A 72,089-nucleotide genomic window follows, 5' to 3' on the forward strand; every position below is an offset into this window, starting at 1 on the left:
TTCTGCGGATTTGGGGTGGAGAGTTCTGTAAATGTCTATCAGGTTTGCTTGCTCCAGGTCTGAGTTCAAGCCCTGGTTATCCTTGTTGATTTTTTGTCTGGTAGATCTGTCTAGTATTGACAGTGGAGTGTTAAAGTCTCCCAGTATTATTGTGTGGGAGTCTAAGTCCTTTTGTAAGTCCTTAAGAACTTGCCTTATGTATCTGGGTGCTCCTGCATTGGGTCCATATATGTTTAGGATCGTTAGCTCTTCTTGTTGTATCGATCCTTTTACCATTATGTAATGGCCTTCTTTGTCTCTTTTGATCTTTGTTGCTTTAAAGTCTATTTTATCAGAGATGAGAATTGCAACTCCTGCTTTTTTTTGCTTTCCATTTGCTTGGTAAATCTTCCTCCATCCCTTTATTTTGAGCCTTTGTGTATCCTTGCATGTGAGATGGGTTTCCTGGATACAGCACACTGATGGGTTTTGTTTTTTTATCCAATTTGCCAGTCTGTGTCTTTTGATTGGTGCATTTAGTCCATTTACATTTAGGGTTAATATTGTTATGTGTGAATTTGATACTGCCATTTTGATGCTAAGTGGCTGTTTTGCCTGTTAGTTGTTATAGATTCTTCATTATGTTGATGCTCTTTAGCATTCAGTGTGATTTTGGAATGGCTGGTACTGGTTGATCCTTTCTATGTGTAGTGCCTCTTTTAGGAGCTCTTGTAAAGCAGGCCTGGTGGTGACAAAATCTCTGAGTACTTGCTTGTTCGCAAAGGATTTTATTATTCCTTCACTTCTGAAGCTCAGTTTGGCTGGATATGAAATTCTGGGTTGAAAGTTCTTTTCTTTAAGAATGTTGAATATTGGCCCCCACTCTCTTCTGGCTTGTAGTGTTTCTGCCGAGAGATCTGCTGTGAGTCTGATGGGTTTCCCTTTGTGGGTGACCCGACCTTTCTCTCTGGCTGCCCTTAGTATTCTCTCCTTTATTTCAACCCTGTTGAATCTGACGATTATGTGCCTTGGGGTTGCTCTTCTTGCGGAATATCTTTGTGGTGTTCTCTGAATTTCCTGCAATTGAGTGTTGGCCTGTCTTGCTAGGTGGGGGAAATTTTTCTGGATGATGTCCTGAAGAGTATTTTCCAGCTTGGATTCATTCTGTTCGTCCCCTTCTGGTACACCTATCAAACGTAGGTTAGGTCTTTTCACATAGTCCCACATTTCTTGGAGATTTTGTTCATTCCTTTTTGCGTTTTTTTCTCTAATCTTGGTTTCTCGTTTTATTTCATTGAGTTGGTCTTCGACTTCAGATATTCTTTCTTCTGCTTGGTCAATTCGGCTATTGAAACTTGTGCATGCTTCGCGAAGTTCCTGTATTGTGTTTCTCAGCTCCTTTAATTCATTCATATTCCTCTCTAAGTTATCCATTCTTGTTATTATTTCCTCAAATCTTTTTTCAAATCTTTTCTCAAGGTTCTTAGTTTCTTTGCATTGATTTAATACATGATCTTTTAGCTCACCAAAGTTTTTCATTATCCATCTTCTGAAGTCTAATTCCGTCATTTGGTCACAGTCATTCTCCGTCCAGCTTTGTTCCCTTGCTGGTGAGGAGTTTTGGTCCTTTCTAGGAGCCGATGTGTTCTGGTTTCGGGTGTTTTCCTCCTTTTTGTGCTGGTTTCTTCCCATCTTTGTGGATTTGTCCGCTGGTCGTCTGTGTAGTTGCTGACTTTTCGATTGGGTCTCTGAGTGGACACCCTGAATGTTGATGATGAAGTATTTCTGTTGCTTGGTTTTCCTTCTACCAGTCTATCCCCTTCGCTGTACGAGTGCTGAGGTCTGCTCCAGACCCTGCTTGTCTGGGGTGCACCTCTAGCAGCTGTGGCACAGTGAGGGATGCCACCAGTTTCTTTTTCTGCTATCTTTGTCCCACGATGGTGCCTGCCTAATGTCAGTCTTTTGGATATAGAGGGGTCAGGGAGCTGCTTGAGGAGACAGTTTGTACTTTATAGGGGTTTAATTGCTGAGCTGTGAGCTGTGTTGTTCATTCAGGGCTGTTAGGCTGCTATGTTTGATTCTGCTGCAACAGAGCTCATTAAAAAAACCTTTTTTTTCTCAAATGCTCTGTGTTGAGGAGTTTGGGCTTCATTTTTGGATGTCCATTGAGGTCCTGCCCAGCTAGGATGCAGACTAGCCACTGTTTGCCTGCCGAGGCTCCGCCCTGCTGTTGTGAGGCTCACCCTGGCTCAGCTGTTCTGCTGTTCTCCCCCACGCCCTGCGGTGGAGTCTCTCTGTTGTAGCGGGTTGCCTCGGCAACGGCAGGCTGCATCAGCAGCCGGCGTGTATCTCAGTAGGGACGGGTTGCCTCGGCAACGGCTGGCTGCATCAGCAATGGGCGTGTATCTCAGTTGGGGCGGATTGCCTCAGTAATGGTGGCCGCCCCTCCCCCTCAGAGCATTTCAGGCCGTCTGCACGGGGCTTGTTTGAAATCGCGGTTTTGTTCGTCCCACTGGGCCAATCCTAACGCTCTGTTCCTGCAATCCCCTGGGCTGGCCCACTGTCCAAGTCTAGCTCAGTCTCAAGTCCAGCCCTCTCACGTCTCCAGTTGCCGGTTCAACGGGGCACCCGGACAAGTGCGCCCTGTGGGGAGCGCTGGGAAGGGCCGGCCGCAGCCACCCCTGCTGCCGGCTTCGCCAGGCGGAATATCTGCCTGGCGTCCCGCGTCTCCTCTTCACTTGGAAATTTCCCCGTTCCGTGAGCAACAAAGATCAGTCTGGAAATGCAGCTCAGACTCACCTCTCCACCGACACAACGAGAACTCCAATCCTGGGTTGTTCTCACAGCGCCATCTTGAGTCCTCCCCCCTTGTATATTTTTTATGACAGATTCTATTCAGAGCAATATTGTTTTTAATATTGAGGTGCCTAGATAATATTTAGATTTTTTTTATTCATGTAAAATTGGAATTTCTGTATTTTAAATGAGAGACCATACTGAGTTGGTGTATATACTCCAAAAAAGAGTAGAATAAGGCACGGTTTATTATTTCTAACAGTCTATAGTCAGAGCCATTTTCTTTTAACTTTGGGGCGCCTAGATATTATTTAGATTTTCTTCGATTCACGTAATATTATAACTTCGTTATTTTACGTTGGAGAGCATATTGACTTAATGTATATACTCCGAAACAGAGTAGAAAAGGGCATTGTATATTTTTTCTGACAGATTGTATTCAGAGCAATTTTGCTTTTAACATTGGGGTGCCCAGATAATATTTAGTTATTTTTCGATTCACGTAGAATTAGAATTTCCGTATTTTACATGAGAGAGCATACTGAGAAGGTGTATATACACCAAAACTGAGTAGAAGAGGGCATTGTATATTTTTTCCAACAGATTATATTCAAAGCAATTTTGTTTTTAAAATTGGGGTGACTAGATAATATTTGGATTTTTTCGATTCAGTTAAAATTAGAAATTCAGTATTTTCCAAGAGAGAGCATATGGAGTTGGTGTATATACTCCAAAACAGAGTACATTAGGGAATTGTATATTTTTTCTAACAGATTATATTCTGAGCAATTTTGTTTTTAACATTGGACTGCCTAGATAATATTTAGATATTTTCTGTTCGCTTAAATATACATTTTCTGTATTTTACATGAGAGAGCATATGGAGTTGGTTTATATACTCCAAAACAGAGTAGAATAGGGCATTGCATATTTTTTCTGACAGATTATATTCAGAGGAATTTTGATTTTAACATTGGGTTGCCTAGATAATATTTAGATTTGTTTCGATTCGCTTAAATATACAATTTATGTATTTTATATGAGAGAGCATACTGAGTTGGAGTATATACTCCAAAATAGGGTAGAATAAAGCATTGTATATTTTCTCTAACAGAATATATAAAGAGCCATTTTCTTTAAACTTTGGGGCACCTAGATATTATTTAGATTTTTTTCGATACGCGTAAAATTAGAATTTCAGAATTTTACATGAGAGAGCATATTGAGTTGGTGTATATACTAAAAAACAAAGTAGAAAATGCAATTGTGTATTTTTTCTGACAGATTATATTCAGATAAATTTTGCTATTTACATTGGGGTGCCTAGATACTATTTAGATATTTGTTGTTTTCCTTAAATATAGAATTTCTGTATTTTACATGAGAGAGCATATGCAGTTGGTTTATATACTCAAAAACAGAGTAGAATAGGGCATTGTATAGTTTTTCTGAAGGATTATATTCAGAGCAATATTGTTTTTAACATTGGGGTGCCTAGATAATATTTAGATTTTTTTCGATTCACGTAAAATTAGAATTTCGTTATTTTATATGAGAGAGCATACTGAGTTGGTGTATATAATCCAAAACAGAGTATAATTGGGAATTGTATATATTTTCTGACAGATTATATTCAGAGCAATTTTGTTTATAACATTGTCGGTCCTACATAATATTTAGAGATTTTCGATTCGGGTAAAATTAAAGTTTCTGTATTTTACAAGAAAGAGCATATTGAGTTGGTTTATATAATACAAAACCGAGTAGAAAAAGGCATTCTGTATTTTATCTGACAGATTGTATTCAGAGCAATTTTTCTTTTAACATGGGAGTGCCTAGATAATATTTAGATATTTTTCGATTCGCTTAAATATAGAATTTCTGTATTTAACATGAGAGACCATATGCAGTTGGTGTATATACTCCAAACCAGAGTAGAATAGGGTATTGTATATTTTCTCTGACAGATTATATTCAGAGCAATTTTTTTTAACATGGGGTGACTAGATAATATTTAGATTTTTTTCAATTCGCTTAAATATAGAATTTCTGTATTTTACATGAGAGAGCAAATTGAGTTGTTGTATATACTCCAAAACAGAGTAGAATGGGGTATTGTATATTTTTTCTGACAGATTATATTCAGAGCAATTTTGTTTTTAACATTGTGTTGCCTAGATAATATTTAGATTTTTTCGAATCGGGTAAAATTAGAATTTCTCTATTTTACATGAGAGAGCATCCTAAGTTGGTGTATATACTCCAAAACAGAGTAGAATAAGGCATTGTATATTTTTTCTAAGAGACTATATTCAGAGCCATTTTCTTTGAACTTTCAGGTGCTTAGATATTATTTAGATTTTTTTTGATTTGCATAAAATTAGAATGTCGGTATTTTATATGAGAGAGCATATGGAGTTGGTGTATATACTCCAAAACAGAGTAGAATCTGTCATTGTATATTTTTTTCATACAGATTATATTCAGAGCAATTTTACTTTTAACATTGGGGTGCATAAATAATATTTAGATTTTATTCAATTCACGTAAAATTAGAATTTCCGTATTTTACATGACAGAGCATACAGAGTTGGTGTATATACTCCAAAACAGAGTAGAATAGGGCATTGTTTATTTTTTCTGACAAATTATATTCAGAGCAATTTTGTTTTAAACATTGGGGTGCCTACATAATATTTTGATTTTTTCGATTCGGGTAAAATTAGAATTTTTGTATTTTACATGAGAGATCATATTGAATTTGTGTATATACTAAAAACAGGGTAGAAAGGGCATTGTATTTTTCTGACACATTATATTCAGAGGAATTTTGCTTTTAACATTCGGGTGCCTAGATAATATTTAAATTTTTTTCGATTCGCTTAAATATAGAATTTCTGTATTTTACATGACAGAGCATTCTGAGGTGGTGTATATACTCCAAAACAGAGTAGAAAAAGGCATTGTATACTTTTTCTGACAGATTATATTCAGAGAAATTTTGTTTCTTACACTGGGGTGCCTAGATAATGTTTTGATTTTTATCAATTCACGTAAAATTAGAATTTCGGTATTTTACATGAGAGAGCATATTGAGTTGGTGTATATACTACAAAACAGAGTAGAAACAGGCAGTGTATATTTTTTCTGACAGATTATATTAAGAGCAATTTTGCTTTTAACATTGTAGGGCCTAGATAATATTTAGATTTTTTCAATTGGGGTAAAATTATAATTTCTGTATTTTACATGTGAGAGCATACTGAGTTGGTGTGTGTACCCCAAAACAGACTAGAATAAGGCATTCTATATTTTTTCTAACAGATTATATACATAGCCATTTTCTTTTAATGTTGGGGCGCCTAGATATTATTTAGATCATTTTCGATTCACGTAAAATTCAATTCCGGTATTTTACATGAGAGCGAATATGGAGTTGGTGTTTATACTCCAAAACAGAGTAGAATAGGGCATTGTATATTTTTTCAGACAAATTATGTTCGGAGCAATTTTGCTTTTAACATTGGGGCGCCTAGATAATATGTAGATTTTTTCGATTTGGGTAAAATTAGAATTTCGGTATTTTACAAGAGAGAGCATACTGAGTTTGTGTATATACTCCAAAACAGATTAAAATAAGGCATTGTATATTTTTTATGACAAATTATATTCACAGCAATTTTCTTTTTAACATTGGGGTGCCTAGACAATATTTAGATATTTTCAATTCGAGTATAATTAGAATTTCCTTATTTTACATGAGAGAGCATATGGAGTTGGTGTATACATTCCAAGAAAGAGTGGAATAGGGCATTGTATATATTTTCTGACAGATTATATTCAGAGAAATTTTGCTTTGAATATAATCTGTCATAAGAAATACACAATGCCATTTTCTATTGTGTTTTGTAGTATATACACCAACTCAATATGCTCTGATATGTAAAATACAGTAATTCAAATTTTATCTGAATCGAAATAATCTAAATATTATCTAGGCACATCAATGTTAAAAACAAAATTGCTCTGAATATAATCTTTCCGAAAAAATATACAATGCCCTATTCTACTCTGTTTTGGAGTATATACAGCAACTCCATATGCTCTCTCATGTAAAATACCGAAATTGCAATTTTACGTGAATCGAAATAAATCTAAATAATATCTAGGCGCCCCAAAGTTAAAATAAAATGGGTCTAAATATAGTCTGTAAGAAATAATATACGATGCCTTATTCTTCTCTGTTTTGGAGTATATACACCAACTCAATATGGTCTTTCTAGAAAAATACAGAAATTCTATATTTAAGCGAATTGAAAAAATTGTAGATATTATCTAGGCACCCCAATGTGAAAAGCAAAACTGCTCTTAATATAATCTCTCAGATAAAATATACAATGACCTAATCTACTCTGTTTTGGAGAATATGCACCAACTCAACATGCTCTCTCATGTAAAATAGAGAAATTTTATTTTTAAGCGAATCGAAAAAAATCTAAATATTATCTAGGCACCACAAGGTTAAAAGCAAAATTGCTCTGAATATAATCTGTCAGAAAAAATATATAATGCCCTTTCCTACTCTGTTTTGTACTATATACACCAAATCAATATGCTCTCTTATGTAAATTAGAAAAATTCTAATTCTACCCGAATCAAAAATATCTAAATATTGCCTAGGCACCCCAATGTTAAAAACAAAATTGCTCTTAACATAATTTGTCAGAAAAAATATACAATATGCTCGCTCATGTAAAATACCGAAATTCTAATTTTATGCAAATCGAAAAAAATCTAAATAATATCTAGGCGACGAAAAGTTCAAAGAAAATGGCTCTGAATATAGTCTGTTAGAAAAAATATACAATGTTTTATTCTAATCTGTTTTGGAGTATATACACCAACTCAGGATGCTCTCTCATGTAAAATAGACAAATTCTAATTTTACCCAATTCAAAAAAATCTAAATATTATCTAGGCAACACAATGTTAAAAATAAAATTGCTCTGAATATAATCTGTCAGAAAAAATATACAATGCCCCATTCTACTCTGTTTTGGAATATATACACTAACTCAATATGCTCTCTCATGTAAAATACAGAAATTCTATATTTAAGCCAATTGAAAAAAATCTAAATATTATCAAGGCACCCCATGTTAAAAACAAAATTGCTCTGAATATAATGTGTCAGAGAAAATATACAATACCCTATTCTACTCTGTTTTGGGGTCTATACACCAACTGCATATGCTCTCTTATGTAAAATACAGAATTTCTATATTTAAGCGAATCGAAATATATCTAAATATTATCTAGGCACCCCAATGTTAAAGGCAAAATTGCTCTGAATATAATCTGTAAGAGAAAATACACAATGCCATTTACTATTCAGTTTTGTATTATATAAGCCAACTCAATATGCTCTTTCATGTAAAATACAGAAACTCTAATTTTACCCGAATCGAAAAAATTTAATATTATTTAGGCACGCCAATGTTAAAAACAAAATTGCTCTGCATAAAATCTGTGAGAGAAAATATACAAAGCCCTTTTCTACTTCGTTTTGGGGTATATACACCAACTCCATATGCTCTCTCATGTAAAATACCGAAATTCTAATTTAGATTTTTTTCGATTCACCTAAAATTAGAATTTCGGTATTTTACATGAGAGAGCATATGGAGTTGGTAGAATAGGGAATTGTATATTTTTTCAGAGAGACTACATTCAGAGCAATTTGGTTTTTTACATTCGGGTGCCTAGATTATATTTAGATTTTTTTTGATTCACGTAAAATTACAATTTCGGTATTATATATGGGAGAGCATACTGAGTTGGTGTATATACTCCAAAACAGAGTAGAAGAAGGCATTGTATATTTTTTCTAAGAGACTATATTCAGAGACATTCTCTTTTAACTTTTGGGCGCCTAGATATTATTTAGATTTCTTTCGATTTGCGTAATATTAGAATATCGTTATTTTACATGAGAGAACATATTGAGTTGGTGTATATACTTCAAAACAGAGTAGAAAAGGGCTTTGTATATTGTTTCTTACAGATTATATTCACAGCAATTTTTCTTTTAACATTGGAGTGCCTAGATAATATTTAGATTCTTTTCGATTGGCTTTAATAGGGAATTTCTGTATTTTACATGAGAGAGCATGTGGAGTTGGTGTATAAACTCCAAAACAAAGTAGAATAGCGCTTTGTATATTTTTTCTGATAAATTATTTTCAAAGCAATTTTCTTTTTAACATTGGGGTGCCTAGATAATATTTAGATTTTGTTCGATTCACGTAAAATTAGAATTTGGGTATTTTGCATGTCAGAACATACTGAGTTGGTGTATATACTCCAAAACAGTAGAATAAGGCATTGTATATTTTTTATGACAGATTATATTGAGAGCAATTTTGCTTTTAACATTCAGGTACATAGATAATATCTAGAATTTTTTGGATTCAGGTAAGATTAGAATATCGGTATTTTACATGACAGAGCATATTGAGTTGGTGTATATACTCCAAGACAGAGTAGAAAAGGGCATTGTATATTTTTTTTGACAGATTCTAATCAGAGCAATTTTACTTTTAACATTCGGTTTCCTAGATAATATTTAGATTTTTTTGATTCACGTAAAATTAGAGTTTCGGTATTTTACATGAGAGAGCATACTGATTTGGTGTATATACTCCAAAACAGAGTAGAATAAGGCATTGTATATTTTTTCTAACAGACTATATTCAGCGACATTTTCTTTTAACTTCGGGGCGCCTAGATATTATTTAGATTTTTTTCGATTCACGTAAAATTAGAATTTCGGTATTTTACATGAGAGAGCATACTGAGTTGGTGTATATACTCCAAAACAGAGTAGAATAAGTCATTGTATATTTTGTATTTCAGACTACATTCAGAGCCATTGTCTTTTAACTTTGGGGTGACTAGATATTATTTAGATTTTTTTCGATTCGGATAAAATTAGAATTTCGGTGTTTTACATTACAGAGCATATTGAGTTGGGGTATGTACTCCAAAACAGAGGAGAATCGGTCACTGTATATTTTTTTTTGACATATTATATTGAGAGAAATTTTTTTCTTAACATTGGGGTGCCTAGATAATATTTAGATATTTTTCAATTCATGTAAAATTAGAATTACGGTGTTTTAATTTAGAGAGCATAGTGAGTTGGTGTATGTACTCCAAAACAGAGTAGAATAAAGCATTGTATATTTTTTCTAACAGACTATTTTCAGAGTCATTTTCTTTTAACTTTGCGGTGCCTAGATATTATTTAAATTTTTTTCCATTCGCGTAAAATTAGAATTTCTGTATTTTACATGAGAGAGTATATTGAGTTGGTGTATATACTACAAAAAAGAGTAGAATAGGGCATTGTATATTTTTTATGACAGATTATATACAGAGGAATACTGTTTTTAACATTGTGTAGCCTTGATAATATTTAGATTTATTTGATTCGGGTAAAATTACAATTTCTGTATTTTACATGAGAGAGCATACTGAGTTGGTGTATATACTCCAAAACAGAGTAGAATAAGGCATTGTATATTTTTTTAACAGACTATATTCAGAGGCATTTTCGTTTAACTTTAGTGCGCCTAGATATTATTTAGATTTTTTCGAATCGTGTAAAATTAGAATTTCCTTATTTTACATAAGAGAGCATATTGAGTTGGTTTATATACTATAAAAGAGAGTAGAAAAGGGCATTGTATATTTTTTCTCACAGATTATATTCACAGAAATTTTGCTTTTAACATTGCGGAGCCTAGATAATATTTAGATTTTTTCGATTTGGGTAAAATTAGAATTTCTGTATTTCACATGAGAGAGCATATTGAGTTGGTATATATACTCCAAAACCAAGGAGAACAGGGCATTGTATATTATTTCTGACAGAATATATTCAGAGCAATATTGTTTTAATTTTTTGGGGTCCTTGATAATATTGCGATTTTTTTCAATTCACGTAAATTTAGAATTTCTGTATTTTACATGAGAGAGCATAGTGAGTTGGTGTATACACTCCAAAACAGAGTAGAATAAGGCCTTGTATATTTTTGCTAACAGACTATATTCAGAGTCATTTTCTTTTAACTTTGGAGCGCATAGATATTATTTATATTTTTTTCGATTCGCTTAAAATTACAATTTCGGTATTTTATATTAGAGAGCATATTGAGTTTGTGTATATACTCCAAAACAAAGTAGAAAAGGACATTGTATATTTTTTCTGACAGATTATATTCAGAGCAATTTTGCTTTTAACATTAAAGTGCCTAGAAAATATTTAGATTTTTTTCAATTCACGTAAAACCAGAATTTCTTTATTTTATATGAGAGAGCATACTGAATTGCTGTATATACTCCAAAACAGGGCAGAAGAGGGCATTGTATCTTTTTTCTGACAGATTATATTCAGAGCAATTTTGTTTTAACATTGTGTTCCCTAGATAATATTTAGATTTTTTCGAATCGGGTAAAATTTCAATTTCTCTGTTTTACATGAGAGAGCATCCTGAGTTGGTGTATATACTCCAAAACAGAGTAGAATAAGGCATTGTATATTTTCTCTAACAGACTATATTCAGAGCCATTTTCTTTTAAATTTGGATCACCTAGATCTTATTTAGACTTTTTTCGATTCGCGTAAAATTAGAATTTCCGTATTTTACCTGAGAGAACATATTGAGTTGGTTTATATTCTCGAAAACAGAGTAGAAAAGGACATTGTATATTTTTTCTGACAGATTATATTAAGAGCAATTTTGATTTTAACATTCGGGTGCCTAGATTATATTTACATTTTTTTCTAATCACGTAAATTTAGAATTTCGGTACTCTATATGAGAGAGCATACTGAGTTGGTGTATATACTCCAAAACAGAGTAGAATAAGGCATTGTATATTTTTTCTAACAGAGTATATTAATAGCCATTTTCTTTTAAATTTGGGGGGCCCAGATATTATTTGGATTTTTTTCGAATCGCGTAAAATTAGCATTTCGGTATTTTACATGAGCTAGCATATTGAGGTAGTGTATATACTACAAAACAGAGTAGAAAAGGGCATTGTATATTTTTTCTGACAGATAATATTAAGAGCAATTATTCTTTTAACACTGGGGTGCCTAGATATTATTTAGATTTTTTTCAATTCATTTAAATATAGAATTTTTGTATTTTACATGAGAGAGCATATGAAGTTAATGTATATACTCCAAAACAAAGTAGAATAGAACATTGTATATTTTTTATGACAGATTATATTCAGAGCAATTTTGTTTATATCATTGGGGTGCCTAGCTAATATTTAGATATTTTTCGATTCGCGTAAAATTAGAATTTCAGTATTGTACATGAGAGAGCATACTGACTTGGTGTATATACTCCATAACAGAGTAGAATAAGGCATTGTATATTTTTTCTGACAGATTATATTCAGAGCAATTTTGTTTTTAACATTGTGGTGCCTAGATAATATTTAGATTTTTTCAATTCGTGTAAAATTTGAATTTCTGTATTTTATAAGAGAGAGCCTATGGAGTTGGTGTATATACTCCAAAACAGAGTAGAATAGGGAATTGTATATTTTTTCAGAGAGACTACATTCAGAGCAATTTTGTTTTTTACATTCGGGTGCCTAGATTATATTTAGATTTTTTTTGATTCACGTAAAATTACAATTTCGGTATTATATATGGGAGAGCATACTGAGTTGGTGTATATACTCCAAAACAGAGTATAAAAAGGCATTGTATATTTGTCCTTACAGACTATATTCAGAGTCATTATCTTTTAACTTTAGGGCACCTAGATATTATTTAGATTTTTTTGATTCGCGTAAAATTAGAATTTCGGTATTTTAAAAGAGAGAGCATATTGAGTTGGTGTATATACTACAAAAAAGAGTAGAAAAGGGCATTGTATATTTTTTCTGACAGATTATATGCAGAGCAACTTTGCATTTAACATTGTGGTGCCTAGATAATATTTAGATTTATTTCAATACGCTTAAATATAGAATTTCTCTATTTTACATGAGAGAGCATACTGAGTTGGTCTCTATACTCCAAAAAAGGGTAGAATACGGCATTGTATATTTTTTCTGACAGATTATATTCAGAGCAATTTTGCTTTTAACTTTGGGGCGTCTAGATAATATTTAGATTTTTCCAGATTCACGCAAATTTAGAATTTCTCTATTTTACAGGAGAGAGCATACTGAGGTTGTGTATATACTCCAAAACAGAGTAGAATAAGGCATTCTGTATTTTTTCTAACAGACTATATTCAGAGACATTTTTTTTTGAACTTTGGGGTGCATAGATATTATTTAGATTATTTTCGATTCTCGTAAAATTAGAATTTCGGTATTTTACATGAGAGAGCATATTGAGTTGGTGTATATACTCCAAAACAGAGTAGAAAAGGGCATTGTATATTTTTTCTGACACTTTCTATTCAGAGCAATTTTGCTTTTAGCATTTCGGTGACTAGATACTATTTAGATCTTTTTCGATTCATGTAAAATTAGAATATCTGTATTTTACATGAGAGAGCGTACTGAATGGTGTATATACACAAAAACAAAGTAGGAATTTGCATTGTATATTTTTTCTGACAGATTATATTCAGAGCAATTTTGTTTTTAACATTGGGGTGCCTAGATAATATTTAGATCTTTTCGATTCGGGTAAAAATAAAATTACTTTATTTTACATGAAAAAGCATATTGAGTTGGTGTATATACTGCAAAACAGAGTAGAATAGGGCATTGTATATTTTTTCTGAAAGATTATACACAGAGCAATGTTGCTTTTAACATTGTGGTGCCTAGATAATATTTAGAGTTTTCTCTATTCGCTTAAATATAGAATTTCTGTATTTTACATGAGAGAGCATGCAGAGTTGGTGTATATACTCAAAAAAAGAGTAGAAAAGGGCATTGTATATTTTTTCTGAGAGTTTATATTCAGAGCAATTTTGTTTTTAACATTGGGGTGCCTTGATAATATCTAGATTTTTTCGATTCGGGTAAAATTAGAATTTTGGCATTTCACATGAGAGAGAATTCTGAGTTGGTGTATATACTCCAAAACATAGTAGAATAAGGCATTGTATATTTTTTCTAACATACTATATTCAGAACCATTTTCTTTTAACTTTGGGGCGCCTAGGTATTATTTAGATTTTTTTCGATTCGCTTAAATATATAATTTTTGTATTTTACATGAGAGAGCATATGGAGTTGGTGTATATACTCCAAAACAGAGTAGAAATAAACATTGTATATTTTTTCTGACAGACTATATTCAGAGCAATTTTCCTTTTAACATTGGAGTGCCTAGATAATATTTACATTTTTTTCGATTCGCTTAAATATAGAATTCCTGTATTTTAAATGAGAGAGCATATGGAGTTGGTGTATACACTCCAAAACAGAGTAGAATAGGGCATTGTATATTTTTTCCACAGAGTATTTTCGGAGCAATTTTGTTTTTAACATTGGGATGCCTAGATAATATTTAGATTTTTTTGATTTTGGTAAAATTAAATTTCTGTATTTTACATGACAGAGCATACGGAGTTGGTGTATTTATTCCAAAACAGAGTAGAATAAGGCATTGTATATTTTTTTAACAGACTATATTCGTACCCATTTTCGTTTAACTTTGGGGTGCCTAGATATTATTTAGATTTTTTTTGATTCGTGTAAAATTATAATTTCGGTATTTCACATGAGAGAGCATATTGATTTGGTGTATATACTCCAAAGCAGAGTAGCAAAGGGCATTGTATATTTTTTCTGACAGATTATATGAACAGCAATTTTGCTTTTACCTTTGGAGTGCCAAGATTATATTTAGATTTTTTTCGATTTGCATATATATAGAATTTCTCTATTTTACATGAGAGTGCATATGGAGTTGGTGTATATACTCCAAAACAGAGTAGAATAAGGCATTCTATATTTTTTCTGAAAGATTATATTCTGAGCAATTTTGTTTTTAACATTGGGGTACCTAGATAATATTTAGATTTTTTCGATTCGCTTAAATATAGAATTTCTGTATTTTACATGAGAGAGCAGGTAGAGTTGGTGTATATACTCAAAAACAGAGTAGAATAGGGCATTGTATATTTTCTCTGACAGTTTATATACAGAGCAATTTTGCTTTTAACACTGGGGTGCCTAGATAATATTTAGATTTTTTGATTCGGGTAGAATTTGAATTTCTGTATTTTACACGAGAGAGCATACTGAGTTGGTGTATATACTCCAAAACATAGTGGAATAAGGCATTGTATATTTTTTCTAACAGACTATATTCAGAGACATTTTTTTTTAACATTAGGGCGCCTAGATATTATTTAGATTTTTTTCGATTCACGTAAAATTAGAATTTCGGTATTTTACATGAGAGAGCAGACTGTTTTGTTGTATATACTCCAAAAGAGAGTAGAAAAGGGCGTTGTATATTTTTTCTGACAGATTATATTGAGAGAAATTTTGTTTTTAACATTGGGGTGCCTAGATAATATTTAGATTTTTTTCGATTCGCTTAAATATAGAATTTCTGTATTTTACATAAGAGAGCATGTTTAATCGGTGTATATACTCGAAAACAGAGTAGAATAGCGCATTGTATATTTTTTATGAGTGTTTATATTCAGAGCAATTTTGTTTTTAACGTTGGGGTGCCTTGATAATATTTAGATTTTTTCTATTTAGGTAAAATTAGAATTTCTGTATTTTACACGAGAGAGCATACTGAGTTTGTGTATATACTCCAAAACAGAGTAGAATAAGGCATTGTATATTTTTTCTGACAGATTATATTCAGAGCAATTTTCTTTTTAACATTGGGGTGCCTAGATAATATTTAGATATTTTCTGTTCTATTAAAATTAGAATTTCTGTATTTTACATGAGAGAGCATATTGAGTTGGTGTATATACTCCAAAAAAGAGTAGAAAGAAGCATTGTATATATTTATGGCAGATTATATTTATATCATTTTGCTTTTAACATTGGGGTGCCTAGATAATATTTAGATTCTTTTCGATTCGCTTAAATATAGAATTTCTTTATTTTATGTGAGAGAGCATAAAGTGTTGGTTTATATACTCCAAAACAGAGTAGAATTGGGCATTCTATAATTTTTCTGACATATTATATTCAGAGCAATTTTTTTTTTAAAATTGGGGTGCCTAGATAATATTTAAATTTTTTTCGATTCACGTAAAATTAGAATTTCCGTATTTTACATGAGAGTGCATACTGAGTTGGTGTGTTTACTCCAAAACAGAGTAGAATAAGGCATTGTATATTGTTTCAAACAGACTATATTGAGAGCCATTTCCTTTTAACATTTGGGCACCTAGATATTATTTATATTTATTTCAATTCACGTAAAATTAGAATTTCGGTTCTTTATATGAGAGAGCATATTGAGTTGGTGTATATACTACAAAAAAGAGTAGAAAGAAGTATTGTATATTTTCTATGACAGATTATTTTTAGATCATTTTGTTTTAACATTGGGGTGCCTAGATAATATTTAGATTTTTTTTGATTCGCGTAAAATTAGAAATTCGGTATTTTACATGACAGAGCATATTGAGTTGCTGTATATACTCCAAAACAAAGCGGAAAAGGGCATTGTATATTATTTCTGACAGATTATATTCAGATCAATTTTGCTTTTAACATTGGTGTGCCTAGATAATGTTTAGAATTTTTTCGGATCGCTTAAATATATAATTTCTGTATTTTACATGAGAGAGCATATGGAGTTGGTTTATATACTCCAAAAAAGAGTAGAATATGCCGTTGTATATTTTTTCTGAGAGATTAAATTCAGAGCAATTTTGTTTTTAACATTGGGGTACCTAGATAATATTTAGATTTTTTCAATTTTGTTAAAATTAGGATTTCGGTATATCACATGAGAGAGCATACTGAGTTTGTTTATGTACTTTAACAGAGAGTAGAATAAGGCATTGTATGTTTTCTATAACATACTCTAGTCAGAGCCATTTTCTTTTGACATTGGGACGCCTAGATACTATTTAGATTTTTTTCGATTCCCGTAAAATAAGAATTTCGGTATTTTACATAAGAGAGCATATTGAGTTGGTGTATATACTCCAAAACAAAGCAGAAAAGGGCATTGTATATTTTTTTCTGACAGACTATATTCAGAGAAATTTTGCTTTTAACATTGGGGTGCCTAGATCATATTTAAATTTTTTTCGATTCACGTAAAATTAGAATTTCTGTATTTCACAAGGGAGAGCATACTGAGTTGGTGTATATACTCCTAATAAGAGTAGAATAGGGCATTGTATATTTTTTCTGACAGATAATATTCATAGAAATTTTGTTTTTAACATTGGGGTGCCTAGATAATATTTAGATTTTTTTCGATTCGGGTATAATTATAATTTCTGTATTTTACATGAAAGAGCACATTGGGTTGGTGTATATACTACAAAACAGAGTAGAAAAAGGCATTGAATATTTTTTCTGAGAGATTATATTCAGAGAAATTTTCCTTTTAACATTGGGGTGCCTAGATTATATTTAGATTTTTTTTGATTCGATTAAATATAGAATTTCTGAATTTTACATGAGAGAGCATATGGAGTTGGTGTATATACTCCAAAACAAAATAGAATAGGGCATTGTATATTTTTTCTGACAGATTATATTCAGAGCAATTTTGCTTTTAACATTGGGGTGCCTAGATAATATTTAGAGTTTTTCAATTCGCTTAAATATAGAATTTCTGTATTTTACATAAGAGAGCATATGGAGTTGATGTATGTACTACAAAACAGAGTAAAATAAGGCATTGTATATTTTTTCTGACAAATTATATTCAGTGCAATTTTGTTTTTACATTGGGGTGTCAAGATAATATTTAGGTTTTTTTGATTCACGTAAAATTAGAATTTCGGTATTTTACATGAGAGAGCATATGGAGTTGGTGTATATACTCCAAAACAGAGTAGAATAAGGCAGTGTATATTTTTTTTAACAAACTATATTTAGAGCCATTTTCTTTTAACTTTGTGGTGCCTAGATATTATTTAGATTTTTTTCGATTCACGTAAAATTAGAGTTTCAGTATTTTACAGGAGAGAGCATATTGAGCTCGTGTATATACCCCAAAACAGAGTAGAAAAGGGCATAGTATATTTTTTCTGACAGATTATATTCATAGCAATTTTGCTGTTAACATTGGGGTGCCTAGCTAATATTTAGAATTTTTTCGATTCACGTAAAATTAGAATTTTGGTATTTTACATGAGAGAGCATACTGAGTTGGTGTATATACTCCAAAAGAGAGTAGAATAGGGCATTGTATATTTATTCTAACAGATTATATTCAGAGCAATTTTGTTTTTCCCATTGGGGTGCCTAAATAATATTTAGATTTTTTTCGATTCACCTAAAATGAATATTTCGTTATTTGACATGAGAGAGCATACTGAATTGATATATATACTCCAAAACAGAGTAGAATAGTGCAGGGTACATTTTTTCCAACAGATTATATTCAGAGCAATTTTGTTTTCAACAATGGGGTGTCTAGATAAATTTTGGTTTTTCGATTCTGGTTAAATTAGAATTTCTGTATTTTTCATGAGAGAGCATATTGAGTTCGTGTATATATTACAAAACAGAGCAGAAAAGGGCATTGTATATTTTCTCTGACAGATTATATTCAGAGCAATTTTGTTTTTAACATTGTGGTGCCTAGAAAATATTTACATTTTTTCAAATAGGGTAAAATTAGAATTTCTCTATTTTATATGAGAGAGCAAATTGAGTTGGTGTATATACTCCAAAACAGAGTAGAATAAGGCATTGTATATTTTTTCTAACAGACTATATTCAGAGGCATTTTCTTTTAACTTTGGGGCACCTAGATATTACTTAGATCTTTTTCGATTCCCGTAAAATTCGAATTTCTGTATCTTACATGAGAGAGCATACTGAGTTGGTGTATATACTCCAAAACAGATTAGAATAAGCCATTGTATATTTTTTCTGACAGGTTATATTCAGAGCAATTTTTCTATTAACATTGGAGTGCCTAGATAATATTTAGATTTTTTCGATTCGCTTAAATATAGAATTTCTGTATTTTACATGAGAGAGAATATGGAGTTGGTGTATGTACTCCAAAACAAAGTAGAATAAGGCATTGTATATTTTTTCTGACAGATTATATTCAGTGCAATTTTGTTTTTAACATTGGGGTGTCAAGATAATATTTAGATTTTTTCTATTCAGGTAAAATTAGAATTTCCGTATTTTACATGAGAGAGCATATGGAGTTGGTGTATGTACTCCATAACAGAGTAGAATAAGGCATTGTATATTTTTTCTGACCGACTATATTTAGAGCCATTTTCTTTTAACTTTGTGGTGCCTAGATATTATTTAGATTTTTTTCGATTCACTTAAAATTAGAATTTCAGTATTTTACATAAGAGAGCATATTGAGCTCGTGTATATACTCCAAAACAGAGTAGAAAAGGGCATTGTATATTTTTTATGACAGATTATATTCAGGGCAATTTTGCTTTTAACATTGGGGTGCCTAGATAATATTTAGAATTTTTTCGATTCACGTAAAATTTGAATTTTGGTATTTTACATGAGAGAGCATACTGAGTTGGTGTATATACTCCAAAACAGAGTAGAATAGGGCATTGTATATTTATTCTAACATATTATATTCAGAGCCATTTGTTTTTTCCATTGGGGTGCCTAAATAATATTTAGATTTTTTTCGATTCACCTAAAATAAGTATTTCGGTATTTGACATGAGAGAGCAAACTGAGTTGGTATATATACTCCAAAACAGAGTAGAAAAGGCAGGGTAAATTTATTCCAACAGATTATATTCAGAGCAATTTTGTTTTCAAAATTGGGGTGCCTAGATAAATTTTGTTTTTTCGATTCTGGTTAAATTAGAATTTCTGTATTTTTCATGAGAGAGCATATTGAGTTCGTGTATATATTACAAAACAGAGTAGAAAAGGGCATTGTATATTTTCTCTGACAGACTAATTTCAGAGCAATTTTGTTGTTAACCTTGGGGTGCCTAGATAATATTTAGATATTTTTTTATTTGCTTTAATATTGAATTACTGTATTTTACATGATTGAGCATATGGAGTTAATTTATATACTCCAAAATAGAGTAGAATAAGGCATTGTATATTTTTCTAACGGACTATATTCAGTGGCATTTTCTTTTAACTTTGGGTCGCCTAGATATTATTTAGATTTTTTTCTATTCGCGTAAATTAGAATTTCGGTATTTTACATGAGAGAGCATATTGAGTTGGTGTATATACTGCAAAACAGAGTAGTAAAGGGCATTGTATATTTTTAATGACAGACTATATTCAGAGAAATTTTGGTTTTAACATTGGGTTGCCTAGATAGTATTTAGATTTTTTTCGATTCGGTTAAATATAGATTGTCGGTATTTTACTAGAGAGAGCATATGGAGATGGTGTATATACTCAAAAACAGAGTAGAAAAGGGCATTGTATATTTTTATGACAGACTATATTCAGTGCAAATTTGTTGTTTACATTGGGGTGCCTAAATAAAATTTAGATTTTTTTATTCACGTAAAATTTGAATTTCGGTATTTTACATGAGAGAGCATACTGAGTTGGTGTATATACTCCAAAAGAGAGTAGAAAGGGCATTGTATATTTTTTCTAACAGACTATATTCAGAGCCATTTTATTTTAACTTTGTGGCGTCTAAATATTATTTAGATTTCTTTTGATTCACCTAAAATTAGAATTTCGGTATTTTACCTGAGAGTGCATATTGAGTTGGTGTATATACGCCAAAACAGATTAGAAAAGGGCATTATATATTTTTTTCTGAGAGATTATATTCAGAGCAATTTTGCTTTTAACATTGTGGTGCCTAGATTGCATTTAAATTTTTTTGATTCGCTTAAATATAGAATTTTGGTATTTTTCATGAGAAAGCATATGGTGTTGGTGTATATACTCATATACAGAGTAGAATAGGGTATTGTATATTTTTTATGACAGATTATATTCAGAGAAATTTTGATTTTAACATTGGGGTGCCTAGATAATATTTAGATTTTTTCGATTTAGGTAAAATTAGAATTTCTGTATTTTACATGAGAGAGCACACTGTGTTGGTGCATATACTCCAAAAAAGGTTGTATATTTTTTCTAATAGACTATATACAGAGCCATTTTCTTTTAACTCTGGGGCGCCTCGATACTATTTAGATTTTTCTCGATTCACGTAAAATTAGAATTTTGGTATTTTAAATGAGAGTGCATATTGAGTTGGTGTATATACTCCAAAACAAAGAAGAAAAGGGCATCGTATATTTTTTCTGACAGATTATATTCACAGCAATTTAGCTTTTAACATTGGGGTGCCTAGATAATATTTAGATTTTTTTCGATCCTCTTAAAAAAAGAATTTCTGTATTTTACCTGAGAGAGCATACTGAGTTGGTGTATATACTCCAAAACAGAATAGAATAGGGCATTGTATATTTATTCTGACAGATTATATTCAGAGCAATTTTGCTTTTAACATTGGAGTGCCTAGATAATATTTAGATTTTTTTCGATTCGCTTAAATTTAGAATTCGTGTATTTTAAATGAGAGAGCATATGGAGTGGTTGCATATACTCCAATACACAGCAGAATAAGGCATTGTATATTTTTCCTAACAGACTATATTCAGAGCCATTTTCTTTTAACTTTGGGTCGCCTAGATACTATTTAGATTTTTTTTCATTCTCATAAAATTAGAATTTTGTTATTTTACATGAGAGAGCATATTGAGTTGGTGTATATGCTCCAAAAAAGAGTGGAAAAGGGCATTGTATATTTTTTCTGACAGATTATTTTCCGAGCAATTTTTGTTTTATTATTGGGTTGCCTAGATAATATTTAGATTTTTTTCGATTCACGTAAAAATAGAATTTCGGTATTTTAAATGACAGAGCACACTGAGTTGGTGTATATAATCAAAAACAGAGTAGAATAAGGCATTGTGTATTTTTTCTGACAGATTATATTCAGAGCAATTTTGCTATTAACATTGGGGTACTTAGATTATATTTAGATTTTTTTTGATTCGCATAAATATAGAATTTCTGTATTTTACATGAGAGAGCACATGAAGTTGGTGTCTATACTACAAAACAGAGTATAATAGGGCATTGTATATTTTTCTAACAGATTATATTCAGAGCAATTTTGTTTTAACATTGGGGTGCCTACATAATATTTAGATTTTTTTTGATTCTCGTAAAATTAGAATTTCGGTATTTTACACGAGAGAGCATACTGAGTTGGTGTATAAACTCCAAAAGAGAGTAGAATAGGGCATTGTATACTTTCTCTAACAGATTATATTCAGATCCATTTTCTTTTAGCTTTGGGGCGCCTATATATTATTAGATATTTTTCGATTTATGTAAAATTAAAATTTCGGTATTTTACATGAGAGAGCATATATATTTTCTGACAGATTATATTCAGAGAAATTTTGCTTTTAACATTTGGGTGCCTAGATAATATTTATATTTTCGTTGATTCACGTAAAATTAGAATTTCCGTATTTTACATGAGAGAGCATATTGAGTTGGTGTACATACTCCAAAACAGAGTAGAATATGGCATTGTATATTTTTCTGACAGATTATATTCAGAGCAATTTTGATTTTAAAATTGGGTTGCAAAGATAATATTTAGATTTTTATGGATTCGTTTAAATATAGAATGTCTGTATTTTACAAAAGAGAGCATATGGAGTTGGTGTTTATACTCCAAAACAGAGTAGAATAAAGCATTGTATATTTTGTCTGACAGATGATATTTAGAGAAATTTTGCTTTTAACATTGGAATGCCTAGATAATATTTAGATTCTTTCGATTTGGGTAACATTAGAATTTCTCTATTTTACATGAGAGAGCAAACTAAGTTGGTGTATACACTCAAAAACAGAGTAGAATAAAGTATTGTATATTTTTCCTAACAGACTATATTCAGAGCCATTTCCTTTTAACTTCGGAGCACCTAGATATTATTTAGATTTTTTTCAATTTGCGAAAAATTAGAATCTCCGTATTTTACATGAGAGAGCATATTTATTTGGTGTATATACTCCAAAACCGAGAAGAAAAGAGCATTGTATATTTTCTCTGACAGACTACATATAAAGCAATTTTGCTTATAATATTGGGGAGCCTAGATAATATTTAGATTTTATTGGATTCGCTTAAATATAGAATTTCTGTATTTTACATGAGAGAGCATATGGAGTTGGTGCATATACTCTAAAACAGAGTAGAATAAGGCATTGTTTATTTTTTCTGACAGACTATATTCAGAGCAATTTTGTTTTGAACATTGGGGTGCCTAGATATTATTTAGATTTTATTCGATTCACGTAAAATTAGAATTTTAGTATTTTACATCAGAGAGAATACTGAGTTGGTGTATAGACTCCAAAACAAAGTAGAATAAGGCATTTTATATTTTGTCTAACAGACTATATTCAGAGGCATTTTCGTTTAACTTTCTGGCGCCTAGATATTATTTAGATTTTTTTCGATTCATGTGAAATTATAATTTCCATATTTTCCATGAGAGAGCATATTGAGTTGGTGTATATACGCCAAAACAGAGTAGAAAAGGGCATTGTATATTTTTTCTGACAGATGATATTCAGAGCAAATTGGCTTTTAACATTGGGGTGCCTAGAAAATATTTAAATTTTTTTCGATTCACGTAAAGTTTGAATTTCTGTATTTCACAAGAGAGAGCATACTGAGTTGGTGTATATACTCCTAAACAGAGTAGAATAGGGCATTGTATATTTTTTCTGACAGATTATATGCAGAGCAATTTTGTTTTTGGCATTGGGGTGCCTAGATAATATTTAGATTTTTTTCGATTCACGTAAAATTAGAATTTCTAAATTTTACATGACAGAGCATACTGAGTTTGTTTATATACTCCAATACAGAGTAGAATAAGGCAATGTATATTTTTTTCTAACAGACTATATTCAGAGACATTTTCTTTTAACTTTGGGGAGCCTAGATATTATTTAGATTTTTTTCGATTCGCATAAAATTAGAATTTCGATATTTTACATAAGAGAGCAGATTGAGTTGATGTGTATACTCCAAAACACAGTAGAAAAGGGCATTGTATATTTTTTCTGACAAGTTATATTTAGAGCAATTTTGCTTTTAACATTGCGGTTCCTAGATAATATTTAGATATTTTTCGATTCACTTAAATATATTATTTCTGTATTTTACGTGAGAGAGCATATGGAGTTGGTGTATCTACTCCAACCAGAGTAGAAAAGGGCATTGTATATTTTTTATGACACATTATATTCAGAGCAACTGTACTGTTAACATTCCGGTGCCTAGATAATATTTAGATTTTCTTTGATTCACGTAAAATTAGAATTTCGTTATTTTACATCAGAGACCATACTGAGTTGATGTATATATTCCAAAAAATAGTAGAATAATATATTGTACATTATTTATAGCAGACTATTTTCAGAGTCATTTTCTTTTAACTTTGGGGCGCCAAGATATCATTTAGATTTTTTTCGATTCGCGTAAAATTAGAATTTCTGTATTTTACATTAGAGAGCATATTGAGTTGGTGTATATACTGCAAAACAAAGTAGTAAAGGGCATTGTATATTTTTTCTGAAAGATTATATTCAGAGAAATTATCCTTTATACATTGGGTTGCCTAGATAATATTTAGATTTTTTCGATTTGCTTAAACATAGAATTTCTGTATTTTACATGAGAGAGCAAATGGAGTTGGTGTATGTACTCCAAAACAGAGTAGAATAATGCATTGTATATTTTTTCTGACAGATTATATTCAGTACAATTTTGTTTTTAACATTGTGGTGTCAAGATAGTATTTAGATATTTTCGATTCAGGTAAAAGTAGAATTTCGGTATTTTACATGAGAGAGCATATGGAGATGGTGTTTATACTCCAAACCAGAGTAGAATAAGGCATTGTATATTTTTTTCTGACAGACTATATCTAGAGCCATTTTCTTTTAACTTTGTGGTGCCTAGATATTATTTAGATTTTTTTCGATTCATATAAAATTAGAATTTCACTATTTTACATGAGAGAGCATATTGAGCTCGTGTACATACTCCAAAACAGAGTAGAAAAAGGCATTGTATATTTTTTTATGACAGATTATATTCAGGGCAATTTTTCTTTTAACATTGGGGTGCCTAGATAATATTTAGAATTTTTTCGATTCACGTAAAGTTTGAATTTTGGTATTTTACATGAGAGAGCATACTGAGTTGGTGTATATACTCCAAAACAGAGTAGAATAGGGCATTGTATATTTATTCTAACAGATTATATTCAGAGCAATTTTGTTTTTTTCATTGGGGTTCCTAAATAATATTTAGATTTTTTTTGATTCACCTAAAATGTGTATTTCGGTATTTGACATGAGAGAGCATACTGAGTTGGTGTATATACTCCAAAACAGAGTAGAATACGGCATTGTATATTTTCTCTAACAGACTATATTCAGAGCCATTTTCTTTTAACTTTGGGGCGCCTAGATATTATTTAGATTTTTTTCGATTTTCGTAAATTTAGGATTTCGGTATTTTACCTGAGAGAGCATATTGAGTTGGTGTATATACTCCAAAACATAGTAGAAGAGGACATTGTATATTTTTTATGACAGAATATATGCAGAGCAATTTTGCATTTAACATTGTGCTGCATAGATAATATTTAGATTTTTTTCGATTCGCTTAAATATAGAATTTCTGTATTTTACATGAGAGAGCACATGGAGTTGCTGTATATACTGCAAAACACAGTAAAATAGGGCATTGTATATTTTTTCTGAAAGATTATATTCAGTGCAATTTTTTTTTTAACATTGGGGTGCCGGGATAATATTTAGATTTATTTCGATTCACATAAATTAAGAATATCGGTATTTTACATGAGAGAGCATATTGAGTTGGTGTATATACTCCAAAACAGAGTAGAAAGGGGCATTGTATATTTTTTCTGACAGATTATATTCAGAGCAATTTTGCTTTTAAACTTCGGGTACCTAGATAATATTTAGAATTCTTTCGATTCGGGTAAAATTAGAATTTCGATATTTTACATGAGAGAGAATACTGAGTTGGTGTATTTACAACAAAACAGAGTAGAATAGGGCATTGTATATTTTTTCTGACAGATTATATTCAGAGCAATTTTGTTTTTAACATTGGAGTGCCTAGATAATATTTAGAGTTTTCTCTATTCGCTTAAATATAAAATTTCAGAATTTTACATGAGAGAGCCTATTAAGTTGGTGTATATACTCCAAAACAGAGTAGAATAGGGCATTGTATATTTTTTCTGACAGATTTTATTCAGAGCAATTTTGCTTTTTACTTTGGGGTGCCTGGATAATATTTACATTTTTTCGATTTGCGTAAAATTAGAATTTTGGTATTTTACATGAGAGAGCATACTGAGTTGGTTTATATACTCCAAAACAGAAGAATCAGGCATTGTGTATTTTTTTAACGGACTGCATTCAGAGCCATTTTCTTTTAACTTTTGGGCGCCTAGATATTATTTAGATTTTTTTCGATTCACGTAAATTTCAAATCTTTGTGTTTTACGTGAGAGAGCATATTGAGGTGGTGTATATACTCCAAAACAGACTAGATTAGGGCATTGTATATTTTTTATGAAAGATTCTATTCAGAGACAAATTGCTTTTAACATCCGGGTGCCTAGATAATATTTAGATTATTTTCGATTCACGTAACATTAGAATATTGGTATTTTACATGAGAGAGCATACTGAGGTGGTGTATATACTTTAAAACAGAGTGGAAAACGGTAGTGTATATTTTCTCTGAAAGATTATATTCAGAGAAATTTTGCTTTTTACATTGGGGTGCCTAGATAATATTTAGATTTTTTTTGATTCGCTTAAATATAGAATTTCTGCATTTCACATGAGAGAGCATATGGAGTTGATGTATATACTCAAACAAAGAGTAGAATAGGGCATTGTATATTTTTTCTGACAGATTATATTCAGAGCAATTTTATTTTTAACATTGGGATACCTAGATAATATTTATATTTTTTCGATTCAGATAAAATTAGAATTTCACTATTTTACATGAGAGAGTACACTGAGTTGGTGTATATACTCCAAAACAGAGTAGAATATGGCATTGTATATTTTCTCTAAGAGACTATATTCAGAGCCATTTTCTTTTAACTTTGGGACGCCTAGATATTATTTAGACTTTTTTCGATTCGCGTAAATTTAGAATTTCGGTATTTTACCTGAGAGAGCATATTGAGTTGGTGTATATATTCCAAAACAGAGTATAAGAGGACATTGTATATTTTTTATGACAGAATATATGCAGAGCAATGTTGCATTTAACATTGTGTTGCATAGAGAATATTTAGATTTTTTTCGATTTGCTTAAATATAGAATTTCTTTATTTTACATGAGAGAGCACATGGAGTTGCTGTATATACTGCAAAACACAGTAGAATAGGGCACTGTATATTTTTTCTGAAAGATTAAATTCAGTTCAATTTATTTTTTAACATTGAAGTGCCGGGATAATATTTAGATTTTTTTCGATTCACGTAAATTAAGAATTTTGGTATTTTACATGAGAGAGCATATTGAGTTGGTGTATATACTCCAAAACAGAGTAGAAAGGGGCATTGTATATTTTTTCTGACAGATTATATTCATAGCAATTTTGCTTTTAAACTTCGGGTACCTAGATAATATTTAGAATTCTTTCGATTCGGGTAAAATTAAAATTTCGATATTTTACATGAGAGAGAATACTGAGTTGGTGTATTTACAACAAAAAAGAGTAGAATAGGGCATTGTATATTTTTTCTGACAGACTATATTCAGAGCAATTTTGTTTTTAACATTGGAGTGCCTAGATAATATTTAGAGTTTTCTCTATTCGCTTAAATATAAAATTTCTGTATTTTACATGAGAGAGCCTATGAAGTTGGTGTATATACTCCAAAACAGAGTAGAATAGGGCATTGTATATTTTTTCTGACAGATTTTATTCAGAGCAATTTTGCTTTTAACTTTGGGGTGCCTAGATAATATTTAGATTTTTTGGATTTGCGTAAAATTAGAATTTTGGTATTTTACATGAGAGAGCATACTGAGTTGGTTTATATACTCCAAAACAGTAGAATCAGGAATTGTGTATTTTCTTAACAGACTGTATTCAGAGCCAATTTCTTTTAACTTTGGGGAGCCTAGATATTATTTAGATTTTTTTCGATTCACGTAAATTTCGAATTTCTGTATTTTACCTGAGAGAGCGTATTGAGGTCGTGTATATACTACAAAAAAGAGTAGAAAAGGGCATTTTATATTTTTTCAGTCAGATTATATTCAGAGCAATTTTGCCTTTAACATTTGGGTGCCTAGATAATATTTACATTTTTTCGATTTGCTTAAATATAGAAATTCTATATTTTACATGAGAGAGCATATTGAGTTGGTGTATGTACTCCAATATAGAGTAGAATAGGGCATTGTATATTTTTTCTGACAGTTTATATTCAGATCAATTTTGTTTTTAGCATAGGGGTGCCTAGATTATACTTATTTTTCCTTTGAATCTCTTAAATATAGAATTTCTGCGATTTACATTAGAGAGCATATGGAGTTGGTGTAGATATTTCAAAACATAGTAGAATCGGGCATTGTATATATTTTCTGACAGATTATATTCAGAGCAATTTTGTTTTTAACACTGGGGTGCCTAGACAATATTAAGATTTTTTCGATTCACGTTAAATTAGAATTTCTGTATTTTACATGAGAGAGCATTCTGAGTTGGTGTATATACTCCAAAACAGAGTAGAATAAGGCATTGTGTATTTTTTCTAACAGACGATATTTAGAGCCATTTTCTTTTAACTTTGGGGTGCCTTGATATTATTTAGATTTTTTTCAATATCCGTAAATTTAGTATTTCGGTATTTCACATGAGAGAGCATATGGAGTTGGTTTATGTACTCCAAAACAGAGTAGAAAAGGGCATTGTATATTTTTTCTGACAGATTATATTCAGAGCAATTTTGCCTTTAACATTGGGGTTCCTAGATAATATTTAGATTTTTTTCGATTCACGTAAAATTAGCATTTCTGTATTTTACAAGACAGAGCATACTGAGTTCGTGTATATACTCTAAAACAGAGTAGAATAGGGCATTGTATATTTTTTCTGACAGATAATATTCAGGAAAATTTTGCTTTTAACATTGGGGTGCATAGATATTATTTAGATTGTTTTCGATTCGGTCAAATATCGAATTTTTGTATTTTACATGAGAAAGCATACTGAGTTGGTGTATATACTCCAAAACAAAGTAGAATAAGGCATTGTATATTTTCTCTAACAGACAATATTCCGGGAAATTTTATTTTAAATTTGGGGCACCTAGATATTATTTAAACTTTTTTCGATTCACGTATAATTAGAATTTCGGTATTTTACCTGAGAGAGCATATTAAGATGGTGTATATACTCGAAAACAGAGTAGAAAAGAACATTGTATATTTTTTCTGACAGGTTATATTCAGAGCAATTTTGCTTTTAACATTCGGGTGCCTAGATAATATTTAGATTTTTTTCCAATCACGTAAATTTAGAATTTCAGTTTTCTATAGGAGAGAGCATAGTGAGTTGGTGTATATACTCCAATACAGAGTAGAAAAGGGCATTGTATATTTTTTCTGACAGATTATATTCAGAGCAATTTTGCTTTTAAACTTCGGGTCCCTAGATAATATTTAGATTTTTTTCGATTCGTGTAAATTTAGAATTTCGGTAATTTACATGAGAGAGCATATTGAACTGGTGTATATATTCTAAAACAGAGTAGAATAGAACATGGTATATTTTTTCTGATAGATTATATTCAGAGCAATTTTGCCTTTAAAATTGGAGTGCCTAGATAATATTTAGATTTTTCTCTCCTCGCTTATACATAGAATTTCTGTATTTTACATTAAAGACCATATTCAGTTTGTTTATATACTCCAAAACAGAGTAGAATAAGGCTTTGTATATTTTCTCTGACTGATTATATTCAGAGCAATTTTGATTTTAACTTTGGGGTGTCTAGATAATATTTAGATTTTCTCAGATTCACATAAAATTAGAATTTCTCTATTTTACAGGAGAGAGCATAGTGAGTTTGTATATATACTCAGAAACAGAGTAGAATAAGGCATTCTATATTTTCTTTAACAGACTATATTCAGAGACATTTTCTTTGAACTTTCGGGCGCATAGATATTATTTATATTTTTTTCGATTCTCGTAAAATTAGAATTTTGGTATTTTACATGAGAGAGCATATTGAGTTGGTGTATATACTCCAAAATAGAGTAGAAAAGGGCATTGTATATTTTTTCTGACACATTGTATTCAGAGCAATTTTGCTTTTAACATTCGGTTGCCTATATTACATTTAGATTTATTTCGATTCATGTAAATTTAGAATTTTGGTATTTAACATGAGAGAGCATACTGAGTTGGTTTATATACTCCAAAACAGAGTAAAATAGGGCATTGCATATGTTTTCTGACAGATTATATTCAGAGAAATATTATTATTAACATTGTGGTGCCTAGAAAATATTTAGATTTTTTCGATTCGGGTGAATTTAGAATTTCTGTATTTTACATGAGAGAGCATACTGAGTTGGTGTATATACTCCAAAACAGAGTAGAATAAGGCATTGTATATTTTCTCTAACAGACTATATTCAGAGCCATTTTCTTTTAAATTTGGGGCACCTAGATATTATTTAGCCTTTTTTTGATTCACGTAAAATTAGAATTTTGGTATTTTACCTGAGAGAGCATATTGAGTTGGTGTATATACTCGAAAACAGAGTAGAAAAGGGCATTGTATATTTTTTCTGAAAGATCATATTCAGAGCAATTTTGCTTTTATCACTCGGGTGCCTAGATAATGTTTAGATTTTTTTCCAATCACGTAAATTTAGAATTTCGGTATTCTATATGAGAGAGCATAGCGTTGGTGTATATACTCCAAAACATAGTAGAATAAGGCATTGTATATTTTTTCTAACAGAGTATATTCATAGCCATTTTCTTTTAACCTTGGGGCGCCTAGATATTATTTGGATTTTTTTCGAATCGCGTAAAATTAGAATTTCGGTATTTTACATGAGATAGCATATTGAGGTAGTGTATATACTACAAAACAGAGTAGAAAAGGGCATTGTGTATTTTTTCTGACAGATCATATTCAGAGCAATTCTGCTTTTAACTCTGGGGTGCCTAGATATTATTTAGATTTTTTTTCGATTCGGTTAAATATAGAATTTTTGTATTTTACATGAGAGAGCATACGGAGTTGGTGTATATACTCCAAAACAGAGTAGAATAGGGCACTGTATATTTTTTCTGACAGATTATATTCAGAGCAATTTTGCTTTTAACACTGGGGTGCCTAGACATTATTTAGATTTTTTTCGATTCTGTTAAATATACAATTTTTGTATTTTACATGAGAGAGCATATGGAGTTGGTGTATATACTCCAAAACAGAGTAGAAATAGGCATTGTATATTTTTTTTAACAGACTATATTCAGAGTCATTATCTTTTAACTTTCGTGCGCCTAGATATTATTTAGATTTTTTTCGATTCGCGTAAAATTAGAATTTCGGTATTTTACAAGAGAGAGCATATTGAGTTGGTGTATATACTACAAAAAAGAGTAGAAAAGGGCATTGTATATTTTTTGTGACAGATTATAAGCAGAGCAACTTTGCATTTAACATTGTGTTGCCTAGATAATATTTAGATTTATTTCAATACGCTTAAATATAAAATTTCTGTATTTTTCAAAAGAGAGCATATAGAGTTGGTCTATACACTCCAAAAAAGAGTACATTACGGCATTGTATATTTTTTCTGACAGATTATATTCAGAGCAATTTTGTTTTTAAGATTGGGGTGCCGAGATAATATTTACATTTTTTTCAATTCACGTAAAATTAGAATTTCGGTATTTTACATGAGAGAGCATATTGAGTTGGTGTATACTCCAAAACAGAGTAGAAAAAGGCATTGTATATTTTTTCTGACAGATTATATTCAGAGCAATTTTGCTTTTAACCCTGGGGTGCCTAGATATTATTTAGATTTTTTTCGATTCGGTTAAATATAGAATTTTTGTATTTTACAAGAAAAAGCATATGGAGTTGGTGTATATACTCCAAAACAGAGTAGAAATAGGCATTGTATATTCTTCCTAACAGACTGTTTTCAGAGTCATTATCTTTTAACTTTCGGGCGCCTAGATATTATTTAATATTTTTTCGATTCGCGTAAAATTAAAATTTTGGTATTTTACGAGAGAGCATTTTGAGTTCGTGTATATACTAAAAAAACAGTAGAATAGGGCATTGTATATTTTTTCTGACAGATTATATTCAGAGCAATTTTTCTTTTAAAATTGGAGTGCCTAAATAATATTTAGATTTTTCTCTCCTCGCTTAAATATAGAATTTTTGTATTTTACGTTAAAGAGCATATTGAGTTGGTGTATATACTCGAAAACAGAGTAGAATGAGGCATTCTATATTTTTTCTAACACACTATATTCAGAGATATTTTCTTTGAACTTTGGGACGCATAGATATTATTTAGATTTTTTTTGATCGTCGTAAACATAGAATTTCGGTATTTTACATGAGAGAGCATATTGAGTTAATTTGTATACTCAAAATAGAGTAGAAAAGGGCATTGTATATTTTTTCGGACAGATTATATTAAGAGCAATTTTGCTTTAACATTGGGGTGCCTAGATAATATTTATATTTTTTTGATTCAAGTAAAATTAGAATTTCTATATATTACATGAGAGAGCAAACTAAGTTGGTGTATATACTCCGAAATAGAGTAGAATAAGGCATTGTATATTTTTTCTAACAGTTATATTCAGAGGCAGTTTCTTTTAATTTTGGGGCACCTAGGTACTATTTAGATTTTTTTTGATTCTCGTAAAATTAGAATTTCGGTATTTTACATGAGAGAGCATATTGAGTTGGTGTATATACTCCAAAAAAGAGTAGAATAGGGCATTGTATATGTTTTCTGACAAATAGTATTCAGAACAATTTTGTTTTTAAGATTTGTATGCCTACATAATATCTAGATTCTTTCGATTCGCTTAAATAGAGAATTTCTCTATTTTACATGAGAGAGGATATGGAGTTGGTGTATATACCACAAAACAGAGTAGAATAGGGCACTGTATATTTATTCTGACAGACTATATTCAGAGCAATTTTGTTTTTAACATTGGGGAGCCTAGATAATATTTAGATTTTTTTCGATTCACGTAAAACTTGAATTTCGCTATTTTGCATGAGAGAGCATACTGAGTTGGTGTATATACTCCAAAAAAGAGTAGAATAAGGCATTGTATATTTCTTCTAACAGACTATATTGAGAGCCATTTTTTTTTTTTAACTTTCGGGCGCCTAGATTTTATTTAGATTATTTTCGATTCACGTAATATTAGAATTGCGGTATTACACATGAGAGAGCATATTGAGTTAGTGTATATACTCCAAAACAGAGTAGAATAGGGCATTGTATATTTTTTCTGGCAGGTTATATTCAGAGCAATTTTGTTTTTAACATTAAGGTGCCTCGATAATATTTAGATTTTTTTCGATTCACGTAAATTTAGAATTTCGGTATTTTACATTAGAGAGCATACTGATTTGGTGTATATACTCCAAAACAGAGTGTAATAGGGCGTTGTATATTTTTCTGGCAGATTATATTCAGAGCAATTTTGTTTTTAACTTTGGTGTGCCTAGATAATATTACGATTTTTTCGATTCACGTTAAATTAGAATTTCTGTATTTTACATGAGAGAGCATTCTGAGTTGGTGTATATACTCCAAAACAAAGTAGAATAAGGCATTGTGCATTTTTTTTTAACAGACGATATTTAGAGCCATTTTCTTTTAACTTTGTGGTGCCTTGATATTATTTAGATTTTTTTCAATATCTGTAAAATTAGAATTTCGGTATTTCACATGAGAGAGCATATGGAGTTGGTGTATATACCCCAAAACAGAGTAGAAAAGGGCATTGTATATTTTTTCTGACAGATTATATTCAGAGCAATTTTGCCTTTAACATTGGGGTTCCTAGATAATATTTAGATTTTTTTCGATTCACGTAAAATTAGAATTTCGGTATTTTACAAGACAGAGCATACGGAGTTGGTGTATATACTCCAAAACAGTGTAGAATAGGGCACTGTATATTTTTTCTGACAGATTATATTCAGAGAAATTTGGTTTTTAACATTGCGGTGCCTAGATCATATGTAGATTTTTTCGATTCGGGTAAAATTTGAGTTTTTGTATTTTACATGAGAGAGCATACTGAGTTGGTTTATATACTCCAAAACAGAGTAATATCAGGCATTGTATATTTTCTCAAACAGAATATATTCAGAGCCATTTTCTTTTAACTTTGGGGCGCCAACATAATATTTAGAGTTTTTTCGATTCACGTAAAATTAGAAATTCGGTGTTTTACATGAGAGAGCATATTAATTTGGTGTATATACTCTAAAACAGAGTTAAAATGGCATTGTATATTCTTTCTGACAGATTATATTCAGATCAATTTTGCTTTTAACATTCGGGTGCCTTGATAATATTTTGATTTTTTTTGATTCACGTAAAATTAGAATTTCGGTATTACACATAAGAGATCATACGGAGTTGTTGTATATCCTCCAAAACCGAGTAGAATAAGGCATTGTATATTTTTTCTGACAGATTATATTCAGAGCAATTTTGCTTTTAACATTAAGGTGCCTACATAATATTTAGGTTTTTTTCGATTCGCTTAAATATACAATTTCTGTATTTTACATGAAAGAGCATATGAAGTATGTGTATATACTCCAAAACAAAGTAGAATATGGCATTGTATATTTTTCTGACAGATTATATTCCGAGCAATTTTGTTTTTATCATTGGGGTGCCTATATAATATTTAGATTTTTTCCATTCGGGTAAAAATAGAATTTCTCTATTTTAACTGAGAGAGCATACTGAGTTGGTGTATATACTCCAAAACAGTGTAGAATAAGGCATTGTATATTTTTTCTAACAGACTATATTCAGAGCCACTTTCTTTTAACTTTGGTGCGCCTAGATATTATTTAGATTTTTTTCGATTCGCGTAAAATTAGAATTTCGGTAGTTTACATGAGAGGGCATACTGAGTTGGTGTTTATATTCCAAAACAGAGTAGAATAGTTCATTGTATATTTTTTCTGACAGATTATATTTAGGGCAATATTGCCTTTAACATTGGGGTGCCTACATAATATTTAGATTTTTTTTCTCTTTGATTAAATATAGAATTTCTGTATTTTACATGAGAGAGCATATGGAGTTGGTGTATATACTCCAAAACAGAGTAGAATAAAGCATAGTATATTTTTTCTAACGGACTATACTCAGTGCCATTTTCTTTTACCTTTGGGGGCCTAGATATTATTAGATTCTTTTCGATTTGCGAAAAATTCGAATTACGGTATTTTACATGAGAGAGCATATTTAGTTGTTGTATATACTCCCAGAGTACAAAAGCACATTGTATATTTTTTCTAAAAGATTATATTCAGAGCAATTTTGCTTTTAACATTCGGTTGCCTAGATTATAATTAGATTTTCTTCGATTCACTTAAAATTAGAATTTCGGTATTTTACATGAGGGAGCATACTGAGTGGGTGTCTATACTGTAAAACAGAGTAGAATAAGGCATTGTATATTTTCTCTAACAGACTATATTCAGAGCCATTTTCTTTTAACTTTGGGGCGCCTTCATAATATTTAGATTTTTTTCGATGCGTGTAAAATTATAATTTCGGTATTTTACATGAGAGAGCATATTTAGTTGGTGTATATACTCCAAAGCAGTGTAGAAAAAGGCATTGTATATTTTTTCTGACGTATTATATTCAGAGCAATTTTCCTTTTGTCATTCGGTTGCCTAGATAATATTTAGATTTTTTTCGATTTGCTTAAATATAGAATTTCTGTATTTTACATGAGAGAGCATATGGAGTTGGTGTATATACTACAAAACAGAGTAGAATAGGGCATTTTATATTTTTTCTGACAGATTATATTCAGAGCAATTTTGCTTTTAACATTTGGGTGCCTAGATAATATTTAGATTTTTTTCGATTCACATAAATTTAGAATTTTCGTATTTTACATAAGAGAGCATACTGAGTTGGTGTATATCCTCAAAAACAGAGTAGAATAAGGCATTGTATATTTTTTCTGACAGATTATCTTCAGAGCAATTTTGCTTTTTATATTAAGGTGCCTGGATAATATTTAGATTATTTTTGATTCGCTTAAATATAGAATTTCTTTATTTTACATGAGAGAGCATATGAAGTTCGTGTATATATTCCAAAACAGAGTAGAATAGGGCATTGTATATTTTTATGACAGATTATATTCAGAGAAATTTTCTATTTTAGATTGGGGTGCCTAGATAATATTTAGATTTTTTCAATTTGGGTGAAATTAGAATTTCTGTATTTTACATTAGAGAGCATACTGAGTTCGTGTATTTATTCCAAAACAGAGTAGAATAATTCATTGTATATTTTTTCTAAAAGATTATGTTCAGAGCCATTTTCCTTTAACTTTGAGGCACCTAGATATTATTTAAAATTTTCGATTCACGTAAAATTAGCATTATGGCATTTTACAAGAGAGAGCATATTAAGTTAGTGTATATACACCAAAATAGTGTAGAGAAGGGCATTGTATATTGTTTCTGACAAATTATATTCAGATCAATTTTGCTTTTAACATTTTGATGCCTGGATAATATTTAGATTTTTTTTGATTCACGTAAAATAAGAATTTCGGTATTTTACATGAGAGAGCATACTGAGTTGCTGTATATACTCCAAGAGAGAGTAGAATAGGGCATTTTATATTTTCTCTAACAGACTATATTCAGAACCATTTCCTATTAATTTTACGGTGCCTAGATAATATTTAGATTTTTTTCGATTCCCTTAAAATAAGAATTTCAGTATTTGACATGAGAGAGCATATTAAATTGGTGTATATACTTTAAAACAGAGTAGAAAAGGGCATTGTATAATTTTTTGACAGATTATATTCAGAGCAATTTTGCTTTTAACATTCTGGTGCCTAGATAATATTTAGATTTTTTGATTCACGTAAAATTAGAATTTCGGTATTTTACATGAGAGAGCATACTGAGTTGGTGTATATACTCCAAAACAGAGTACAATAAGACTTTGTATATTTTTTCTGACAGATTATATTCAGAGCAATTTTGCTTGTAACTTTGGGGTGCCTAGATAATATTTAGATTTATTTCAATTTGCTTAAATATAGAATTTCTGTATTTTACATGAGAGAGCATATGGAGTTGGTGTATATACTCCAAAACAAAGTAGAATAGTGCATTGTATATTTTTTATGACAGAATATATTTATAGAAATTTTGTTTTTAACATTGGGTTGCCTTAATAATATTTAGATTCTTTCAATTCGGGTAAAATTAGAATTTTTGTATTTTACATGACAGAGCATACTGAGTTGGTGTATATACAACAAAACAGAGTATAAAAGGGAATTGTATATTTTTACTGACAGATTATATTCGGAGAAACTTTGCTTTTCACATTGGGGTGCAAGGATAATATTTAGATTTTTTTCGATTCTCTTAAATATAGAATTTCTGTATTTTACATGAGAGAGCATATGGAGTTGGTGTATATACTTTAAAACAGAGTAGAATAGGGCGTTGTATATTTTTTCTAACAGATTATATTCAGAGCAATTTTGTTTTTAACATTGGGGTGCCTGGACAATATTTATATTTTTTTGATTGAAGTAGAATTAGAATTTTTGTATTTTACATGAGAGAGCATATTGAGTTGGTGTATATATTCCAAGACAAAGTAGAATAAGGCATTGTATATTTTTTCTAACAGAGTATATTCAGAGATATTTTTTTGGAACGTTGGGGCGCCTAGATATAATTTAGAATTTTTTCGATTCGCGTAAAATTAGAATTTCGGTATTTTACATGAGCGAGCATATGGAGTTTCTGTATATACTCCAAAAAAGAGTAGAATAAAGCATTGTATATTTTTTCTGACAGATTATATTCAGAACAATTTTTTTTTTTAATATTGGGGTGCCTACATAGTATTTGGATATTTTCGATACGGGTGAAATTAGAATTTCTGTATTTTAAAAGAGAGAGCATATTGAGTTGGTGTCTATACTAAAAAAAAGTAGAAAAGGGCATTGTATATTTTTTCTGACAGATTATATTCAGAGGAATTCAGCTTTTAACATTTGGGTGCCTAGATTATATTTAGATTTGTTTCGATTCGCTTAAATATATAATTTCTGTATTTTACATGAGAGAGCATACTGAGTTGGTGTATATACTCCAAAACAGAGTAGAATAAGGCATTGTATATTTTTTCTTACACACTATAGTAAGAGCCATTATTTTTAAACTCGGGACGCCTAGGTATTATTTAGATTTTTTTCAATTCGCGTAAACTTATAATTTCGGAATTTTATATGAGAGAGCAAATTGAGTTAGTGTATATACTACAAAACAGAGTAGAAAATGGCATTGTGTATATTTTCTGACAGATTATATTCAGAGAAATTTTGCTATTTACATTGGGGTGCCTTGATAATATTTAGATATATTTTGTTTTTCTTAAATTTAGAATTTCTGTATTTCACATGAGAGAGCATATGGAGTTGGTGTATATACTCCAAAAAAGAGTAGATTAAGGCATTTTATATGTTTTCTGACATATTATATTCAGAGAAATTTTGCTTTTAACATTGAGGTGCCTAGATAATATTTAGATATTTTTTGATTCGCTTAAATATAGAATTTTTGTATTTTACATGAGAGAGCATACCGAGTTGCTGTATATACTCCAAAACAGAGTAGAATAGTGCATTGTATAATTTTTCTGACAGATAATATTCAGAGCAATTTTTTTTAACATTGGGGTGCCTAGATAATATTTAGATATTTTTCGATACATGTAAAATAAGAATTTCGGTATTTTACATGAGAGAGCATACTGAGTTGGTGTATATACTCCAAAACAGAGTAGAATAGGGCATTGTATATTTTTTCTGACAAAGTATATTCAGAGCAATATTGTTTTTATCATTGGCGTGCCATCATAATATTTAGATTTTTTCGATTCGGGTAAAATTACAATTTCTGTATTTTACATTAAAGAGCATATTGGGTTTGTGTATATAATACAAAACAGAGCAGAAAATGGCATTGTATATTTTCTCTGACAGATTATATTCAGAGCAATTTTGCGTTTAATATTGGGGTGCCTAGATAATATATAGATTTTTTTCGGTTCACGTTAAATTAGAATTGCGGTATTTTACGTTAGAGGGCATACTCGGTGTATATACAACGAAACAGAATAGAAAATGGCATTGTGTATGTTTATTGACAGATTATATTCAGAGCAATTTTGCTTTTAACATTGGGGTGCCTAGATAATATTTAGATATTTTTGGATTCGCTTAAATATATAATTTCTGTATTTTAGATGAGAGAGCATATGGAGTCGGTGCATATACTCCAAAACAGAGTAGAATAGGGCATTGTACATTTTCTCTGATAGATTATATTCAGAGCAATTTTGTTAATATCATTGGGTTGACTAAATAATATTTAGATATTTTTGATTCGGGTAAAATTAGAATTTTTGTATTTTACATGAGAGATCATACCGAGTTGGTGTATATGCTCCAAAACAGAGTAGAATAAGGCATTTTATATTTTTTCTAACAGACTATATTCAGAGCCATTTTCTTTTAACTTTGGGGTGTATAGATAATATTTAGATTTTCTTAGATACATGTAAAATTTGAATTTCTTTATTTTACATGAGTGAACATACTGAGTTTGTGTATATACATCAAAACAGAGTAGAATAGGGCATTGTATATTTTTTTTGACTGATTATATTTAGAGAAAATTTCTTTTTAACATTTGGTTGCCTAGATAATATTTAGATTTTTTCGATTCAGGTAAAATTAGAATTTCTGTGTTTTACAAGAGAGAGCATATTGAGTTGGTGTATATACTCCAAAACAAATTACAAAAAAGCATTGTATATTTTTTCTTGCACATTATATTCAGAGTAATTTTGCTTATAATGTTCCGGTGCCTAGATAATATTTAAATTTTTTTCGATTCGCTTAAATATTGAATTTCTGTATTTTACATGAGAGAGCATATGGAGTTGGTGTATATACTCCAAAACAGAGTAGAATAAATCATTGTATATTTTTTCTGACAGATTATATTCAGAGAAATATTGCTTTTAACATTGGGGTGCCTAGATAATATTTAGATTTTTTTTGATTGGCTTAAATGCAGAATTTCTGTATTTTACATGAGAGAGCATATGGAGTTGGTGTATATACTCAAAAACAGAGTAGAATAGGGCATTGTATAGTTTCTCTGACGGATTATATTCAGAACAATTTTGTTTTTAACTTTGGGGTGCCTAGATAATATTTAGATTTTTTTCTATTCACGTAAAATTAGAATTTTGGTATTTTACATAAGAGAGCATACTGAGTTGGTGTATATACTGCAAAACAGATTAGAATGGGGCATTGTATATTTTCTCTGACAAATTATATTCAGAGCAATTTTGTTTTCAACATTGTGTTGCCTAGAAAATATTTAGTTTTTTTCTAAACGGATAAAGCTAGAATTTCTATATTTTATATGAGAGAGCATCCTGAGTTTGTGTGTATACTCCAAAACAGATTAGAATAAGGCATTGTATGTTTTTTAACAGACTATATTCAGAGCCATTTTCTTTGAACTTTGAGGCGCCTAGATATTATTTAGATTTATTTCGATACTCATAAAATTAGAATTTCGGTATTTTACATGAGAGAGCATATGAAGTTTGTGTGTATACTCCAAAACAGAGTAGAATCGGGCATTGTATATTTTTTCTGACAAATTACATTCAGAGCAATTTTGTTTTGAACATTGGGGTGCCTAGGCAATATTTAGATATTTCTGATTCAGGTAGAATTAGAATTTCTGTAATTTACATAAGAGCATATTGATTTGGTGTATATATTACAAAAAAGAGTAGAAAAGGGCATTATATATTTTTTCTGACGGAACATATTCAGAGTAATTTTGCTTTAAACCTTTTGTTGCCTAGATAATATTTAGATTATTTTCGATTCGATTACATGTGGAATTTCTGTATTTTACATGAGAGAGCATATGAAGATGGTGTATATTCTCCAAAACAGAGTAGAATAGGGCCTTTTATATTTTTTCTGACAGATTATATTCAGAGCAATTTTGTTTTAAACATTGGGGTACCTACATAATATTTTCATTTTTTCAATTCGGGTAAAATTAGAATTTCTGTATTTCACATGAGAGAGCATATTGAACTGGTGTATATACTAAAAACAGGGTAGAAAAGGGCATTGTATATTTTTTCTGAGAGATTATATTCATAGCAATTTTGCTTTTATCATTCGGGTGCCTAGATAATATTTAGATATTTTTCGATTCGGGTGAAATTAGAATTTCTGTATTTTACATGAGAGAGCATACTGAGTTGGGGTATATTCTCCAAAACAGAGTAGAATAATGCATTGTATATTTTTTATAACAGACTATATTCAGAGCAGTTTTTTTTTAACTTTGGGGCGCCTAGATATTATTTAGGTTTTTTCCATTCGCGTAAAATTAGAATTTCGGTATTTTACATGAGAGAGAATATGGAGTTGGGGTATATACTCCAAAACAGAGTAGAAAAGGGCATTATATATTTTCTCTGACAGATTATATTCAGAGCAATTTTGCTTTTAACATTCGGGTGCCTAGATAATATTTAGATTTTTTTCGATTTGCTTAAATATAGAATTTCTGTATTTTAAATGAGAGAGCATATGGAGTTGGTGTATGTTCTCCAAAACAGAGTAGAATAGGGCATTGTATATTTTTTCTGACAGATTATATTCAGAGCAAGTTTGTTTACCATTAGGGTGCCTAGATAATATTTCAATTTTTTCAAATCGGGTAAAATTAGAATTTTTGTATTTTACATGAGAGAGCATACTGAGTTGGTGTATATACACCAAAACAGAGTAGAAAAGGCCATTGTATATTTTTTCTGACAGATTATATTCAGAGCAATTTTGTTATTAACATCGGGGTACCTAGATAATATTTAGATTTTTTTTGATTCAGGAAAAACTAGAATTTCAGTATTTTACATGAGGGAGCACACTGAATTGGTGTATATACTCCAAAATAGAGTAGAATAAATCATTTTATATTTTCTTTATAAGACTATATTTAGAGCCATTTTCTTTTAACTTTGGGGTGGCTAGATATTATTTAGATGTTTTTTGATTCACGTAAAATTTGAATTTCCGTATTTTACCTGAGAGAGGATATTGAGTTGGTGTATATACTCCAAAACACAGTAGAAAAGGGTTTTTTATATTTTTTCTGACAGATTGTATTCAGACCAATTTTTCTATTAACTTTGGGGTGCCTAGATAATATTTAGGTTTTTTCGATTCGGGTAAAATTAGAATTTTTGTATTTCACATGAGAGATCATATTGACTTGGTGTATATACTAGAGAACAGAGTAGAAAAGAGCATTGTATATTTTTTCTGACAGATTATATTCACAACAACTTTGCTGTTAATATTGGGGTGCCTACATAATACTTAGATTTCTTTCGATTCACGTAATATTCGAATTTCGGTATTTTACATGAGAGAGCATACTGAGTTGGTGTATTTACTCCAAAACAGAGTACAATAAGGCATTGTATATTTTTTCTAACAGACTATATTCAGAGGCATTTTCTTTATACTTTGCAGCACCTAGATAATATTTAGATTTATTTCGATTCACGTAAAATTAGAATTCCGGTATTTAACATTATAGAACATGTTGAGTTTGTGTATATACTCCAAAACAGAGTAGAATAGGGCATTGTATATTTTTTCTGACAGATCATATTCAGAGCAATTTTGTTTTTGACATTGGGGTATCTTGATAATATTTATATTTTTTGATACGAGTTAAATTAGAATTTCTGTATTTTACATGATAGAGCATACTGAGTTGGTGTATATACTACAAAAAAGAGTAGAAAAGGTCATTGTGTATTTTTTCTGACACATTGTATTCAGAGCAATTTTGCTTTTAACATTGGGGTGCCTAGATAATATTTAGATTTTTTCGATTCGGGTGAAATTAGAATTTCTGTATTTTACATGAGAGAGCATACTGAGTTTGTGTATATACTCCCAAACAGAGTAGAATAAGGCATTGTACATTTTCTCTAACAGACAATATTCAGAGCCATTTTCTATTAAATTTGGGGCGCCTATATATTATTTAGACTTTTCGATTCGCGTAAAATTAGAATTTCCGTATTTTACCCGAGAGAGCATATTGAGTTGGTGTATATACTCCAAAACAGAGTAGAATAGGGCATTGTATATTTTTTCTGACAGATTATATTCAGAGAAATTTTTTCTTTCACATTGGGGTGCCTAGATCATATGTAGATTTTTTTGATTCGGGTAAAATTTGAATTTTTGTATTTTACATGAGAGAGCATACTGAGTGGGTGTATATACTCCAAAACAGAGTAGAATCAGACATTGTATTTTTTTTCGAACAGACTATATTCAGAGCCATTTTCTTTTAACTTTGGAACACCTACATAATACTTGGATTTTTTTCGATTCACGTAAAATTAGGATTTCGGTTTTTTACAAAAGAGAGCATATTGAGTTGGTGTATACACTACACAGCAGAGTAGAAAAGGTCATTGTATATTTTTTTATGACAGATTATATTCAGAGCAATTTTGCTTTTAACATTTGGGTGCCTAGATAAATTTTAGATTGTTTTGATTTGCTAAAATATGGAATTTCTGTATATACTCCAAAACAGAGTAGAATAAGGCATTGTATATTTTGTCTAACAGACTATATTCACAGCCATTTTCTTTTAACTTTGGGGCGCCTCGATATTATTTAGATTTTTTTCTATTCCCATAAAATTAGAATTTTGGTATCTTACATGAGAGAGCATACTGAGTTGGTGTATGTACTCCAAAACAGAGTAGAAAAGAGCATTGTATATTTTTTCTGACAGATTATATTCAGAGCAATTTTGCTTTTAACATTGGGGTCTCTAGATAATATTTAGATTTTTTTCGATTCTCTTAAATATAGAATTTCTGTGTTTTATATGAGAGAGCATACTGAGTTGGTGTATATACTCCAAAACAGAGTAGAATAGGGCATTGCATATTTTTTCTGACAGATTATATTCAGAGCAATTTTGCTTTTAACATTGGGGTGCACAGATAATATTTAGATTTTTCTTCGATTCACGTAAAATTAGAAATTTGGTATTTTACATGAGAGAGCATACTGAGTTGGTGTATATACTACAAAACAGAGTAGAATAAGGCATTGTATATTTTTATAACAGACTATATTCAGAGCCATTGTCTTTTACCTTTGTGGAGCCTAGATATTAATTATATTTTTTTTCAATTTACGTTAAATTAGAATTTCGGTATTTTACATGAGAGAGCATATTGAGTTTGTGTATATACTCCAAAACAGAGTAGAAAATGGCATGGTATATTCTTTCTGACAGATTATATTCAGAGCAATTTTGCTTTTAACATTCGGGTGCCTAGATAATATTTAGATTTTTTTTTATTCACGTAAAATTAGAATTTCGGTATTATACATAAGAGAGCATACGGAGTTGGTGTATATCCTCCAAAACAGAGTAGAATAAGGCATTGTATATTTTTTCTGACAGATTATATTCAGAGCAATTTTGCTCTTACCATTAAGGTGCCTAGATAATATTTAGATTTTTTTTCGATTCACTTAAATATACAATTTCTGTATTTGATATGAAAGAGCATTTGAAGTTGGTGTATATACTCCAAAACAGAGTAGAATAGGGCATTGCATATTTTTCTGACACATTATATTCCGAGCCATTTTGTTTTTAACATTGGAGTGCCTATATAATATTTAGATTTTTTCCATTCTGGTAAAATTAGAATTTCTGTATTTTACCTGAGAGAGCATACTGAGTTGGTGTATATACTCCACAATAATGTAGAATAAGGCATTGTATATTTTTTCAAGCACACTATATTCAGAACCACTTTCTTTTAGCTTTGGGGCGCCTAGATATTATTTAGATTTTTTTCGATTCGCGTAAAATTTGAATTTCCGTATTTTACATGAGAGAGCATACTGAGTTGGTGTAAATACTCCAAAACAGAGTAGAATAGGGCATTGTGTATTTTTTCTGACAGATTGTATTCAGAGTAATTTTGCTTTTAACATTGGGGTGCCTAGATAATATTTAGATTTTTTTCGATTCATGTAAAATTAGAATTTCGGTATTTTACATGAGAGTATACTGAGTTGGTGTTTATATTTGAAAACAGAGTAGAATAAGGCATTGTATATTTTTTCTGACAGATTATATTCAGAGCAATTTTTTCGTTAACATTGGGGTGCCTAGATAATATTTAGATTTTTTTCTCTTTGCCTAAATATAGAATTTCTGTATTTTACATGAAAGAGCATATGGAGTTGTTGTATATACTCCAAAGCAAAGTAGAATAGAGCATAGTATATTTTTTCTAACGGACTATACTCAGTGCCATATTTTTTTAACTTTGGGGGCCTAGATATTATTAAGATTCTTTTCGATTCGCGAAAAATTCGAATTTCGGTATTTTACAATAGAGAGCATATTTAGTTGTTCTAGATACTCCCAAACAGAGTAGAAAAGCGCATTGTATATTTTTTCTGACAGATTATATTCAGACCAATTTGCTTTTAACATTCGGTTGCCTAGATAATAATTAGATTTTTTTCGATTCACGTAAAATTAGAATTTCGGTATTTTACATGAGGGAGCATACTGAGTGGGTGTATATACTCCAAAACAGAGTAGAATAAGGCATTGTATATTTTCTCTAACAGACTATATTCAGAGCCATTTTCTTTTAACTTTGGGGTGCCTACATAATATTTAGATTTTCTTCGATTCGCTTAAATATAATATTTCTGTATTTTACTTGAGAGAGCATATGGAGTTGGTGTATATACTTCAAAACAGAGTAGAATAGGGAACTGTATATTTTTTCTGACAGATTATATTCAGAGTAATTTTGTTTTAAACATTGGTGTGCCTAGGTAATAGTTAGATTTTAAGTATTTCGGTAAAAGTAGAATTACTGTATTTTACATGAGAGAGATAACGAATTTGGTGTATATACTCCAAAACAGAGTAGAAAAAAACAAGCATTGTATATTTTTTCTAACAGACTATATTCAGAGCCATTTTCTTTTAACTTGGGGGCGACTATATATTATTTAGATTTTTTTCAATTCACGTAAAATTAGAATTTCGCTTTTTTACATGAAAGAGCATACTGAGTTGGTGTATATTCTCCAAAACAGAGTAGAATAAGGCATTGTATATTTTTTCTAACAGACTATATTCAGAGCTATTTTTTTGGAACGTTGGGGCGCCTAGATATAATTTAGATTTTTTTTGATTCGCGTAAAATTAGAATTTCGGTATTTTACATGAGAGAGCATATGGAGTTTCTGTATATACTCCAAAAAAGAATAGAATAAAGCATTGTATATTTTTTCTGACAAATTATATTCAGTGCTATTTTGTTTTTAACATTGGGGTGCCTAGGCAATATTTAGATATTTTCGATTCAATACAATTAGAATTTCTGTAATTTACATAAGAGAGCATATTGATTTGGTGTATATAGTACAAAACAAAGTAGAAAAGGGCATCGTATATTTTTTCTGACAGATTATATTCCGAGCAATTTTGCTTTTAACCTTGTGGTGCCTAGATAATATTTAGATTTGTTTCGATTCGCTTAAGTATACAATTTCTGTATTTTACATGAGAGAGCATACTGAGTTGGTGTATATACTCCAAAACAGAGTAGAATAAGGCATTGTATAGTTTTTCTGACAGACTATATTAAGAGCCATTTTCTTTAAACTTTGGGACGCCTAAGTATTATTTAAATTTTTTTCAACTCGCGGAAAATTAGAATTTCGGAATTTTACATGAGAGAGCATATTGAGTTGGTGTATATACTACACAACAGAGTAGAAAATGGCATTGTGTATTTATTCTGACAGAGTATATTCAGAGAAATTTTGCTAGTTACATTGGGGTGCCTAGATAATATTTAGATATTTTTTGTTTTCCTTAAATATAGAATATCTGTATTTTACATGAGAGAGCATATGGAGTTGGTGTATATACTCCAAAACAGAGTAGAATAAGGCATTGTATATTTTTTCTGACAGATTATATTCAGAGTAATTCTGCTTTTAACATTGAGGTGCCTAGATAATATTTAGATTTTTTTGATTCGCTTAAATGTAGACTTTCTCTATTTTACATGAGAGAGCATATGGAGTTGGTGTACATACTGAAAAACAGAGTAGAATAGGGCATTTTGTAGTTTTCTGACGGATTATATTCAGAACAATATTGTTTTTAATATTGGGGTGCCTAGGTAATATTTAGATTTTTTTCGATTCACGTAAAATTAGAATTTCGGTATTTTACATGAGAGAGCATACTGAGTTGGTGCATATACTCCAAAACACAGTAGAATGGGGCATTGTATATTTTTTCTGACAAATTATATTCAGAGCAATTTTGTTTTTAACATTGTGTTGCCTAGATAATATTTAGATTTTTTCTAATCGGGTAAAGTTAGAATTTCTCTATTTTACCTGACAGAGTATATTGAGTTGGTGTATATACTCCAAAACAGATTAGAATAAGGCATTGTATATTTTTTCTGACAGATTATATTCAGAGCAATTTTGCTTTTAACATAGGGGAGCCTAGATAATATTTAGATTTTTTTCGATTCATTTAAATATAGAATTTCTGTATTTCACATGAGATAGCATATTGAGTTGGTGTATATACTACAAAACAGAGTAGAAAAGAGCATTGTATTTTTTTTCTGACAGATTACATTCAGAGCAATTTTTCTTTTAACATTGGGTTGCCTAGATAATATTTAGATTTTTTTCGATTCGCTTAAATATAGAATTTCGGTTTTTACCTGAGAGAGCATACTGAGTTGGTGTATATACTCCAAAACAGAGTAGAATAAGGAATTGTATATTTTCTTAACAGACCATATTCAGAGTCATTTTCTTTATACTTTAGGGCTCCTAAATATTATTTAGATTTTTTCGATAGACATAAATTAGAATGTTGGTATTTTAAATGAGAGAGCATCTTGAGTTGGTATACATACCCCAAAACAGAGTAGAAAAGTGCATTGTATATTTATTCTGATAGATAATATTCAGAGCAGTTTTGTTTTTAACATTACGGTGCCTAGATAGTATTTAGATTTTTTTCTATTCGCTTACATATAGAATATCTGTATTTTAAATGAGAGAGCATATGGAGTTGGTGTATGTACTCCAAAACAGAAAAGAATAGGGCATTGTATATTTTTTCTGACTGATAATATTCAGAGCAATTTTTTTTTAACATTGCAATGCCTAGATAATAGTTAGATTTTTTCGATTCGGGTAGAATTAGAATTTCTGTATTTTACATGAGAGAGCATACTGAGTTGGTGTATAGACTCCAAAACAAAGAAGAATAAGGTATTTTATATTTTTTCTAACAGACTATATTTAGAGCCATTTTATTTTAACTTTGTGGTGGCTATATATTATTTAGATTTTTTTCAATTCGCGTAAAATTAGAATTTCGGTATTTTACATGAGAGCGCATATTGAGTTGCTGCATATACTCCAAAACAGAGTATGAAAGGGCATTGTATATTTTTTCTGACAGATTATACTCAGAGCAATTTTGCTTTTAACATTGGGGTGCCTAGATAATATTCAGATTTTTTTTTTTTTCTTGAGACGGAGTTTCGCTCTTCTTACCCAGGCTGGAGTGTAATGGCACGATCTCGGCTCACCGCAACCTCTGCCCCCTGGGTTCAGGCTATTCTCCTGCCTCAGCCTCCTGAGTAGCTGGGATTAAAGCACATGCCACCGTGCCCAGCTAATTTTCTGTAGTTTTTAGTAGAGACGTGATTTCACCGTGTTGACCAAGATGGTCTCGATCTGCCGACCTCGTGATCCACCCGCCTCGGACTCCCAAAGTGCTGGGACTACAAGCTTGAGCCACCGCACCCGGCCCAGATTTTTCTCTATTCACTTAAATATAGAATTTTTGTATTTTAAATGAGAGAGCATATAAAGTTGATGTCTATACTCCAAAACAGAGTGGAATAAGGCATTGTATATTTTTTCTAACAGACTATATTCAGAACCATTTTCTTTTAACTTTGGGCCTCCTAGATATTATTAAGATTTTTTTGATTTGGGTAAAATTAGAATTTCAGTATTTTACATTAGAGAGCATATTGAGTTGGTGTGTATACTCGAAAACAGAGTAGAAAAGGGCATTGTATATTTTTTCTGACAGATTATATTCAGAGCAATTTTGCTATTAAAATTCGGGTGCCTAGATAATATTTAGATTTTTTTCGAGTCACGTAAAATTAGAATTTCGGTATTCTACATGAGAGAACATACTGAGTTGGTGTATATACTCCAAAACAGAGTAGAATAAGGCATTGTATATTTTTTCTAACAGACTATATTCAGAACCATTTTCTTTTAACTTTGGGACTCCTAGATATTATTAAGATTTTTTTGATTTGGGTAAAATTAGAATTTCAGTATTTTACATTAGAGAGCATATTGAGTTGGTGTGTATACTCGAAAACAGAGTAGAAAAGGGCATTGTATATTTTTTCTGACAGATTATATTCAGAGCAATTTTGCTATTAAAATTCGGGTGCCTAGATAATATTTAGATTTTTTTCGATTCAGGTAAAATTAGAATTTTTTATTTTACATGAGAGAGCGTATTGAGTTTGTGTATTGATCTAAAAAAGAATAGAAAAGGCATTGTATATTTTTTCTGACACATTGTATTCAGAGCAATTTTGCTTTTAACATTCGGTTGCCTATATAATATTTAGATTTATTTCGATTTGGGTAAAATTAGAATTTCTATATTTTACATGAGAGAGCATACTGAGTTGGTTTATATACTCCAAAACAGAGTAAAATAGGGCATTGCGTATGTTTTCTGACAGATTATATACAGAGCAATTTTGCTTTTAACATTGGGGTGCCTAGATAATATTTAGATTTCTTCGATTCGGGTAAAATTAAAATTTCTGTATTTTAAATGAGAGAGCATACTGAGTTGGTGTATATACTGCAAAACAGAGTAGAATAAGGCATTGTATATTTTTTCTAACAGACTGTATACAGAGCCATTTTAATTTAACTTTGTGGCGCCTAGATATTATTTAGATTTTTTCAATTTGCGTAAAATTTAAATTTCGGTATTTTACATGACAGAGCATATTGAGTTGGTGTATATACTCCAAAACAGAGTAGAATAGGGCATTGTATATTTTTTCTGACAGATTATATTCAGCGCAATGTTACTTTTAACATTGAGGTGCCTAGATAATATTTAGATTTTTTTCGATTCTTGTAGAATTTGGATTTCTGTATTTTACATGAGAGAGCATACTGAGTTGGTGTATATACTCCAAAACAAAGTAGAATATGGCATTGTATATTATTTCTGACAGATTATATTCAGAGCAATTTATTTTTTAACATTGGGGAGCCTAGATAATATTTAGATTTTTTTGATTCCGGTAAAATTAAAATTTCTGTATTTTACATGAGAGAGCATATTGAGTTGGTGTATATGCTACAAAACCGAGTAGAAAACGGCATTGTATATTTTTTCTGATAGATTATATTCAGAGCAATTTTGCTTTTAACATTGTGGTGCCTAGATAATATTTAGATTTTTTCGATTCGTTTAAATATAGAATTTCTGTATTTTACATGAGAGAGCATATGAAGTTGTTGTATATACTCCAAAACTGAGTAGAAAATGGCATTGTATATTTTTTTGGACACATTTTATTCAGAGCAACTTTGTTTTTTAACATTGGGTGCCTAGATAATATTTAGATTATTTTCGATTCACGTAAAATTTGAATTTCGATATTTTTTCTGAAGAGCATACTGAGTTGGTGTATATACTCCAAAACAGAATATAATTATTCATTGAATATTTTTCCTAACAGACTATATTCAGAGCCATTTTCTTTTAACTTTAAGACGCCCAGATATTATTTAGATTTTTTTTTGATTCACGTAAAATTTGAATTTCGTTATTTTACATGAGAGAGCATATTGAGTTGGTGTATATATTCCAAAACAGTGTAGAATAGGCCATTGTATATTTTTTCAGACAGATTATATTCACAGCAATTTTGTTTTAAGCACTGGGGTGCCTAGATAATATTTAGATTTTTACATTTCGGGTAAAATTAGAATTTCTGTATTTTACATGAGAGAGCGTACTGAGTTGGTGTATATACTCCAAAACAGAGTAGAATAAGACATTGTATATTTTTTCTAGCAGACTATATTCAGTGCCATTTTCTTTTACCTTTGGGGCGCCTAGATATTATTTAGATTTTCTTCGATTCACGTAAAATTATAATTTCTTTATTTTACATTGTAGAGCATATTGAGTTGGTGTATATAGTCCAAAACAGAGTAGAAATGGGCATTGTATATTTTTTCTGACAGATTATATTCAGAGCAATTTTGCTTTTAACATTGGAGTGTCTAGATAATATTTAGATTTTTTTCTATTCACGTAAAATTAGAATTTCGGTATTTTATATGAGAGAGCACACTGAGTTGGTTTATATACTCCGAAACAGAGTAGACAGAGTAGAAAAAGCCATTGTATGTTTTTTCTGACAGATTGTATTCAGAGAAATTTTGCTTTTAACATTGGGGTGCCTAGATAATATTTAGATTTTTTTCTATTTGCCTACATATAGAATTTATGTATTTTACATTAGAGAGCATATTGAGTTGGTGTATATACTCCAAAACAGAGTAGAATAAGGCATTGTATATTTTTTTCTGACAGATTATATTCAGAGCAATTTTGTTTTTAACATTCGGTTGCCTATATAGTATCTAGATTTATTTCGATTCACATAAAATTAGAATTTCTGTATTTTAAATGAGAGAGCATAGTGAGTTGGTTTATATACTCCAAAAAAGAGTAAAATAGGGCATTGCATATGTTTTCTAACAGATTATATTCAGAGAAATTTCGTTATTAACATTGGGGTGCCTATATAATATTTAGATTTTTTCAATTCGGGTGAAATTAGAATTTCTATATTTTACATGAGAGAGCATACTGAGTTGGTGTATATACTCCAAAACAGAGTAGAATAAGGCATTGTATATTTTCTCTAACAGACTATATTCAGAGCCATTTTCTTTTAAATTTAAGGCACCTAGATATTATTTAGACTTTTTTCGATTCACGTAAAATTAGAATTTCCGTATTTTACCTCAGAGAGCATATTGAGTTGGTGTGTATACTCCAAAACAGAGTTAAAATGGCATTGTATATTTTTTCTGACATATTATATTCAGAGCAATTTTGCTTTTAACATTCGGGTGCCTAGATAATATTTAGATTTTTTTCGATTCACGTAAAATTAGAATTTCCGTATTTTACCTGAGAGAGCATATTGAGTTGGTGTATATACTCGAAAACAGAGTAGAAAAGAACATTTTATATTGTTTCTGACAGATTATATTCAGAGCAATTTTGCTTTTAACATTCCGGTGCCTAGATAATATTTAGATTTCTTTCGATTCACGTAAAATTAGAATTTCGGTATTTTACATGAGGGAGCATACTGAGTGAGTGTATATAATCCAAAACAGAGTAGAATAAGGCATTGTATATTTTCTCTAAAAGACTATATTCAGAGCCATTTTCTTTTAACTTTGGGGCGCCTTGAAAATATTTAGATTTTTTTCGATGCGCGTAAAATTAGAATTTCGGTATTTTACATCAGAGAGCATATTGAGTTGGTGTATATACTCCAAAGCAGAGTAGAAAAGGGCATTGTATATTTTTTCTGACAGATTATATTCAGAGCAATTTTCCTTTTAACATTCGGTTGCCTAGATAATATTTAGATTTTTTTCGATTCGCTTAAATATAGAATTTCTGTATTTTTCATGAGAGAGCTTATGGAGTTGGTTTATATACTCCAAAACAGAGTAGAATAGGGCGTTGTATATTTTTTCTGACAGATTATATTCAGAGCCACTTTTTTTTAACATTAAGGTACCTAATATATTTAGATATTTTTGATACTGATAAAATTATAATTTTTGTATTTTACATGAGAGAGCATATTGAGTTGGTGTGTATACTCCAAAACATAGTAGAATAGGGCATTGTATATTTTTTCCAAGAGAATATATTCATAGCCATTTTCTTTTAACTTTGGGGCGCCTAGATATGATTTAGATTTTTTCGATTCACGTAAATTTAGAATTTCACTATTTTACATAAGAGAGCATACTGACTTGGTGTATATCCTCAAAAACAGAGTAGAATAAGGCATTGTATATTTTTTCTGACAGAGTATATTCAGAGCAATTTTGCCTTTAATATTAAGGTGCCTAGATAATATTTAGATTTTTTTTGATTAGCTTAAATATAGAATTTCTTTATTTTACATGAGAGAGCATATGAAATTGGTGTATATATTCCAAAACAGAGTAGAATAGGGCATTGTATATTTTTCTGACAGATTATATTCAGAGCCATTTTCTTTTTAAGATTGGGGTGCCTAGATAATATTTAGATTTTTTCGATTTGGGTGAAATTAGAATTTCTGTATTTTACATTAGAGAGCATACTGAGTTCGTGTATTTATTCCAAAACAGAGTAGAATAAGGCATTGTATATTTTTTCTAACAGAATATATTCAGAGCCATTTTCCTTTAACTTTGAGGCACCTAGATATTATTTAAAATTTTCGATTCACGTAAAATTAGCATTACGGTATTTTACAAGAGAGAGCATATTGAGTTGTTGTATATACTTTAAAATAGTGTAGAAAAGGGCATTGTATATTGTTTCTGACAAATTATATTCAGATCAATTTTGCTTTTAACATTGTGGTGCCTGGATAATATTTAGATTTTTTTTGATTCACGGAAAATAAGAATTTCGGTATTTTACATGAGAGAGCATACTGTGTTGGTGTATATACTCCAAAAGAGAGTAGAATAGGGCATTTTATATTTTCTCTAACAGACTATATTCAGAACCATTTTCTTTTAATTCTGGCGTGCCTAGATAATATTTAGATTTTTTCGATTTCCTTAAAATTAGAATTTCAGTATTTTACATGAGAGAGCATATTAAGTTGGTGTATATACTTTAAAACAGAGTAGAAAAGGGCATTGTATATTTTTTTTACAGATTATATTAAGAGCAATTTTGCTTTTAACATTCGGGTGCCTAGATAATATTTAGATTTTTTTTGATTCCCTTAAATATAGAATTTCTGTATTTTACTTGAGAGAGCATATGGAGTTGGTGTATATACTTCAAAACAGAGTAGAATAGGGAGCTGTATATTTTTTCTGACAGATTATATTCAGAGCAATTTTGTTTTAAACATTGGTGTGCCTAAGTAATAGTTAGATTTTAAGTATTCCGGTAAAATTAGAATTACTGTATTTTACATTAGAGAGTATACGAAGTTGGTGTATATTCTCCAAAACAGAGTAGAAAAAAACATTGTATATTTTTTCTAACAGACTATATTCAGAGCGATTTTCTTTTAGCTTTGGGGCGCCTAGATATTATGTAGATTTTTTTCGATTCATGTAAAATTAGAATTTCGCTTTTTTACATGAAAGAGCATACTGAGTTGGTGTATATTCTCCAAAACAAAGTACAATAAGGCATTGTATATTATTTCTAACAGTCTATATTAAGATCCATTTTCTTTTAACTTTGGGGCCCCCAGATATTATTTAGATTTCTTTCGATTCGCGTATAATTATGATTTCCGTATTTTACATGAGAGAGCATATTGAGTTGGTGTATATACTCCAAAACCGAGTAGAAAAGGGCAGTGTATATTTTTTCTGACAGATTATATTCGGGGCAATTTTGCTTTTAACTTTGGGGTGCCTAGATAATATTTAGATTAATTTCGATTCGCTTAAATATAGAATTTCTGTACTTTGCATGAGAGAGCATATGGAGTTGGTGTATATACTCCAAAACAGAGTAGAATAGTGCATTGTATATTTTCTTCTGACAGATTATATTTAGAGAAATTTTGTTTTAAACATTGGGTTGCCTAAATAATATTTAGATTTTTTCGATTCGGGTAAAATTAGAATTTTTGTATTTTACATGACAGAGCATACTGATTTGGTGTATATACAACAAAACAGTATAACAGTGCATTGTATATTTTTACTGACACATTATATTCAGAGCAATTTTGTGTTTAACATTGGGGTGCCTAGACCATATTTTTATTTTTTCGATTCAAGTAGAATTAGAATTTTTGTATTTTACACGAGAGAGCATATGGAGTTGGTGTATATATTCCAAAACAATGTCGAATAAGGCATTGTATATTTTTTCTAACAGACTATATTCAGAGCTATTTTTTTGGAACGTTGGGGTGCCTAGATATAATTTAGATTTTATTCGATTTGCGTCAAATAAGAATTTTGGTATTTTACATGAGAGAGCATATGGAGTTGGTGTGCATTCTCCAAAACACAGTAGAATAGGTCATTTTATATTTTTTCTGACAGATTATATTCAGAGCAATTTTGTTTTAAACATTGGGGTGCCTACAAATATTTTCATTTTTTCGTATCGGGTAAAATTAGAATTTCTTTATTTTACATGACAGAGCATATTGAATTGGTGTATATACTAAAAACAGTGTAGAAAAGGGCATTGTATATTTTTTCTGACAGATTATATTCAGAGCAATTTTGCTTTTAACATTTGGGTGCCTAGATAATATTTTAATTTGTTTTGATTCGCTTAAAAATAGAATTTCTGTATTTTAGATGAGAGAGCATATGGAGTCGGTGTATATACTTTAAAACAGAGTAGAATAGGGCATTGTGTATTTTCTCTGATAGATTATATTCAGAGAAATTTTGTTAATATCATTGGGTTGACTAAATAATATTTAGATTTTTTCGATTCGGGTAAAATTAGAATTTCTGTATTTTACATGATAGAGCATATTGAGTTGGTGTATATACTACAAAACAGAGTAGAATAGGGCATTGTATATTTTCTCTGACAGATTATATTCAGAGCAATTTTGTTTTTAACATTGGGGTGCGTAGATAATATTTAATTTTTTCGATTCGGTTAAAATTAGAATTTCTGTATTTTACATGAGAGAGGATACTGAGTTGGTGTATATACTCCAAAACAGAGTAGAAATGGGCATTGTATATTTTTCTGACAGATTATATTCAGAGCAATTTTGCTTTTAACTTTCGGGTGCCTAGATAATATTTAGAATTTTTTGGATTTACCTAAATTTATAATTTCGATATTTTACATGAGAGAGCATACTGAGTTGGTGTATATACTCCAGAACACAGTAGAATAAGGCATTGTATATTTTTTCTAACTGACTATATTCAGAGCCATTTTATTTTAATTATGGGGCGCCTAGATATAATTTAGATTTGTTTCGATTCGTGTAAAATTAGAATTTCTGTTTGTTACTTGAGAGACCGTATTGAGTTGGTGTATATTCTCCAAAAAGAGTAGAAAAGAGCATTGTATATTCTTTCTGACAGATTAAATTCAGAGCAATTTTGCTTTTAACATTGGGGTGCCTAGATAATATTTAGATTTTTTTCGATTTGCTTAAATATAGAATTCCTTTATTTTACATGAGAGAGTATATGGAGTTGGTGTATATACTCCAAAACAGAGTAAAAAAGGGCATTGTATATTTTTTCTTACATACTATATTCAGAGCGATTTTGTTTTTCACATTGGGGTGCCTAGATAATATTTAGATTTTTTCAATTCGGGTGAAATTAGTATTTCTGTGTTTTACATGAGAGAGCATACTGACTTGGTGTATATAGTCCAAAACAGATTAGAATAAGGCATTGTATATTTTTTCTAACAGACTATATTCAGAGACATTTTCTTTTACGTTTGGGGCGCCAAGGTATTACTTAGATTTGTTTCGATACGCGTAAAATTAGAATTTTGGTATTTTATATGGGAGAGCATATTGAGTTGGTGTACATACACCAAAACAGTGTAGAAAAGGGCATTGTATATTTTTTTCTGTCAGATTATATTCAGAGCAGTTTTGCTTCTAACATTGGGGTGCCTAGATAATATTTAGATTCTTTTCGATTCACGGAAATTTGGAATTTCGGTATTTTACATAAGAGAGCATACTGAGTTGGTGTATATTCTCCAAAACAGAGTAGAATAGGGCATTGTATATTTTTTCTGACAGATTATATTCAGACCAATTTTGTTTTTAACCTTGGAGTTACAAGATAATATTGGGATTTCTTCACTTCGGGTAAAATAATAATTTATGTATTTTACATTTCAGAGCATACTGAGTTGGTGTATATACTCCAAAACTAAGTAGAATAAAAAATTGTATATTTTTTCTAAAAGACTATATTCAGAGCAATTTTCTTTTAACATTGGGGCGCCTAGATATTATTTAGATTCTTTTCGGTTCTCCTAAAATTAGAATTTCGGTTTTTTACATGAGAGAGCCTATTGAGTTGGTGTATACACTACATAGCAGAGTAGAAAATGGTATTTTATATTTTTTCTGACAGATTATATTCAGAGCAATTTTGCTTTTATCATTCGGGTGCCTAGATGATTTTAAGATTTTTTTGATTCGCTAAAATATGGAATTTCTGTATTTTACATGAGAGAGCATATGGAGTTGGTGTATATACTCCAAAACAAAGAAGAAGAGGGCATTGTATACTTTTTCTTACATATTATATTCAGAGCAATTTTTTTTTAGCATTGGGATGCCTAGATAATATTTAGATTTATTTCGATTCGCTTAAATATAGAATTTCTGTATTTTACATCAGAGAGTATATGGAGTTGGTGTATATACTCCAAAACAAGGTAGAATAGGGCACTGTATATTTTTTCTGACAGATTATATTCAGACCACTTTTGTTTTTAACATTGGGGTGCCTAGATAATATTTAGATTTTTTTCGATTCACTTAAATATAGAATTTCTGTATTTTACATGAGAGAGCATATGGAGTTGGTGTATATACTACGAAACAGAGTAGAATAGGGCATTGTATATATTTTCTGAAAGATTATATTCAAAGCAATTTTGTTTTTAACGTTGGGGTGCCTAGATAATATTTAGATTTTTTTCTATTCGTTTAAATATAGAATTTCTGTATTTTACATGAGAGAGCATACTGATTTGGTGTTTATACTCCAAAACAAAGTAGAATAAGGCATTGTATATTTTTTCTAACAGACTATATTAAGAGCCATTTTCATTTAACTCTTGGGTGCCTAGATATTATTTAGATTTTTTTCGATTCATGTAAAATTGTAATTTCTGCATTTTACATGAAAGAGCATATTCAGTTGATGTATATACTCCAAAACAGAGTAGAGAAGGGTATTGTATATTTTTTCTGACAGATTATATTTAGAGCAATTTTGCTTTTAATATTGGGGTGCCAACATAATATTTAGATTATTTTCGATTCACGTAAAATTAGAATTACGGTATTTTACATGAGAAACCATAATGATTTGGTGTATATACTCCAAAACAGAGTAGAAAATGGCATAGTATATTTTCTCTGACAGATTATATTCAGTGAAATTTTTCTTAAAACTTTGGGGTTCCTAGATAATATATAGATATTTTTCGATTCCCTTAACTATAGAATTTCTGTATTTTACATGAGAGAGCATATTGAGTTTGTGTATATACTCCAAAACAGAGTAAAATAGGGCATTGCATATTTTTTCTGACAGACTATATTCAGAGCAATTTTGATTTTAACATTGGGGTGCCTAGATAATATGTAGATTCTTTCGATTTGGGTAAAATTATAATTTCTGTATTTTACGTGAGAGAGCATAGAGGGTTTGTGAGTATACTACAAAACAGAGTATAATTAGGCATTGTATATTTTTTCTAACAGACTCTATTGAGAGCCATTTTCTTTTAAATTTGGGGAGCCTGGATATTATTCAGATTTTTCTCAATTAGCGGAAAATTAGAATTTCGGTATTTTACATGAGAGAGCTTATTCAGTTTGTGTATATACTCCAAGAAAGTCCAGAAAAGGGCATTGTATATTTTTTCTGACTGATTATATTCAGAGCAATTTTGCTTTTAACATTCGGGTGACTAGATAATATTTAGATTTTTTTCGATTCACATGAATTAGAATTTAAGTATTTTACATGAGAGAGCATATTGAGTGGGTGTATATACTCCAAAACAGTGTAGAATAAAACATTGTATATTTTTTTCTGACAGACTATATTCAGAGCAATTTTGTTTTTAACGTTGTGGTGTCTAGATAATATTTAGATTTTTTTTGATTCACATAAAATTAGAAGTTCGGTATTTTACATGAGAGAGCATATTGAGTTGGTTTATATACTCGAAAACAGAGTAGAAAAGGGCATTGTATATTTTTTCTGACAGATTATATTCAGAGTAATTTTGCTTTTAACATTGGGGTGCCTAGATAATATTTAGATTTTTTGAGAATCGATTAAATACAGAAAATCTGTTTTTTACATGAGAGAGCGTATGGAGTTGGTGTATAAACTCCAAAACAGAGTAGAATAGCGCATTGTATATTTTTTCTGACAGATTATATTCAGGGAAATTTTTTTAAACATTGGGGTGCCTAGATAGTATTTAGATTTATTTCGATTCGCTTAAATATAGAATTTCTGTATTTTATAAGAGAGTGCATATGGAGTTGGTGTATATACTCCAAAACAGAGTAGAATAGGGCATTGTATATTTTTTCTGACAGATTATATTCAGAGCAATTTTTTTTTAAACACTGTGGTGCCTAGGTTATATTTAGATTTTTTCGATTCGGGTAAAGTTAAAATTTCGATATTTTACATGAGACAGGATACTGAGTTTGTGTATATACTCAAAAACAGATTAGAATAAGGCATTGTATATTTTTTTTAACCGACTATGTTCAGAGCCATTACTTTTAACTTTGGGGTGGCTAGATATTATTTAAAATTTTTTCGATTCGGGTAAAATTCGAATTTCGGTATTTTACATGAGAGAGCATATTGAGTTGGTGTATATACTCCAAAAAAGAGTAGAAATGGGCATTGTATATTTTTTCTGACAGATTATATTTAGAGCGATTTTTATTTTGACCTTGCGGTGCCTAGATAATATTTAGATTTTTTTCGATTCCCTTAACTATAGAATTTCTGTATTTTACATTAGAGAGCATATGGAGTTGGTGTATATACTCAAAAACAGATTAGAATAGGGGATTGCACATTTTTTCTGACAGAGTATATTCAGAGCAATTTTGTTTTTAACGTTGGGGGGCCTAGATAATATTTAGATTCTTTCGATTTGGGTAAAATTAGAATTTCTGTATTTTATATGAGATAGCATACTGAGTTGGTGTATATACTCCAAAACAGAGTAGAAGTAGGCATTCTATATGTTTTCTAACAGACTATATTCAGAGCCATTTTCTTTTAAGTTTGGGGCGCCTAGATTGTATTTAGATTTTTCTCAATTCGTGTAAAATTAGAATTTCGGTATTATACATGAGAGAGCATATTCACTTTGTGTATATACCCCAAAAAGACCAGAAAAGGGCATTGTATATTTTTTATGACAAATTATATTCAGAGCAATTTTTCTTTTAACATTCTGGTGCCTAGATAATATTTAGATTTTGTTCGATTCACGTACATTTAGAATTTCAGTATTTTCCATGAGAGAGCATATTGAGTGGGTGTATATACTCCAAAACAGAGTAGAATATAACATTGTATATTTTTTCTGACAGACTATATTCAGAGCAATTTTGTTTTTAACATTGTGATGCCTAGATAATATTTAGATTTTTTTCGATTTGCTTAAATATAGAGTTTCTGTGTTTTACCGGAGAGAGCATATGGAGTTGGTGTATATACTCCAAAACAGAGTAGAATAGGGGACTGTATATTTTTTCTAACAGACTATATTCAGAGCCATTTCTTTAATTTTAAGGTGCCTGGATATTATTTAGATTTTTTTCTATTCACGTAAAATTTTAATTTCGGTATTTTACATGAGAGATCCTATTGAGTTGGTGTATATATTTCAAAACAGAGTAGAATCAGGCATTGTATATTTTTTCTAACAGACTATATTCAGAGCCATTTCATTAACTTTGGGGTGCCTAGATATTATTTAGATTTTTTTTGATTCACGTACAATTAGAATTTCGGTATTTTAAATGAGAGAGCATATTGAATTGGTGTATATACTCCAAAAGAGAGTCAAAAAGAACATTGTATATATTTTCTGACAGAGTATATTCAGAGCAATTTTGCTTTTAACATTGGGGTGCCTAGATAATATTTAGATTTTTTTCAATTCGCTTAAGGATGGAATTTTTGTATTTTACGTGAGAGAGCATATAGAGTTGGTGAATATAATCGGAAACAGAGTAGAATAGGGCATTATATAATTTTTATGACAGACTATATTCAGAGCAATTTTGTTTTTAACAGTGGGGTTCCTAGATAATATTTAGATTTATTCGATTTGGGTAAAATTAGAATTTCGGTATTTTACCTGAGAGAGCATACTGAGTTGGTGTATATACTCCAAAACAGAGTAAAATAAGGCATTGTATATTTTTTCTAACAGAATATATTCAGAACCATTTTCTTTTGACTTTGAGGCGCCTAGATATTATTTAGATTTTTTTGGATTCGCGTAAAATTAGAATTTCAGTATTTTACATGAGACAGCATATCGAGTTGGTGTATATGCTCCAAAACAGAATAGAAAAGGGCATTGTATATTTTTTCTGACAGATTATATACACAGCAATTTTGCTTTTAACATTCGGGTGCCTAGATAGTATTTAGATTATTTTCGATTCACGTATAATTAGAATTTCGGTATTTTACATTAGAGAGCATGCTGAGTTGGTGTATATGCACCAAAACAGAGTAGAATAAGGCATTGTGTATTTTTTCTAACAGACTATATTTAGACCCATTTTCTTTTATCTTTGGGGAGACTAGGTATTATTTAGATTGTTTTCGATTCACGTAAAATTAGAATTTCGGTGTTTCACATGAGAGAGCATATTGAGTTGGTGTATATACTCCAAAACTGAGTAGAAAAGGGCATTGTATATTTTTTCTGACAGAATATATTCGGAACAATATTGCTTTTAACATTGTGGTGTCTAGATAATATTTAGATTTTTTTCGATTCACATAAAATTAAAAGTTCCCTATTTGACATGAGAGAGCATATTGAGTTTGTTTATATACTTCAAAACAGAGTAGAAAAGGGCATTGTATATTTTTTTGACAGATTATATTCAGAGAAATCTTGCTTTTAACATTGGGGAGCCTAGATAATATTGAGATTTTTTTTTTTAGATTCGATTAAATACAGTATATCTCTGTTTTACATGAGAGAGTATATGGAGTTGTTATATATACTCCAAAACAGAGTAGAATAGGGCATTGTATTTTTTTTTCGGACAGATTATATTCAGAGCAATTATTTTTTAACATTGGTGTGCATAGATAATATTTAGATTTATTTAGATTTGCTTAAATATAGAATTTCTGTATTTTATATGAGAGAGCATATGGAGTTGGTTTATATATTCCAAAAGAGAGTAGAATAGGGCATTGTATATTTTTTCTGACAGATTATATTCAGAGCAATTTTGTTTTTAACATTGAGGTCCCTAGATAATATTTAGATATATTCGATTCGGGTAAAATTAGAATTTCGATATTTTACATGAGAGATTATACTGAGTTGGTGTATATACTCCAAAACAGAGTAGAAGAAGGCATTGTATATTTTTTCTAACGGACTCTATTCAGAGCCATTACTTTTAACTATGGGGTGCCTAGATATTATTTAAAATTTTTTCGATTCTGGTAAAATTCAAATTTCGGTATTTTACATGACACAGCATATTGAGTTGGTGTATATAAACCAAAACAGAGTAGAAAAGGCCATTGTATATTCTTTCTGACGTATTATATTCAGAGCAATTTTGCTTTTAACATTGGGGTGCCTAGATAATATTTAGATTTTATTCGATTCAAGTAAAATTAGAATTTCAGTATTTTACATGAGAGAGCATAGTGAGTTGGTGTATATACTCCAAAACAGAGTAGAATAAGGGATTGTATATTTTCTCTAACAGACTATATTCTGAGCCATTTTCTTTTAACTTTTGGGCGCCAATATATTATTTAGATTTTTTTCGATTCACGTAAATTTAGAATTTCTGTATTATACATGAGACAGCATATTGAGTTGGTGTATATATTCCAAAACTAAGTAGAAAAGGATATTGTATATTTTCTCTTACTGATTATATTCAGAGCAATTTTGCTTTTCACATTGGGGTGCCTAGATAATATTTAGATATTTTTCGATTCACGTAAATTTAGAATTTCGGTATTTTACATGAGAGAGCATACTGAGTTAGTGTATATACACCAAAACAGTGTAGAATAAGGCATTGTATATATTTTCTAAGAGACTATATTCAGAGCAATTTTCTATTATACTTGGGGTGCCTAGATAATATTTATATTTTTTCGATTTGCATAAAATTGGAATTTCGGTATTTTACATGAGAGAGCATAGGGAGTTTGTGTATATACTCCAAAAGAAAGTAGAAAAGGGCATTGTATATTTTTTCTGACAAATTTTATTCAGAGCTATTTATCTTATAACCTTTGGGTACCTAGATAATATTTAGATTTTTTTCGATTCCCTTAACTATAGAATTTCTGTATTTTACATCAGAGAACATATGGAGTTCGTGTATATACTTCAAAACAGAGTAGAATAGGGCATTGCATATTTTTTCTGGCAGACTATATTCAGAGCAATTTTGTTTTTAACATTGGTCGCCTAGATAATTTTTAGATTCTTTCGATTTGGGTAAAATAAGAATTTCGTTATTTTACAGGAGAGAGCATACTGAGTTGGTGTATGTACTCCAAAACAGAGTAGAAGTAGGCATTGTATATTTTTTTCTAACAGACTATATTCAGAGCCATTTTCTTTTAACTTTGGGGTGCCTAGATATTATTTAGATTTTTTTCAATTCGCGGAAAATTAGAAGGTCGGTATTTTACATGAGAGAGCATATTCAGTTTGTTTATATACCCCAAAAAAGACCAGAAAAGGGCATTGTATATTTTTTATGACAGATTATATTCAGAGCAATTTTGCTTTTAACATTCGGGTGCCTAGATAATATTTAGATTTTTTTTCGATTCACGTAAAATTAGAATTTCAATATTTTACGTGAGAGAGCATATTGAGTGGGTGTATATACTCCAGAACAAAGTAGAATAAAACATTGTATATTTTTTCTGACGGACTATATTCAGAGAAATTTTGTTTTTAACATTGTGATGCCTAGATAATGTTTAGATTTTTTTCGATTCGCTTAAATATAGAATTTCTGTGATTTACAGGAGAGATCATATGGAGTTGGTGTACATACTCCAAAACAGAGTAGAATAGGGCATTGTATATTTTTCATAACAGACTATATTCAGAGACATTTTTTTTTAACTTTGGGGCACCAGATATTATTTAGATTTTTTTCGATTTGAGAAAAATTAGAATTTCGGTATTTTACATGAGAGAGCACACTGAGTTGGTGTATATACTCTAAAACAGAGTAGAATAAAGCATTGTATATTTTTTTTAACAGACGATATTCAGAGCCATTTTGTCTTTAACATTGTGATGCCTGGATATTATTTAGATTTTTTTCGATTTCATTTAATATAGAATTTTTTTTTACATGAGAAAGCATATGGAGTTATTGTATATACTCCAAAAAAGAGTAGAGTAGGGCATTGTATATTTTTTTCTGACAGATTATATTCAGAGCAATTTTTTTTTTCACATTGGGGTGCCTAGGTAATATTTAGATTTTTACGATTCGGGTAAAATTAGAATTTTGGTATTTTATATGAGAGAGAATACTGAGTTGTTGTATATACACCAAAAGAGAGTAGAAGAAGGCATTGTATATTTTATCAAACAGACGATATTCAGAGCCATTTTCTTTTTTCTTTGGGGCGCCTAGATATTATTTAGATTTTTTTTGATTCGCGTATAATTAGAATTTCTGTATTTTACATGAGAGAGCATATTGAGTTGGTTTATATACTCCAAAACACAGTAGAAAGGGCATTGCATATTTTTTCTGACAGATTATATTCAGAGCTATTTTGCTTTTAACATTGGGGTGCCTAGATAATATTTAGATTTGTTTCGATTCGCTTAAATATAGAATTTCTGTATTTTACATGAGAGAGCATACTAAGTTGGTGTATAGACTACTAAACAGAGTAGAATAGGGCATTGTATATTTTTTATGACGGAATTTATTCAGAGCTCTTTTGTTTTTAACATTGGGGTGCCTAGATAGTATTTAGAATTTTTCGATTCGGGTTAAATTAGAATTTCTGTATTTTATATGAGAGAGCATACTGAGTTGGTGTATATACTTTAAAACAGAGTAGAATAGGGCATTGTATATTTTCTCTGACAGATTATATTTAGAGCAATTTTGCTTTTAACATTAGGGTGCCTAGATAATATTTAGATTTTTTTCAATTCACGGAAAATTAGAATTTCGGTATTTTACATGAGAGAGCATACTGAGTTGGTATATATAATACAAAATAGAGTAGAATAAGGCATTGTATATTTTTTCTAACAGGCCATATTTAGAGCCATTTCCTTTTAACTTTGAAGCACCTAGATATTATTTAGATTTTTTTGATTCACGTAATATTATAATATCAGAATTTTACAGGAGAGAGGATACTGCGTTGGTTTATATTCTCCAAAACAGAGTAGAATAAGGCATTGTATATTTTTTCTAACAGACTATATTCAGAGAAATTTTCTTTTAACTTTCCGGTGCCTAGATATTATTTTGATTTTTTTCGATTCGCATAAAATTGGAATTTCTGTATTTTACATGAGACAGCATATTGAGTTGGTGTATATACTCCAAAACTGAGTAGAAAAGAAGGTTGTATTTTTTTCTGACACATTGTATTCAGAGCAATTCTGCTTTTAACATTGGTGTGCCTAGATAATATTTAGATTTTTTCTATTCGGGTTAAATTAGAATTTCTGTATTTTACATTATAGAGCATACTGAGTTGGTGTATATACTCTAAAACAGAGTAGAATAAGGCATTGCATATTTTTTTCTAACAGACTATATTCAGAGCCATTTTCTTTTAACTTTGGAGCGCCTAGATATTATTTAGATTTTTTTTGATTCACGTAAAATTTGAATTTTGGTATTTTACATGAGAGAGCATATTGAGTTGGTGTATATACTCCAAAAAAGAGTAGAAAAGGGCATCGTATATTTTTTATGACAGATTATATTCAGAGCAACTTTGCTTTTAACATTGGAGTGCCTAGATAATATTTAGATTTCTTTCGATTCACGTAAAATTAGAATTTTGCTATTTTACATAAGAGAGCATACTGAGTAGGTGTATATACTAAAAAACAAAGTAGAATAAGGTATTGAATATTTTTTCTAACAGACTACATTGAGAGACATTTGATTTTAACTATGGGGCATCTAGATATTATTTAAATGTTTTTAAATTCGCGTAAAGTTTGAATTTCCGTATTTTACATGAGAGAGCATACTGAGTTGGTGTATATACTCCAAAGAAGAGTAGAATAAGGTATTGTATATTTTTTCTAACAGAATATATTCAGAGCCATTTTCTTTTAACTTTGGGGCGCCTGGATATTATTTAGATTTTTTTCGATTCGTATAAAATTAGAATTTCGGTATTTTACATGATAGAGCATATGTAGTTGGTGTATATACTCCAAAACAGAGTAGAATAGGGCATTGTATATTTATTCTGACAGATTATATTCAGAGCAATTTTGTTTTTATCATTGGGGTGCCTAGATAATATTCAGATTTTGTCGATACGGGTAAAATTAGAATTTTGGTATGTTAAATGAGAGAGCATACTGAGTTGGTGTATATACTTCAATACAGAGTAGAATAAGGCATTGTATATTTTTTCTGAGAGATTATATTCAGAGCAATTCTGCTTTTTACATTGGGGAGCCTAGATAATATTTAGATTTTTTTCGATTCACGTTAGAATTTTGTATTTTACATGAGAGAGCATACTGAGTTGGTGTATATACCCCAAAATAGAGTAGAAAAGGGCATTGAATATATTTTCTGACAGATTATATTCAGAGCAATTTTGTTTTTAACATTGGGGTGCCTAGATAATATTTAGATTTGGTCGATTCGGGTAAAATTAGAATTTTGGTATTTTACATGAGAGAGCATACTGAGTTGGTGTATATACTCCAAAACATAGTAGAATAAGGCATTGTATATTTTGTCTAACAGACTATATCCCGAGCCATTTTCTTTTAAATTTGCGGTGCCTAGATATTATTTAGATTTTCTTCAATTCGCGTAAAATTTGAATTTCAGTATTTTACATGAGAGAGCATACTGAGTTGGTGTATATACTCCAAAACATAGTAGAATAAGGCATTGTATATTTTGTCTAACAGACTATATCCCGAGCCATTTTCTTTTAAATTTGCGGTGCCTAGATATTATTTAGATTTTCTTCAATTCGCGTAAAATTAGAATTTCAGTATTTTACATGAGAGAGCATACTGAGTTGTTGTATATACTCCAAAACCGAGTATAAGAAGGCATTGTATATTTTGTCTAACAGACTATATTCAGAGCCATTTTCTTGTAACTTTGGGGCGCCTTGATATTACTTAGATTTATTTCAATTCGCGTAAAATTAAAATTTTTGCATTTTACATGAGAGATCCTATTGAGTGGTGTATATAATCGAAAAAAGATTAGAAAAGGGTATTGTATATTTCTTCTGACAGATTATATTCAGAGCAATTCTGCTTTAACATTGGGGTGCCTGGATAATATTTAGCTTTTCTTCGATTCGCTTAAATATAGAATTTCTGTATTTTACGTGAGAGAGCATACTGAGTTGGTGTATATACAACAAAACAGAGTAGAATAAGGCATTGTATATTTATTCTGACAGATTATATTAGGAGCAATATTGCTTTAAACATTGGGGGGCCTAGATTATCTTTAGATATTTTTCGATTCGCTTAAATATAGAATTTCTGGATTTTACATGAGGGAGAATATGGAGTTGGTGTATACACTCCAAAACAGAGAAGAAAAAGGAATTGAATATATTTTCTGACAGATTATATTCAGAGCAATTTTTTTTTAAACACTGTGGTGCCTAGGTTATATTTAGATTTTTTCGATTCGGGTAAATTTAGAATTTCTGTATTTTACATGATAGAGCATACTGAGTTGGTGTATATACTCCAAAACAGAGTAGAATAAGGCATTGTATATTTTTTCTAACAGACTATATTCAGAGCCATTTTCGCTTAAATTTGGGGTGCCTAGATAATATTTAGATTTTTTTTGATTCACGTAAAATTAGAATTTCGGTATTTCACATGAGAGAGCATATTCAGTTGGTGTATATACTCCAAAACAAAGTAGAATAGGGCATTGTATATTTTTTCTGACAGGTTATATTCAGAGAAATTTAGTTTTTAACATTGGGGTGCCTAGATAATATTTAGATTTTTTTCGATTCGCTTAAATATAGGATTTCTGTATTTTAGATGAGAGAGCATATGGAATTTGTGTATATACTTAAAAACAGAGTAGAAGAGGGCATTGTATATTTTTTCTGAAAGATTATATTCAGAGCAATTTTGTTTTTAACATTTGGGTGCCTAGATAATATTTAGATTTTGTCGATTCGGGTAAAAATAAAATTTCGGTATTTTACATAAAACAGCATACTGAGTTGGTGTATATACTCCAAAACAGAGTAGAATGAGGCATTGTATATTTTTTCTAACAGACTATATTCAGAGCCATTTTCTCTTAAATTTGGGGCACCTAGATATTATTTAGATTTTTTTCGATTTGCGTAAAATTAGAATTTCGGTATTTTACATGAGAGAGCATACTGAGTTGGTGTATATACTTCAAAGCATAGTTGAATAAGGTATTGTATATTTTTTCTAACAGAATATAGTCAGAGCCATTTTCTTTTAACTTTGGGGCGCCTAGATATTATTTAGATTTATTTCGATACACTTAAAATCAGAATTTCTGCATTTTACATGAGAGAGCTTATTGAGTTGGTGTATATACTTCAAAACCGAGGAGAATTAGGCATTGTGTATTTTTTCTGATAGATTATATTCAGAGCGATTTTGTTTTTAAAATTGGGGTGCCTAGATTATATTTAGATTTTTTTCGCTTTGCTTAAATATGGGATTTCTGTATTTTACATGAGAGAGCATATGGAGTTGGTGTATATACTTCAAAACAGAGTAGAATAGAACATTGTACATTTTTTCTGAGAGATTATATTCAGAGCAATTTTGTTTATAACATTGGGGTGCCTAGATAATATTTAGATTTTGTCTATTCTGGTAAAATTAAAATTTCGGTATTTTACATGAAACAGCATACTGAGTTGGTGTATATACTCCAAAACAGAGTAGAATAAGGTATTGTATATGTTTACTAACAGACTATATTAAGAGCCATTTTCCTTTACCTTCGGGGCGCCTTGATATTATTTAGATTTTTTCGATTCACGTAAAATTTGAATTTCTGTATTTTACATGTGAGAGCATACTGTGTTGGTGTTTATACTCCAAAACAGAGTAGAATAAGGCATTGTATATTTTTTCGAACAGACTATATTCAGAGCCATTCTCTTTTAACTATGAGGCCCCTAGAAATTATTTACATTTTATTTGAATTCACGTAATATTACAATTTCAATATTTTACATGAGAAAGCATATTGAGTTGGTGTATATACTCCAAAACAGAGTAGAAAAGGGCATTGTATATTGTTCGTGACAGATTATATTCAGAGCAATTTTGCTTTTAACATTGGGGTGCCTTGATAATATTTAGATTTTATTCGATTCCCATAAAATTAGAATTTTGGTATTTTACATGAGAGAGCATACTGGGTTGTTGTATTTACTACAAAACAGAGTAGAATAAGGCATCGTATATTTTTTCTGACAGATTATATTCAGAGCCATTTTGCTTTTAACATTGGGGTGCCTAGAAAATATTTAGATTTTTTTAGATTAACTTAAATATACAATTTATTTATTTTATATGAGAGAGCATATGGAGTGTGTGTATATACTCCAAAACAGAGTAGTACAGGGCATTGTATATTTTTTCTGACAGACTATCTTCAGAGCCATTTTCTTTAACTTTGGGGTGCCTATATAATATTTAGATTTTTTCCATTCGGGTAAAATTTGAATTTCTGTATTTTACATGAAAGAGCATACGTAGTTGGTGTATATACTCCAAAACAAAGTAGAATAGGGCTTTGTATATTTTTTCTGACAGATTATAAACAAAGCAATTTTGTTTTTTTTTTTAATTTTTTATTGGATTATAGGTTTTGGGGTACATGAGCAGAGCATGCAAGACAGTTGCGTAGGTACACACATGGCAGTGTGCTTTGCTTTTCTTCTCCCCTTCACCCACATTTGGCATTTCTCCCCAGGCTATCCCTCCCCACCTCCCCCTCCCACTGGCCCTCCCCTTTCCCCCCCAATAGACCCCAGTGTTTAGTACTCCTCTCCCTGTGTCCATGTGTTCTCATTTTTCATCACCCACCTATGAGTGAGAATATGCGGTGTTTCATTTTCTGTTCTTGTGTCAGTTTGCTGAGGATGATGTTTTCCAGATTCATCCATGTCCCTACAAACGACACGAACTCATCGTTTCTGATTGCTGCATAATATTCCATGGTGTATATGTGCCACATTTTTCCAATCCAGTCTATTATCAATGGGCATTTGGGTTGATTCCAGGTCTTTGCTATTGTAAACAGTGCTGCAATGAACATTCGTGTACATGTGTCCTTATAGTAGAACGATTTATAGTCTTTTGGATATATACCCAGTAATGGGATTGCTGGGTCAAATGGAATTTCTATTTCTAAGACCTTGAGGAATCGCCATTCCTCAAGCAATTTTGTTTTTATTATTGGGGTGCCTATACAATATTTAGGTTTTTTTGGATTCGGGTAAAATTAGGATTTCTGTTTTTTACATGAGAGATCATAGTGAGTTGGTGTATATACCCCAAAACAGAGTAATATAAAGCATTTTATATTTTTTCTAACAGTCTATATTAAGAGCCATTTCCTATTAACTTTGTGGCGCCTAGATATTATTTAGATTTTTTTCGATTCGTGAAAAATAAGAATTTTTGTATTTTACTTGAAAGAGCATATTGAGTTGGTGTATATACACCAAAAGACAGTAGAAAAAGGCATTGTGTATTTTTTTTGACAGATTTTATTCACAGCAATTTTGCTTTTAACATTGGGGTGCCTAGATAATATTTAAATTTTTTTCGATTCACGTAAATTTAGAATTTCGTTATTATACATGAGAGAGTATATTGACTTGGTGTATATACTACAAAACAAAGTAGAAAAG

The sequence above is a fragment of the Callithrix jacchus genome, chromosome 20, assembly GCF_049354715.1.
Source record: "Callithrix jacchus isolate 240 chromosome 20, calJac240_pri, whole genome shotgun sequence".
NCBI classification, from domain to species: domain Eukaryota; kingdom Metazoa; phylum Chordata; class Mammalia; order Primates; family Cebidae; genus Callithrix; species Callithrix jacchus.